The sequence below is a fragment of the Dermacentor variabilis genome, chromosome 9 (genome assembly GCF_050947875.1).
Source record: "Dermacentor variabilis isolate Ectoservices chromosome 9, ASM5094787v1, whole genome shotgun sequence".
Taxonomy (NCBI): domain Eukaryota; kingdom Metazoa; phylum Arthropoda; class Arachnida; order Ixodida; family Ixodidae; genus Dermacentor; species Dermacentor variabilis.
The window spans coordinates 36,747,293-36,819,381 of record NC_134576.1 but is presented as its reverse complement, the minus strand read 5'-3'; the positions used below and the strand labels follow the sequence as shown (position 1 = coordinate 36,819,381).

Genomic DNA, 72,089 nt, shown 5'->3' with positions numbered 1-72,089 from the left:
TGTGTTTTCCATCAACTGCAGCAATGCAGTTTGGGAACTGCCATGTGCGAGAGAACCCTTCAGTAGTGTGCAGCCACGTAGCAGCGTCTGGCTTCTGAATAGAAGCAAATAAAAATAGTTTTGTCATATCACAGTTTTCGTAGTGCACAACTCATTAGTGTACAGCCTACATTTTGGCAAGTTAATGCAGATGCATCCTTGCAGGAATGATACAAGAATGCAAACAATATGCAGTCCTTGGTTACACTGTACTGTGTGCACCATCACTCATACGAGCAGCCATACAATGTGTTCGTCTCCGTGCCAGAGCAAACCAGTAGTTTTGCATTTGACATGTTAATCCGCAGGGCAAGCATTCTTTTTACCACTGAATGAGAATGGTAACGACCTACCACGGTGGATCGACAATCTATGCAAAGGTGTACAACTTATCTGCATGTATAAGTGTGCATTTTCTTTTGGACTACGCACTACAGATGACGATATAAGAACACAATAAGAGCGCCGACGAACACTTGAGGATCCTCTATTGTTAGTTAGCATCCATGGTATGCGTTTTGCATTCCTGCACTCTCATTCACTAGGCAGTGAAGCAGAAAGGCTGTAGTTATGAAAGAGGCTGCAAACCAATTATATGTACTCTACAATTGCTCTGAGGCCACGCAATGTTCATGCACAGAAATGGAAAATGAGGTGCAGTGGTAAAGGACAGTACAACTGATTGTACAATTAATGAATTTAATTTTTTAGAAAGTGAGTGCGGTAACATCTACAGTACCATCACGATAAGAAACTGCTTAACTGGACCAGATTCAATGATGGAAGTCTTGTGCTACAGTATGATGTTTGAGAGCAAAATCACAAGCTTTCAACAAATAAAAGGCAATCTTCCCTCGTAATCCCCACCTACAAAGTAATTCAATATCACGTTGACCGGTAATGTAAATAGGGACTTTCGTTTTTCTCAAGGTCCTATGTTTTGGGGAAAAACCACATAATTTCCAATGTTCCTACCCCAAATTAGTTCGATAAAAATTTTGTTAAACCACATTTCCCCCAGAATCACACTTCTGTTACTGGCAGGAATAAATACAGGTGTTACAAGACTAATAAACACTGCTCTATTCGTGTGAACAGGTCACGGGGATATATTACTAACATTCATCAATTATGAACACTAATGTATGCATGCTTCTTGCTGAATACTCAAGCAATAACCAGGATATATTAGATATTTCGGTTATTATTTATTTCAGGCTTTGAGTTAATAAAAGCGCGTTGCCCTTTTAACCACATTTGAATGAGTAAAATGGCACATCACATTGCATTTACACACATTTAACACTTGTAAAAACAGCAGTACACGCTAGGAAGCAAATGCACTGCTGATGTTACTCTGCACTGTGAACGGTAATGGTGACGTTTAACTGGACATTTGTTTAACTAGCCTATGTCTAAGGAATGGTGTCAGATAATTGGCATTCCATTAATTGTGCTGCAAGAGCATAGTGTGATGCAGCTGAACAGAACAACAAGAGACAAGGTTGAAAAGCCTGACAAGTCTAGGATGGACGCAGATACTCTGCAAATGCAAAAGATGATATGTTTCAACAAGAACTTGTAAGATAAGGAAATGCATCACACACTATTTGCTTTTTTTCATTATTTAAATAAAGTGCTGAAAACAAAGTAAAAAAAGAATAACCAAAATGTGGTCTCGCGCAGTTTCTACTAAACATGTAAATGCCTGACAGTGAGAATTAGTACACATAAGTTCACCATGTAAGCCGTGAGAATATGCTCATGTAAGTGACATTGCAAGTTTGCACCCAAAAGAAGACTATTGCTTGCGTTAATTCTTTTATTTATTTATTTATTCACATACCCTAAAGGCCCATTCGGGCATTACATAGGGGGGGGGGGAGCCAGTTACAATTAGAAACGTGTTGAAAAAGAACATTGGTAAGATACAGTGACAGTGACACAATTATATACAGAAAGAACATACGCGAGTAGGCACTCAACACAGAAATAATCACACATTTAGGAAAACCTTCAACTTGTTAAAAAAAACATAATGGTTAATGGCAGATACAATGTCCCTCGGTGGTCTATTCCAATGATATATTGCCAAAAGTAATAGTGAATGACGGTACAGATTAGTGCGAGCAAAAAGGGGTTGCACTTTAAATGGGTGATCAAAACGCTGAAGAATACTATGAGCTGCATTGATGTAACATTCGCGGAACGGGGATCTACTATGATAAAGCGCGTGAAAATGTGAGAACAATGTTATTAGTCGGCGGTTTCGAAGAGAGGGCAATGAAAGTGATTCCTTGATGTCCGTAACACTGTAGTTTCGCGAGTATTTTTTGTGATATATCTTGCTGCTTTATTTTGTAATGCTTCGAGCTGATCGATCAGATAGGTCTGATGCGGATTCCAAATAATGGATGCGTACTCTACCTTTGAACGAACAAGCGTAGTGTATGCCAATAACTTAGTAGCAGAGTTCGCCAAGTTGCGTTTAATGAAGCAGAGTGTTTTGGATGCCTTACTGGTTATGGTATTATTGTGCTCTTTCCAAGATAAATCAGAGGATAAATGAGCTCCGAGACATTTAAATGTGAATACTTTCTCAACAGGGATTGCCTGAATCGTGTAATAGCTTAATTCTGGATTATGTGTTTTCGTGAACGTCATGGCCTTAGTTTTACAAGCGTTGATTTCCATTTGCCACTGGCAACACCAAAATGCGAGTTTGTCGAGGTCTACCTGTAATGAGTTCTTGTCTTCCGCGTTACTAATTTGTCTGTAGATGGTACAGTCGTCTGCGAATAACCTTATGGTAGAAGATAAAGTGTTTCCTATGTCGTTAATATAGATCAGAAATAATATTGGACCCAGGACCGAACCCTGCGGTATACCGGATTTTACATGTGAAAGTGAAAATGAGTACCCATTCACGTAGACTGATTGACTTCGGTTGGTTAAAAAATTAGCTATCCAATTTGTAATCTTACTGCTTATGTTAAGATTCGTTAGCTTCATTAATAAGCGGATGTGTGGAACTTTGTCAAATGCTTTTGCAAAATCAATGAATATAGCATCTATTTTTAGTCCACCATGAACGGCTTCGTGGAGGTCACTTACCAATTCGAATAGTTGGGTTTCACAGGAACGACTACGAAGGAAACCATGCTGATTGCTAGCGAAGAAATTGTGATCTGATAAAAATTTCAAGACGTTGGATGATATGATGTGCTCTAGTAATTTACAACAGATGCTTGTTAATGATATGGGCCTGTAGTTTGAGACTAAGGAGGGATCACTAGATTTAAAAATGGGGATCCCGCGTGCACACCTCCAGGCGTCAGGCACGCATCATGTATTAACTGACTGTTGAAAAATAGCAACCAAGATACGTGATATAACTGGTTTTGTAAGTTTTAGCAATTTTGCGCAAATGTCATCTGGTCCGGGTGCCGAATTGACTGGTGGACGATCTATAGCAGCTTCCACACCTTCGCGAGTGATTATGAGATCATTCATTGAAGTACTTAAGCTGATAAAGTTCAGATCTGGTGGCACTGGTTCTTCTGATGTGAAAACCGAACAGAAAAAAGTGTTTAATTCTTCCGCAACATCGGACTGCAGAAGAGGCTCACCATCTTTCGTTATCGACACAAGGGTGGATGACGATGGTTTCGGATTTAGTACTTCCCAAAATTTTTTGCAGTTATTTTTTTAACAATTGTGATAAGTCGTAGTTGCACAATTTTTCCTTCGCTGCTTGAATTTCTGCTTTGCAAAGTCTCGCCTGTTCGACATTGCGTTCCCAGTCGTCGGCAGAGGTCGAAAGCTTTGCCCTTGAATACATTCTTTCCTTCTTAATAATGCACCGCTTAACATGCGTTGTAAACCACGTGTTTTTGTTTGAAGATTTGATAGTAATTCTTGGAATATATCTTTCCTTCAATTCAGTGAGCGTCCTTTGAAAGATCTGCGAATTTTCGTTTGTATCACGCTCGGGAAAGGTCAATAAACACTGCGTAGAAAATGTTAGTAGGTCGTTATTTAGTCCGCGTACATCTCCTCTGTTGTAATCGTATATGGTTTTCTTTGCATTACGAGGTTTTTCATATTTTATGGTGTACTCGCAGTGGATAACATTGTGGTCACTCATGCAGTCAAGGACGCGTACATACATACTTTGTGGATCTGTAGTCAGTACAAGATCTAGAACTGAATCACCACGTGTGGGACATGATACCATTTGGCTCAAACTAAACAAAGAAAGAACATCAAGAAACTGCCTACATTCATGCCATCTTGCGCCCTCGACGGGTTTGCATGTCGGCCAGTCAATTCCGGGATAGTTAAAGTCACCTGCAAGTATTATTTCCGATGACCAATAGTTGCTTTGAATAATGCTTAAAGAATCATGAAGGCATTCAACAAAGTCATCTGAAGAACTGGGTGGCCGATAGCAAACCCCGATAACGCAAGTTACAGACGGCGATAAACGGAGTGCGATCCACAATATTTCCAGGACGAAAAAAGTGTCGACAAGGTGCGCACTGAACTTCTTATTTACAGCAATTATGACGCCACCGCCTCGAGATGTGCTTCTGTCGTTTCTAAACAAGGAAAAACTATTCGAAAGCAATAGTTCGCCGTCAGCTGCATCAGAGCAAAGCCAAGTTTCGGTACCAAGGACTATGTCCGCGGAACAGCATTCAATAAAGGCTTGCAGATGACCTTGTTTGTTTAACAGACTTCAGAAATTTGATACTATGATTGACAAGGTGTTATTCGGATGGGTTCTGTCAGGTTCATTCGTCTGTTCTACGTGTCTGGTGGTCTGGGAGAACTACCACCTTATTGGTCGAGGAAGCAAACGTATAGTGCTTATTGGCAAGAATTAGTTTATGAAAAACTAGCTTGAATTTTTCGTTGGGTTGGCAGTTAGTCCGAGCAAAATCGCGGAGTTTATTTCTGATCTGCCGCAAGCGCGGTGAAAAGTCTTCTTCTACCCATACTCGAGCAGATGCAACGTCTTTAAGCTTGAATGCATTCCTCAGGATATTGTTTTTATCCTTAAAGTTCAAAAACGTAACTATTATGGGGCGATTATATCCCGGCTTTTCCTGTCCCAGTCTGTGAGCCCTTTCAATACCACTAGGCTGAATGTCGAATGTATTCGTTATAAACTCTGTAATTCATTTTTGCGTGTCATTCCACTTCTCATTTCTTTCCTCGGGAATGCCCTTGAATATAAGGTTGTTCCGCCGCATTCGGTTGTTCAGATCATCCACGGCAAGATTGGCTTGTTCAATTTGTTTAAGTTCAATGGTTCGAACCTGATCCCGAGTTTCCTGCACAAGCATCCCCACTGTGGATACATCTTTGTGAACGCTGTCAACTGTTTCTAGGCGCTGTTCAATTTGTGACAACCGTCTTTCGACATCTGTAATATTCGACTGGATGTCCTTGAGTTTTACGCACATGTCTTTCTGAGATTTTTCATTAGCCGCAGAAAGTTCTTTGAGAAAATTCATAATTTGATCTACCTTGTCAGGACCTGGGTTTGTTTCGACGTCCCCTGCACAGATGATCAGGTGCGCGACACAGAACAAAACTACGAACAATTGTACGCCAGCCTTCGATGTCCGACACACCGATGCTGGCCGTAGCCACACGGGTGAGCACGATTTAGTGACTCTACTAAGCGCGACGAAACAGCCGATCCTGGTGCGGTAGGTACATTGATCAATGCCCATCTCTGTTCAAAAAATCTTACACAACTCCAATTGGGGTTTGCAGCCAAATAGGGATCACGAAATTCGCCAAAGCGCCGCAGACTCACCTACAACGAGCGAAATCAACAGTTTCAGCGCTGTGAAACTGGCTGCAAATCCCGTTTGACGTTTGCCGCTGAGGCGTCTTATACTTTGCTTGAGGGCGCTGCGGTGCGTGCCGGTATCACCTGCGCGGGATTGCACGACGATGGCTCCCACGACGCAAGGTGATATGAGTCCAGGACACGAGGCAGCAGCTTTTGTGCTCGATGGGTGGCAGTCGGCCGGTGCTTGCACAATCAGCAGATTGTAGCAGCGACTGACGGGCGTCTCACAGGGTCACACGCAGGTTCCTCACCTACAACGAGCGAAAGCAACAGTTTTAGCGCTGTGAAACTGGCTGCAAATCCCGTTTGACGTTTGCCGCTGAGGCTTCTTATATTTGGCTTGAGGGCGCTGCGGTGCGTGCCGGTATCACCTGCGCGGGATTGCACGACGATGGCTCCCACGACGCAAGGTGATATGAGTCCAGGACACGAGGCAGCAGCTTTTGTGCTCGATGGGTGGCAGTCGGCCGGTGCTTGCACAATCAGCCGATTGTAGCAGCGACTGACGGGCGTCTCACAGGGTCACACGCAGGTTCCTCACCTACAACGAGCGAAATCAACAGTTTCAGCGCTGTGAAACTGGCTGCAAATCCCGTTTGACGTTTGCCGCTGAGGCGTCTTATACTTTGCTTGAGGGCGCTGCGGTGCGTGCCGGTATCACCTGCGCGGGATTGCACGACGATGGCTCCCACGACGCAAGGTGATATGAGTCCAGGACACGAGGCAGCAGCTTTTGTGCTCGATGGGTGGCAGTCGGCCGGTGCTTGCACAATCAGCCGATTGTAGCAGCGACTGACGGGCGTCTCACAGGGTCACACGCAGGTTCCTCACCTACAACGAGCGAAAGCAACAGTTTTAGCGCTGTGAAACTGGCTGCAAATCCCGTTTGACGTTTGCCGCTGAGGCTTCTTATATTTGGCTTGAGGGCACTGCGGTGCGTTCCGGTATAACCTGCGCGGGATTGCACGACGATGGCTCCCACGACGCAAGGTGATATGAGTCCAGGACACGAGGCAGCAGCTTTTGTGCTCGATGGGTGGCAGTCGGCCGGTGCTTGCACAATCAGCCGATTGTAGCAGCGACTGACGGGCGTCTCACAGGGTCACACGCAGGTTCCTCACCTACAACGAGCGAAATCAACAGTTTCAGCGCTGTGAAACTGGCTGCAAATCCCGTTTGACGTTTGCCGCTGAGGCGTCTTATACTTTGCTTGAGGGCGCTGCGGTGCGTGCCGGTATCACCTGCGCGGGATTGCACGACGATGGCTCCCACGACGCAAGGTGATATGAGTCCAGGACACGAGGCAGCAGCTTTTGTGCTCGATGGGTGGCAGTCGGCCGGTGCTTGCACAATCAGCCGATTGTAGCAGTGACTGACGGGCGTCTCACAGGGTCACACGCAGGTTCCTCACCTACAACGAGCGAAAGCAACAGTTTTAGCGCTGTGAAACTGGCTGCAAATCCCGTTTGACGTTTGCCGCTGAGGCTTCTTATATTTGGCTTGAGGGCGCTGCGGTGCGTGCCGGTATCACCTGCGCGGGATTGCACGACGATGGCTCCCACGACGCAAGGTGATATGAGTCCAGGACACGAGGCAGCAGCTTTTGTGCTCGATGGGTGGCAGTCGGCCGGTGCTTGCACAATCAGCCGATTGTAGCAGCGACTGACGGGCGTCTCACAGGGTCACACGCAGGTTCCTCACCTACAACGAGCGAAAGCAACAGTTTTAGCGCTGTGAAACTGGCTGCAAATCCCGTTTGACGTTTGCCGCTGAGGCTTCTTATATTTGGCTTGAGGGCGCTGCGGTGCGTTCCGGTATAACCTGCGCGGGATTGCACGACGATGGCTCCCACGACGCAAGGTGATATGAGTCCAGGACACGAGGCAGCAGCTTTCGTGCTCGATGGGCGGCAGTCGGCCGGTGCTTGCGGAATCAGCCGATTGTAGCAGCGACTGACGGGCGTCTCACAGGGTCACACACAGGTTCCTCACCTACAACGAGCGAAAGCAACAGTTTTAGCGCTGTGAAACTGGCTGCAAATCCCGTGGAAGTTACAAGGACAATCTTGAACATTAAGCTGCCAGACAGCAATAAACTCCAATTTCTCCCTGTTATGTTTTCATTTGCAAATAACGAATATTGACTTAACGAATTCTGAAAAAAACATCATGGAAACACACGACTATAAGAATAAATGATGCATCATGGACACATATTAAGACAAACTGCAATGATAAAGCATTCGAACACCATTTTTAACCTGTATTGAGATGATCGGTTCAATTTCTATTAGCTAGCATGACATCACTGAGTGCTGCCAAACACTGCAAACAATAACACTGCAAACAAGCTGCTTCTGGCACGCCTCTTTGAAGCACAGCAATGCACTTCACTGCACTTTGCTGCTCAGCCACACCACACTCGTCTGTAGAAATCAGTGCACAATGCGAATCCAGCTTTGTAAAGTGACCACATATCTAGCGCATTAATATGTATACAGCATAGCAATGGTGGTATGTGACTGAAAATTCTGTGTTTAGCATGACTTGTTTCATCCAGAATTTTACACATGAATGTACTTACGGGCATGTATATTGGCTGAAGCCTGTGCCACAGTGCCTTGCATGCGACTCTGACAGCCAGGCGTGCAGTGGATATGCGCACTCGGAAGGAGAGTGCAATGTCTTGAATCAGGTCACCAGAAGACAAATACCTGCATTGATATTGTGGAATATACATATTTCATAATCCCTGCTTCATGGGCCATTAGAAGTAAGTGAAAAGGCCGAAAATGAAGCCACTGATCATTCTGCATGGTATTGTACAGCAGATGGCCAGTGTTGGGATACAGGGCCGCACTACAACCACATGGCATTGTTACCTGAGCGTCATGGCCAGTCGTTCCGCTGATGAAATGGGCTCCCGAATGCAATAAAGCCTTTGCAGGTCCCTTCCAACAAGACTTAGCAGGAAATCAAACTGCTGCGGAACCATGCGGTAGTATTTTTTTAAGTAGTTGATGTCGCCATCCCGCATTTTTTTCCATCTGCAGCAGGTAGCAGACTTCTAGTAATTTTCTTTTTAAGCACACACAAAAAAATCGCAGAATGCACTTGACGAATAATGTGACCTTGCACTTGAGCCAGCGATATATGAGGGTACAATGCCCATTCGATCAAAACTTGCGCAGCGTCACCTCGTCGCTTGCCACTGAAACCACATGAAGGGCGACGAAGAGGTAGCGCGGTGCGCTTCGCTGCATTTTCTTGGTGAACGGCGGACTCGCCGTATTCACTCACATCGACTTCCACTGCTACTCCACGTGAAGTTTACCAAAAATAGCACGTACTGTTTTTCCAACTTTCTGAAACGTGCATTCGATTCCCGACAGGAAATGAGTTTCTTTGGCTTTCAAATCTCGAGTTTAATATTTTAAAGAGCACAACGCACGAAACACTGCCACAGATTCCCGCCGGCTTTTCATTACCTAGTCGCCCGAAACATCACATCGAGCGACAAACGATACTGTCGCGCGAAATTGCTCAAATTGGCTTTTAAGCTGTCGAAAGGTTCTGGCGCGTGTAATTAGTAGCACTGTGCAAGCGATAACAAAACACACGATACGTACCGTGGTGAAAACTCGCTCTCCGCCTGGCGCGTTCTCCACGAGGGTCAGACCCACCATCTGCGCCGGTGTTCTTCTTCCAGTCTTTTTTGAATAAGAACTTTCTTTTTCAGTGACTGCAGTCTTTTGCGGCTTAGTAAGGACCATATCAGTTTCGCTCACGCCTGACTTGCGGAAACCACGAAGCAAGGAGCAGCAGCATACAACACAAACACTTGCTTGCAGTCCCTGCCTTCGTACTGCCATTGTTACCAACATCTCAGTACTAGTTTCTTCCGCGTACAGCCAATAATGTATCACTACATATAATACAGCGTTTATTTGCATAAATCCATGCCGATCTTAACTTATTTTATTTCTCCGCATCATATTATTATATTTAATCATGGAGAAAAAAAACTTTTGGCGACTTTTCTTGTTGTTGTATGGTCGGTCGTGCAACACAGTTTTGGGCGGAGCTACAACTAACCGGCGCCGCGATGACTTTCCGAACCGTGTGTCTCAAATTGACGTGTGCGGAAAGCCGGAGCATCCGAAAACCGGATTGCCTCACGTCGGATCCGTCACCGCGTCGTACCGTGTGTTTCGCGCTTTAGGCCCTTTCTGTGCAAAACCTCAAGTGGTTCCAGCTGTGATAGCGAGGGGGAAATTAAAGGGAGCTGGTACATTATTCGGCTTGTCTCTAGTGCATCGTGCAGCCTGATCATTGAAGAAGCGTGATTTCCCCATTGCTCGCTTGGAACATTTAGCCCCGCGCATATGGAAGTCGGTAGCAAACACTAAAATTGGATAGTGGTCACTTCCCATGCGGTCAGGTGCAGTTGACCACTTCACACGGACGTCAAGTGAATGCAAGGTTAGTTCTATAGATGTGGCTGAGGCTGGAGGCCGGAAGAAAGTGGGACTTCCGTCATTGGCCACGCACAGGTCCAAAGTGTCGATAACTTCTACAAGTTTGCGTCCGCGGCAGTTTGTGTTCCGGTCACCCCAGACAGAGTGATGGGCGTTGAAGTCACCGCAGATAATTCGGGGTGCTGGGCAACGGTCACAAAGCTGCTGGAGAAACAAATCCATTGCTACCTTCTTCCGCGGAGGCACGTATACGGATTCAACAGAAAGAGTTCGGAAGGCGAGCTGTATCCTCACAGCCGCTACCTCGATAATGTCGGTGACGTTCAAAGCCACATGAGGAATCTCTCTTGGTATCTAAAGGGTGGCACCTCCTGCTGGAAATGACTTTATGCTGCAATTCTTGTGTGCGACATATGCAGTAAAAGATCTCCCCCTTGGTAGGCCACCTCCTCCGAGAGGGCTAATACTGGAACACAAGTTTCTTTCAAAAATAATTTCAGTTCTGCTAATCGACTTATAATCCCAGCATAGTTCCATTGCATAATAAACGGCACTTTTCGGTGATTTTTAGTTGCACGAGATTGAAGAAAACTAGCCATATTATAAGGTAAAGTTCGCTGCTAAGGCGGTAATCATGGACTCAAAGGAAAGGATGAGCTGTAGAAAGTTCTTCAGGGTGCTAGTCTGCATCGCTTGAACATATGAACGCTGGACTTCAAGCAAAACTCGCAAAAGGTCCGACAGCTCCCGATTTCGGAGCTCCTTATTTTGCTGGACGCACTGCCTCAACTTCAACGAAAGATGCGGACTGGGACCCACTCTTGGCCACTGCAGCTGGTTTCTTCGTCTTTTTTGAGGCAAGGGAATGTCCTCCTTGTCTTCGAGTCTGGCCTTGATCTGGTCGCTGAGGAACATTGACACTTTTGGCTGAAGCAGAACGAACAACCGACTCACCGACTGAGGACTTTGCCGTCTTGCTAGGGCCAGGTCGCTCACTGACGTCGCTTGTTGCCACGCCGCGAACATCCGACTCTAACGCAGGGAACTTGACATGCGGCTCTAACGCAGGGAACTTGTCACTTCCAGGTATCGGCTTCTCAGTAGGTTGTGGTTTGGGACCACTAATGAAGGACACTCGACGGTGTAAGGCACTTACACGGAAGGGGCAGCCACTGAAAATCTCTGGATGGTCACCGCCACAATTAGTGCAAGCAAAATCTACCTTGCAGGCTTTGTAATCGTGGGCGCCACCACACCGTTTGCAACGCTGATCTTTGATGGAAACTTTGGCTACATGCCCAAAGCGTTGGTACTTAAAGCATCGAGGAGGAGTTTCAACGAATTCTTTGACTTCATTCTTGGTAATACGGAGGTAAATTTTTTGCTGGGCGCTCGGTCTTGGGAGCAAACGTTAGCACAGCAGAGTTAGTAGGTTTCGCTGCCCATTCTTTTTCTTGAGTCTCTACCCGGTGCATCAGACGTTTCACGTGCAGAACACCTAGCGGTTTCAAGTAGTCAAGAAGGTCGCTTTCCGAATACCACACTGGTACTCCCCTAATAACAGATGTGTTAGTCATGTAGGAGTGGGGCAACCGAGCTTTAACTCTTATGTCACCAATCTGAGAGCATCGGAGAAGAATGTCAACTTGCTCTTCCATTGCGATATCTATATGAAGAGCACCTTGGGCTGTGAAGCGACTGCGAATCGGAGCAGATCCCAGCAGTACTTTAATGGCTTCGAAGAGCCTGATAGGGTTCCGCTCTCTCAAATCAACACCTTTCTCCGTTGGTAAAACTACTACTGGGATTCCGATCATTCTTTGCTTCCGATGACTTACCATCTTGAAGCCGTCGCTGTCCACTTCCGCCATATCAGCCATTTCCTCGTCAGGGTCGACGATAGTTCAGTCGTCCCCACTGAGCGATGATGACGCACTGGACTGCTGATCGTCCCTGATGATTGGCAGCTCCACGCCTTGCGAGGCCATGGCCGCCTACGCCACGCTGGCTTCCTTCGGATGCCACTGTCCCTTCAAAGATGCCGGCGCCGGAGCAGCCGTACCCTTTCCATTCGGACAGTACCATCTTAAAGATGCGGCTGTCTTCCAAGGATATAAATAACTTACTTAGTGGATAGCAAAACCTATGGAAAAATTACAGAGCTGAGGTGACAACAGATCGAACAGCGTCGTCTTCCTCTTCGTCTTCCTATCGGTCACGCGCCCTGCAAATTCAGCTTGGACGAGCACGGTAGCTCGTTCACTAGCCCAGCTGTTGCAGCTTACCCTGGGTCCATTGATATTGTTGTTCTAATTGCATTTTGAATTTGGTATTTTCACTGTGTCCTTGTCCAATTTGTTGAACTTAATCTATCGACATGCCTCCTAAGGGCCGGTGAATATGTGCTCGGTGAGAAGGATACGGGTAATTTTACTGGGTGTGTTGGTTGTGACACCGCAGCGCTTGAGCAATTCCTTGCAGTTTTATTTCTGCCGCGTTCAGGTGGGCGGATATGTTCTCTGTAAAAGCACCTACGAGTTAGTGGCCAGGATCCAGAACGAAGATGCTAGCGAAATGGTCAACGGCATTCACATCCACACGGTATATTGCTTGGTATTGTGAAGATCTATTCATGAGCTGTTGCAGACGCTTATGCAAGGACAGCATGCTAAGCTAGATTACTCGTTCGTCGTAGGTTAATGTGGCGTTTTCTCGGTAGTGTATTCACACTTGCATGACTCAAATTGTTCTGGCCACCACTGAGACGAATCTACAGTGGGGAAGAGAAACAAGGATGCCGAGTCTATAACGAAATATGTATACGAATAAAACAAGCGATCACACACACAAACCAACTAAACAAGATGCCAAGGCTAACAAAGACGTTCATGGAGCTTCATATGGTCACACAAAACTAAATAATTATTTAAAACATTAGGGTCCGTTACCAGTCACAATTACTTCACGTATGCATTGTGATACAGCTGCAGGGCGTCGGTCGCCTGAGCATCAGTTGCTGCTCGCTTCGTTAGGATCAGCCGCAGTTTGGCCGAGCAATCACAGGAGGGTAGCGGTAGGAAATGCCTGCCTTCTGCACCATCTCACCAGGACCCGCGAACACTACAGGTTGGAAGTACGACCGAGGTCGGACCGTCGCTGAAGTCTTGAAGCTCGGGCAAGCAGCCCGCCAGTTTCGCTTCTCGGCCCGGCGCACCTGACATCTTCGGGTTCGGACCCCCAACCTGACAGCCTCGCTTCGTCAGCTCCGCACTCTCGAAGTCTTGAGGTTCGCACCCGCAGCCCCACAGCCCCGCTTCTTTTACGCCCCACACCGGGCTTCTTCCAGACAGGAAAAAAACCTGCCATTTTCTTTCTTCTCTTCTTCTCCTCCATCTTATCGAACTCGTGTGTCTTCCTGATTGGCTGTTGGCCGAGGTGCCGCGTCTTGCGAGCTCGCGCCGGATCCCACTATTGTTTCTCTTCTTTTAGAGTCACTGGCCGGCTACCACACGAGACATGCGCACATTAGTCTTCATACATGAGAATTGGACTGTGCATCGCACACTTATAGCGTGACGTCCCGAGAAAGTGAAGGCTGGATGTCAGCAAAGCGAACATGTACAGAGGTGATGTACTGTACATGGAACAATTATTGAGCCGGTACGAACCATGGTGTTGCGTCCAGAAAGGGGCAAGATGATCGATGGTTGCTTAAACGGCCGTGGAGGTGATGCGGGGGACGCAAGCTCTTCGTGGCAAGTGTTGTCGGCCATTTGAGGTCACCACTGAAGCCCAGAGGGCACAAATCCTTCTCTGGAAAAGGGCGGTCTCCATCATTGCTGCTGTAGATATAGATGTAGAGCCTAGAAGTTAGTGAAAGATAGTATAGCTGCTGATCGAGTGCGACTTCGCTTTTCTGGGCCCGAGCACTGAGCCCGAGGGCCCGAGCATTCCAAAGCAATAGTCGATCGGGATTGCGGAGATAGTAATATTTTCCGAAATTGCAAAGTTTCATCCTATGGTGTTCCAGCGTACGATGATCCGGTGATAATTCTTTTGAAGCAAGATGTCGTTCATCTCTTTCTGAGACTGTCGATATTTCTTGCATAGGTATTTTTACTTGTAAGCAAGAATTCAGCCCCTTTTCTAAACACCACAGAAGTATATAATATAAAAATATTGATATGTAGGAATGACCCTATGAATTGTCATCTCTATCAATTTAAACTGTGTCACTGGCAGCCGCACACTTCGAGTGTGGTTTACATCGTCATGCGAGCCACTGCATTTTCATTAGCTTGGAGTAGCACCTAAATACAACTGAACGGCAGCTAACTGCAGGTCTAGTCTGTTCTGGAACCATGTTCTCCCTCTATCCTGCTATTCCGATGATTCTGATTCTCATTAGGAATTTGTAATTTCAATTGCCGACTTTCAAACTAAAGAAACGAGTTGTTTCGAAATTCCGTTTCACAAGCTTGAGCTTACCCTCTCTCTGCAAGTCATTCTCTTCCTCGGGGCCTCTTCGATGAAACACAGTGCTGTATGAAGGCTTGTATTGACATTTATATCTTTATCTGAGGCGTCAAATGAATACCATGTGAAGTTTTCAAAGGTTCCTCCTACTTTCTTTTGCTAAGATAATTTATTTGCCATATATGGGCACCACATATCTTAATGTTCCTAGTTCTGTGATCATTAGTTTTCGAGTCCCTAGTATTATATTAGAATAAATTTTGGAATTGCCTGATTATTGGCTAATCCATAGTAGAGGGTCAGCGCTACCTGTAAATGAACATTGCTAGAATATTTGATAACCAGTTGCGATTGGGGTGCTGCGCGTTTGAAGCTGTTTATAATGTTGAGTATACGCTTGTGTATATGCAGGGTGTTTCAGCTAATTTTAGCCAAAGCTTAAAAATATGCCGCTGCACTCTAAGACGACGCGACCAAATGTATCTCGCTCACTTTTCTATGTATTGTGTTACGATATTTTTGTATTTGGCCTAATTAGATAATTACTCAAGAACAATTAAGCAACTTCTGAAGCAACGAAGCTAGGAAAATAATTCCAACTAGAAAGTTGCCGAGCGGTTTGTAAAACGTCACGAATAAACTGTTTCTCTCTTTCTGGCTATTAGGTATAAGTGTTTTTCAGCTTACTGCGGACCCCAGCAAAATACAAAAAAAGAAGCACCACGCGATATGACCGCTTTGGTCTACTGAGTTGCTAGATTATCTTGAGGAAACAAGGACAGACACACGGTCATGATGCTGCCTGCTAAATATTTTTTTATGTCTCTCTAACAACTATGCAAACCCATGGTTTGTGATTATAAAGTTTATTTTGGTTGCCATATTACTCACTGAAACACATTTTAAACCACTTACATTCTGGCCGATCCGCCGTAGTGGGCAAGTGTCATTGTTTGGGAGGCAAGGACAAAAATGCCGGGAATGGATGACGAGACGCGAACGCTCACAAGAGCCATCCCGAGAACGCCAACAGTGGCTTCGCAAACAAGGTCGGATGAGGTCACTCGTGCAGAGATTCAAGACAGCCGGCACTCAGATGGCGCCGCCGTGACGGTCAGCGTTGTTCCCGCACAACGCGAAAGGGAGACATCACGCCTCGGATCACCGTGGCTGACCCTGGCATATCGCTGTGTCGGCACGCTGTCCATGCTCGGCCTCACGCTCTTTCTTCTGGGCGCGACCATGGTGTGGTCCACGCGCGAGGCCACGAAGAAATCATTTCCGCGTCTGGACAACATCCAGGCCGTCTTCCGTCCCGACGAGCTCTCGCGCAACGTCTTCGTTAGTGTCGAGACGACGTTGACGCCGGCTCCGCTAAGTCGCCGAGCGCGCAGAGATCCGGTCTTCGGCGAGACACAACCAGCGGTCATAACCACTGCGATGACGACTGAGATGACCACGACAGAGGAACCAGCGTGCCAGCTGAACACTGATGTTTTCTTTTGCCGTAGGGCGGTGCACGGGTGGTACTACAGGGACCAGACGTGCCGCTCAACGGCGCACGATGAGTACGCAGTATGCCCCAAGTTCGTCGGCCAGCTCGCCACCGAGCGCGAGTGTCGATCCCGGTGCTTCCTCTTCCAAAAGAAGAACTGCGCTGGGTTTCAGACGACGCTACGTCCGTGTTCGAGCAAAGACCTGTCCCGCACTTGGTACTTCTTGAACGCGACCTCCGGATACTGCGTCGAGTGGGACTACCCCGAAGGTGCCTGCCCCAATGTGACTGCAGGATGGGGCTACAAAACCAAGGTGAGTAGCATCAGTAAGTAACAGCCTTTCGGTTGCCAAATCCAATGCGCAGCATTGTGGGGTGCAGTTAGGCTTGCGCAGGACAAAACGAAAAAATATATATTGACCTACCTATTCTCATGCAAGGAGAAATAGAAGACATAAAAAACTATTGGAGAGATCGCGAGGATGCTTTCTTCGCTATACGTACATTGAGCGCGGGGACACTAGATTTACGACTAGTCGCCGCAGTGTGTTGTTTATTTACCTAAAACTGGTTAAGCAAATTCTTATTGCTGTATTTCACGCGAATAATGTATCGGACAGTATTGCCGGATGGCGCTGCCGCAGGCGACAGCAATTTGCGTAATTTTATAAACGCCATTTGTTGTTACGATAATCGTAATGAAAACCGATCTGCCGCTTTCATTCGAAATATGACGAGCGTACAGCGCCTGAAGCGCTGCCCACGTGAAGATTCCTGCTGCGTATCCTCTGTCTGCCGCTGCCGTTGTATCTCGAAGCTCGTCCGTCGGCGTCCGACTGTCGCCATCGCTATGCTAACCCAGTAAGTGTCTAGAGATGCAAGGGCCGGGAAAGAAACGTGGCAAAAAAGGAGAAACGCTTCTCTTTCATGCTTCTCAGCAGAGAAGGGCAACAGTATGGGAGACGCTTAAAGCCCGGAATACATGGAGCGAATAACCGGCGTCCGAGCGACGAACTTCCTCGGGCGGCGAACGCCCGACGGCCGGCGTCCAAAAATGTGACGGCCGCCGCCGACCTGTCTGTCCAAATATTTTCGTCGGGCCGCCGGAAGCGTCGAGCGCGCAGCGGCGTACGACAGCCAATCGGGAGGCGCCAGTTCCGGTCGCTAGGCATGCTGGTCTTTCGCGCGCGGCCTTTTCTCGTCTTCTGCATCCACGTTGGTGTCTGCGCTAGTGTTGGTGTATTTTTCAGTTATAAAAGCGGTATATGTCACCTTAAAAAGCGCTTATATTTGTTTCATCGTTTACCACAGCGCGTATGCTAAGTCTGATAACACTGGCACCAACACGGCGAACTCGCGGCGGCGTCCGCCCGCTGTTCGCCTCATGTATTGCTATGCAGCGCATCTTCGACGTCTTGCCGCCGCGCCCCTGTTCACCGCGCCGCGTTCGCCGTGACAATTCGCTCCATGTAAGCCCGCGCTTAAGCTTTGCCTTAAGCAGTGTAACGCGACAGCATTCAAAGATACCTGACTGCTTCTTACGCCTCCCGGCAACTGCAGCGCATGTAACCGTAATGTTTACCGGCAAGCGCTCAAGGTGAACGCCATGCGCGCTGGTGGGCTCTCTGGTATCTCTTGCATGGGCCGCGATGAATGGATGGATGATGTTATGAGCGTCTCCTTTGAAACAGGGTGGTGGGTTACGCTACCAAGCTCTTGCTAATATACTGCCTAATGTGCTATTCAGCTTAAAGAAGAAAAGAAAAAAAATCCCCAAGATGAATTCTCATAAGCAAATATTCTGACCCCCTAATGTGAACTTGGTTTTTGTACGTCTAAGTTTTGTTTGTGTCTCTACTTTTCTTCCAACAATCATCCAATCGCCGTATAATAATGTCTACTGCGGATATGTTTACTTTTCCCCTGCTCTTGCTGAATCCAAGGGCTTCAAGCATGGCAGTGGTGCCTCAATCGACAGCTGGACAGATATCATCACGTTCTAATAAAACGTGCTCCGTCATTTCTCTAGCTTTACCGCAGCAAGCACGTGCTTCTTCTTATATCTCGCTTTATAGGCGCGTGTTCTAAGGCATCCTGATCTTGCTTCAAAAAGTAATGACTATCCCTTTGAGTTATCGTAAATTGTTTCTTTCCTGATTTCGTTTTTTCCTCCTAAATAGTTGCTCATGGCAGGTTTCTTTTCCATTGCGGCCACCCATGAGATTATTTCAGCCTCTCTGACTTTCCGCTTGACTTTCTTTTTTGCTGTGTTGCTCATCCTACAGGCCGCATGCTTGCTGGTAAGTTTCCTAGTTCTTTTCATCCATGTGAATAAATATTTTCCCTCTACAAATACCTCAACAGTCCCCAGCCTATTTACTTTCTTCCATATACCTCAGTCGTTCCACATAATGAATTTTACTGTGAGCTTCCCTCACTTCAAAACTTCTCCAGCCCATATCACCCTGCACAGCTTCATTTGTAGTCTTCCCGTGAGCACGCAATGCGAGGCGTCTGTCTGACCTTTGGTTCCCATCAAGTCCAGATTTTACCAATTATTTCAAGCAAACAACCGAATTTCGAAATATAGGTCCTGTAACGCCAAAACCTTTCCAAATCCTCAGTAGCACCTCATATCTATTGTGTCCCCATAGCACTCTGTGTTTCATTATGGCTGCATTTCTCTTCCCCTTTACTGTTTTTGTTTTTTCCCGTGTTTTCATACATCTATTACCCTTCGTTTATCCGTATACCAAAGATATCTATATTCTTTTAACCTAGGAATTTCCCGGCCCTTTATTGCCACTGTCTGTTTACTGTTTTCCTTGAATACCATAACACCTGATTTTGTAACGCTGCATTTCATACCTAAATTCACGCCTTCCTGTCCACAGATATTAGCTAGGTGTTGCAAATGACTGATTGTTAGCTAGCAACAACACAATGTCGTCCGCATAAAATAAACCTGGAAGCTGCTGCTCTACTACTGTACCCGCCTGTTTGTATGAGACAATAAACCCGATATTGCTTCCTTTTAGCGCCCTCTCCATCCTCAACATGTCTATCATAAGCAGCAGTAGGGATAAGGCACATCCCTACCTCAGCCCCTTGTTGATATCAACTTTCATCTCGCTCCTCATACCTTCCCATTCAACGCAAACGGTATTTTCTAAGTAAATCTCCATCAAAAGCTGTATACAATCGTCGCCTAAGCCTTCCTCTTCAAGAATATGCGACAAAGTGTAGCGGTCGACTTTGTCATACGCTCCTGTAATGTCTAAACAGGCCACATATAACAGCCTGCTTCCTACTCTTGATATTTGAATACACTGAGTAAGAATAAATAAGTTATCACCCAAATACCTACCTATTCTGAAGCCATTCTGAAGTTTTCCCAAAGTGCCATTATTCTCTGCACATGCTTGCAACAATAATTTGATTGCCTGCACTCCTAACCTGCATATTATCGATGTAATGGTCAACGGTCTATACGAGTGAATTCTATCTTTCTGCCCATTAAATTCATAAATTTAATTCACTCTACTTTGTCGCCAACGGTCGAGCATTCATGTATATTTTAAGGTTTTTTGCACTTCTTTCACCAGAGCTCCCTTACTTTTTGGTCCTAGTTCAATAATCAGCCTAACGGAAACCTTGTCTAGCCCTGTGGCTATGTGCTTCCGCTTTCTTCCAGTTGAAATTTGTCAGTCCCAGCTCCGTTTTCACCTTTTTCTCTTTCATGCTCTTTTTTCTTCGAAAACAACCTCGTCATTGCCTTGGAAAGATTCGGCTGTTATTTTTCGGATGTAATTTCATGCCGCTTGTCACTCCAGTTTGTCTAGAATATGTTATCTTCGTCTAGGAGGTGTTGTTGGCTTCCTGCCTAATAATTTTATGTGGTTCCAAAATATTCTAGATGTAGCATTCTTTTTCTCCCTTATTACTGACAATGAACGTTAACTTTCACCTTTTATCTTTGCTTGCACCAGTATTTGAACCATACATTTTTTCTCCTGGTATATTTCTTATTTACTGGCTATTCATCCTGCGGCAACTGCGCATTCTTTCCCTGCCTGTGCTCTCGGGATTCTTTCTGTCATTCGGCGATCGCTTCTCGTATCTCCCTGTTCCACCAGCTTTTCGGTTTCTTTGTTCCTTTCCAACGAACATGTTACTTCTCTTCCCGTATTTATTTCGTTATTACACTTAGAAACTCACTATATAGTGAGTCTTTACTTGGCCCACTCTTTACTTGGCCATTTGCAAAGTTCTTCTTCGACTCTTGTGAATATGGTTTTTTGTTCAGCGGTCAGATTTTGACTGGCCATTTTGCACTCCTTGCTCTCTTTCCCAACCAAATATCCCATCTTCAAAATCATGCGTTTGTGGTCACTCCCTAGGCTGCTATACCCTTCCTGACCATTTCTCTCAACTTATCATGAATTCCTTCTGTCATCAGACAGTAATCAATGGTCGATTGCCGGTTTCCTACTACCCACGTGATCTGCCCTTCACACATTGCCCTGTATTCACGAAAACGAGATTACGTTGCTCACAAAGATCTAGCATTGACTTCCCCTTGCTGTCGGTATAGCCATCTAGATACTGTATGTGGGCAGTCATGTCTCCTAATAGGATAATTTTGGCATCATTCCCGAAACCCGTAATATCAGCACTTAGCCATTCCCCTAACTCTTGATTCTTCTCTGTGCAATTATTTCTGGTCCAGAAATATGTTATGCGCAGCGAAGTTTTGTTTCCACTCATTGTAACTGATAACGAACGATGCCCTTGACATTTTGAATTTACTCTTTTCCATTTGGCTCCCTGATGGATGAGCATTTCGACTCCCCCTCCCATTCTTCCCGACTTAGTTCTGTTGTTCTCTTCCCAAACACAATTCCCAGTTACTGGCAGCTCTTCTGAGTGTCTGAGGTGCGTTTCTGTAACAGCATACACCCCTATTTGTTCTATATTTAACTGCTCCTTGATCTATGCTCACTTTTTCCTTCTTCTGCCGCCCTGCGCGTTTATGTAGCCTATTGCATATTGCATTGCTATTGCATATTGCATTGCATATATTGCATGGTGAGCTCTCTTCCTTGTTTTCCTCCTTTTTCTGTTATTGACGGTGATGCTATTCTGAGGTTTCCATAGGGGACCTTCTTCATTACTACCTAATTTGGCCTCCTGAGCAACCGTGGGCCACCATAAAAAAGCAACAGTGCGACCAGCATGTCGCCAGCCCACTTGTCTTCCAAGCCTGTAATTGAAGTGGATGCAGTCTCGTTCAAAACCACCACACCTTCTCACTTGCCTGTTTTTTCTACAACCTCGAAATGATTTTCTCCGCTTTGTTTCCATATCGCCTCATCAGCAGCCACTACGGCTCTTTGTAAGTGAGTATTACGTACAGGCACCTCCAGCACCGTGCATACCACGACCTGCAACTGAAGGGACAGCTCGCGCAAGTCGTCTACCCCCTTCCCCAAGTGCTGGGCTAGTCCTGCCACTTTCCTGCTTTATTTAGCACACCTGCTCAAGGTTGCACACGTGGGCATTTTGCGTGAGCTTTGCTTTTGCTCGCTCCATGACAGAACCCAGTGTCCGCCCTGGAAATATTCCTACCGCCACCACTCTTTTATCGCCTTTCACACTCTCCACAATTGCTTCTGAGCACCTTTTCATGCTTGAGTCACCGGCGATAATCACCATTTCACTCTCTCCCACCTCTCTCTGCTTCCCTTTGTCCTTTTCCGCGTGATTCGGACTTGACAAAGCGCATTGACTCCTGCACTCCTGCACCCCCTACCCACGTTTCACCCATTCCATGTGCTTTGCATACACTCCCTTTCCTCTCACGTCGGGACCATACCCATTGTTACGACCATACCCCATTGTCCCATTGTCGACCATCATTGTCACAACCATTCTCCATCGCAATGGCGGCGCTGTTCAACGTTTCTTGGGCTGCTTGAACTCGTTTTCCCCATACCTTCTGTGCATGACGCTCTATATTTAGCTCATTTTTGAACTCTTCGACCTATTTGACAAGCTCATCGTGCAAAGCCTCTAGTTTTTCAGCCCAGCATCGACATCACACTGTGGGTCGATTGGCTCGATTCCCTCTCCATTTTCATCCGTCCCCTCGTCTGCCTTGAGGGACCCTCCGCACTCTCCACGCTTTCCCGGCTTTCTTGCCAAGTATTTCACGGCTTATTATAATGCAAATAGCGAAGGTTTCAGAGCACGTGCCTTCTGCAAAAGCCAATGCGCACAGAACCTAAATTTTTATAATGCCGCAAAGTAATTCTTATCAATGTTTTAAAAGCAATCAATGCAGCACAGACTTATGGCATGACACGTGTTCGCACGCGTTCAACCTTGCGGCCACGCTCTCACTTTCCTACCAAAGCACACACAGTGAAACCACTAATAGCTATCGGTCTCACCACTTCCAAGCTACTATTTAAAGGCTATAAAGACGACATCCCACATGGTTGCACGTGTTGAAGCGCGAGACGCGAAAGGACGCTCTATCTTGCAAAACCAAGTATACACGAAACACACCTGTGCACACAAAAAGAGAGAAAAAAAGAAAGCTGCCCAGTTATTATTTTCAGCCTGAAAAATCTGCAAATCAAAAACAGAACCAAGCTCAAAGCGTGCACAAAGCAGCTTGATTTGTCGCCGCCACGGAGCTCTGGAAAAACACGTCCATTCGCCACAAAATCTCGCACAGACCAACCGACGCGGCGCAGGCGAGCGCCATCTGGAAGTGTTTCAAGGAAGCGGGCGCACCGCTCCATGGTCTTTGCGCTATTTACGCACCGGCGTGCGCAAATGACGGACGCCGTCTACAGTCTATGCATTGTAGAATGCAGGAAAAGCGGTTTGTTTGAGTTTTCGCGTAATAGAATTATGTTTTCTCGTATATTCAAATTATAATCCGAGAGCTATCATGGCTGTAGATTGTGTGTAAGTCGTAGTGTGCAATCTTTCCACTTATTTTAAATTGAGAAGTTCAATTAGTTTAGTAAATTCCCTGCCTCACATGGAAGGCCTGGGGATGCGTGGTTCGAAAATATTTTTGCCGGAACGACGTGTCACACCGGACGCAGAGCGCCGACGCATACTGGATTTTCTGTGGTGCGGGCTCCTTGACGCTATCGCTTTAAAATAAACACTCATTGGAATTTCTGCATAGAGTTATACTTGCGATTATCTGCCTGCGCAGCATACAAATGTCGAAGCGGAGATTAGAACGATGATGAAAGTTCTTAAATTGAAGTCATTTATGCCTTCACTTTCATTGTGGAAACGCCGCGTAGCTTTCAAACGCCGCGCAATATGGGACGCCTTCTGGGTTTGGGTCCAGCACTGGCGTTTGGGGTACTGCGAAGCACGTGTAACCGTCAACATGGCGGTAAAACTTTGGAACTAGCTCAGTCACGGAAGCCCGTGGCGTCTTGTTTGCTGCACTTACCTGCGCCATCCACCACTTGTGAACGAAGCTGGTTTTTGTTTGGAAATGGTCGAGGCGAGCTTCTTAACAGGCTCACAAGTAAACGTGTCCGAGGACGAGGATGTCCAGCGAGAGCCACTCGAAACTGAGCGACCTCTGCCTCTTTTATCAAATGAGAAATCTCGCATGGAAGAGAAAAGATGTTCATTCCACTGTCTTTGCGTTCTCTGCGTAATGATCACCTGTATGAAAGAGCAAGTGTTATTTATTGCTGGAAAAATAAATATAGGCTATTTTTTACTGGCGCGTCACTTTTTCTGAATATTTCTAAAACATCCTGACGAAAGAACAGCAAAAAGAAACGATTTATTTTGCTCGGGCTCAATATTTACGAAAACTGTAATGGACAGGGAACGGTAAGAAGCGCATTAAAGAAAGGCATGGCTTATGTTTGTGTTAGCACCAAACAAAGAATGTACTGGATGAAGAAAAAGAAGCAGCAGGAAATTGCTCGCTGAATAAGCCGATGAGCATACATTGGTATGCAACTTGAGAAATACTGATACTGAAACGTCCAAAAATTTACAACAACAAATAGATTGCATCGTCGTGACGACACATCAGAAGTCGCCGGTGGCGTCGAAGTGCCTAGTTGTAACGAAATTATTTTTGACCACTTCTGATAGCCTCCACACGGCAATGGCTGCTAGTGTACTGTCAAATGCTCATATTCTCCCGCCTGAAGCTCACGGCATGGTGTGAAAACGCGCTCGCAGCGAAAGCGAAACATTGTCCGCGGACGTGCATGAGGACGCGAACTTGGTCGCTACGAACCCGTGCGATCGCTCGATTGAGGCTTCATTCTGTTATGCTACATTTGGCTTTACGGGCAGTGCACAATAAAAATATATTTTTATTTCAGCCATTTCCTGGCTACCTTTCACGCGCCAAACCGGTTAGGCGGACTAAAGAGGGCATCTGTAAACCATCCCGTGCTTTCTGTTGGCCCAAAGTTATTATTTTGACAGTAAAGAACTTCCTTCGTTTCGGAAGTACTTACAGAAATGTCCAGGCGGGCTCCCGCGTGGTGTTATTATTACGCTCCGACAGCCAAACCTATGAGGAGCGCGCCGCGTTATCACTCGTAGTTCGTAAGCGCTGCGCTTCCGACAGATGGCGAGCCCGTAAGTCCTAGCCGCCAACATTATAAACGACTGCTTTCAGTTATGCTGTACACTATAATAATGATCATAATGAAGCAATCCAGAAATCCAAAGAAAAGAAGGGGAAGGCGGGAGATGGACATACAAGACGATGAGCAAGACGAGAACAAGGTAAAAGTGGGAGCCAACGTTCCGATTTAGGTGCACGTTAAAAACACCATGTGGCCGAAATTTCGGGAGCCCCCCATTACGGCGTCTGTCATAATGAGATTGCGGTTCTGGACCGTAAAACCCCATAATTTATTCTTTTTGTTTTCTTTGATCACACCCGCCGTGGTTGCTCAGTGGCTATGGTGTTGGGCTGCTGAGCACGAGGTCGCGGGATCGAAACCGGGCTACGGCGGCCGCATTTCGATGGGGGCGAAAGGCGAAAACACCCGTGTACTTAGATTTACGAGCCCGTTAAAGAACCCCAGGTGGTCTAAATTTCCTGAGTCCCCCACTACGGCGTGCCTCATAATCAGAAAGTGGTTTTGGCGCGTAAAACCCCATAATTTAATTTTTTTTCTTTGATTATTGTCCCTGATCGATATTTTATCAGCAAGAAATGCGTGTAAAATGACACGATATTGGCACGTGTACTTGTTTGTCTCTATCGGGCGACACGTTTTACCGCCTAACAAATGCTATCGCACAGCGCAGGATGCGCCTGCATGTATCGGAAGTTTCTGGAATGTTATCGATGCTTCTATCCGCTGTCTCTGACCGAACCTTATGTAATCTGATCGCATGTGTGCGCGCCGCGAATAATGTGGGACTTTGTGGAACGCACGCGGGTCCCAGCGATTACTCTGGAACATTCGAGGACTGATGTATAAAAGCCGACGCGCTTGACCCGCTGGTCAGATTTTCGACAATTGCCAACTGTGTTCGCCGCTATCGTTGTGCTATAAGTGTAGCCTGTCTTGTGGGCACAGGTTCGCCCGATAAAAGTCAGTTTTGTCGTTCACAGTATTGCTACTGTGTTCTTCAACGTCACCACCACGTGACAATACCAATGTTCTTACGTAGCTTAAGGTTGCGGCTAGACGGCTTCGTTGGCAAAAGTTACGTGTTATATTCAGAAAACGGTGTTAAAAAAGCAGTTCACCTGGCTACAAGTACACTTGGTACCCACCTACAAGGCTCGCGGGCACAGCAAGTAACGCCATAAAAAATTGTACTGCAGAGACTTTCTGCGAGAAAAACTGGCGTCCGCTGAACGAACACGCGCTCGCTATCAGACGACGCACAGCAAACCTGAAGACGTCATGCTGTATAACCCATGGCTCAACTATGTATACGTAGTAAAAAGGTGTCAATATAAATTTGCAGCTAAAATAAAGCGCCATTATAAGAGAGCACGCGCGCAATCGCTGTCAGCGTCCGCAGCAAAATTACGTTGACTATGCCGCGAAGCGCACCTCCGCCCCAGTCCAGTCCATTCGCCGCGCCCTCGCAAAATTTTTCCATACGCGGTGCCTCAGCGAGATAGCGCCGTCCGATCCACTGGACTGTTGTTTAGTACACTCTGGTCGCCAGAAAAAAAAAACCATTCACACCAGCGGCACCCGCCACGCCAACTGGCGGCGAGCCGCTGCTGCAGTCATGTGACATCATGAAAATCTCGCCTCCTCTCTGTAGGTGCGAGATGTCGCTTGCTTTTGCTACTGTCTACTGATAGGTCGGCGCCGCCGTTTAAGATATTTGTCCTTCGTTCTTAATGTATGTCTTGTCTTATGAAGGTGACGACGTCGTTGCCACTGATTTATTTATTTATTTACAGAATACTGCATGCCCGATAGAGGGCTCAAGGAGGAAGGGCAAAAATGCATAAAAATATATCCAAGCAACGCGTACAAATATTAGTATATAACAATATCATACACCTAGCAACAAAGAAGAGTAATAATTGTAAAGGCAGAAAAATGACAAGAAAAAAGACACGAACCGTACAAATATTGGCAAATAGCAACAACGAGTGCAGGGCAATGAAGCGTAACAACACAATGATATATAAAGTTGTTCACGCACTTGAAACACGACCAAATCATGTTGGTATGCTCCCATCTGTAGCGGCGTCGCCGCGTTCCAAAGTCAAAGAAAATGGGGTACAGGGTGTCGCCTCCGCGTCCTTGTATTCAGGGTCCGTCTTGTCGTACAGAATCGGATATATCCAAAAACCTTTCCCTCAAGACGTCTCGGTTTAGACTAATCATTGCCAAACTATGATAATGGAAACAAGCGTGAACGAGACCAAACCGAGCGAAACAGACAAGCGTGAGCGAGCGTTGACGCGAGCGGGCGATATTACGAAAAGAGTGGTCCGGCTCAGCGAAGATACGACACGTGTCGAGTGGTCGGGTGGGACCGCATGATATCAGTTTCCCGCGCGCAAGTCTCTAAAGGAGCCGCTCTCATTGGTATCCGCCGTTCGCGGCTCACTTCTTTCATATCCCGCTCTGCGTTCGCTCTTTCGTGCTTTGCTGTTGCTTTAGTTCGCTCAGTTACGCCGACGCTGACGTTCGCCGCGGGAGCGGGCGTCTGAGAGCTGCGCTCTAAAATTAGTAATCGACCGAAAGATAACAAAAACTACTCTCAGGTGATGCACCATTTTACCTCTCAGAAACGTCTTCAACTGCGGTAGCTCCGCACATGTTGAAGGCCATTAAAACTGTCTTCTTCTTTAACATTTCACGCATATCTTGCTAGCAATGAGGAAGGTGGGTGTTCCATGTTCTAACGGGACTATTTTACACTGGCATTCTTTCGGTATATGTTCATGAAAAGAAATTCACATGGCATTTACCTCCCATAAGTGAAACGTAAAGTGTATTAAGCAGAAAATTAGGCACATTCGATAATTATGCTTAAATAAGATCTAACCAATAATGGCACTGTTGCTAGCATTGCTGATAGTGCACACGGGTATGGGGAAACAGCATTACAGACACTTAATTTTTTAACTTGCAGACGGACTGCGAAAGAGAGTGCACAACCGCGAGCGTAGGCCATAAACCGCAGTGCGAGCGGCCCTCGGCGTTGATGGCGTGCTCGGCCGACCTCATGAAGCATGCGTACTTCTACAGCGAGCTACTTGGTTCAACCGGCGACTGCTACCGTGCAGACATGTCCACGCTCACCGGTCATCGTTGTGTCGACCCGGCTGCACTGTTCCCCACCGAAGAGGATTGCGTCAGCAAATGCGTCAGGCAGTCAAGCTGACATGTCTCCAAACGGGCCTTCAACGGAAGGAACTGTTTAGCATACAGGCTTAATATCCCCAAGAAATGTTAAGCTTGCTCGGCATAACTACGTGTGATCCCAATGATTCAACTGTCACTGCTGCACGAATGACTGTCGGATATTATATAGGAATAAATTAGCTGTTAGGTATTCGAACTAATTCTTTTATTCAATCTAAACCGCAGCTGCATGCTTCCATGACTCTTTCTGATTAAATTGAACCCAGTCTTTAACGAAAGTACTATTTCACTTCCGGCTTAGGGTTGTTCAACGCGTTGTGCACCTGGTCCACTGTTTAGAATCCAAGATCTGGCGGAATCCCGTCTGGTCAGCGAAGATCATTGTCAAGGAAACGCATGACGCCGACAAAGAAAAAAATAAAGCAAACGTCGCTTGGGCTCCAGTTCGGGAGCCTTCGTCACAATGATAGCTAACTTCGAAGTACACTCATCTGAGCACGTGTTATCACGTGTAGCAGGCATCAAAACTACTGATACTGGCAGCACATACCCACCCGTATATGCACGATGCCGGCAGCACATATTTACAGGTACTTCAATACTTGAATGAGTGCACTGCACAGTTGGCTCTCATTGTGAACAAGGCTCACGTACAAGAGCCGTAACGTCTTTTGCTTGAATATACTTCACTTTGGTCGGAGCCGCGTGTTTTATTTACTATGTTTCACCTTTGTTTACTGTATTATATGGGTTTTAAAAAAATTATTTCCTTACCTAGTTTTATTCATGAAGTCGTCATAATTATGTACACGACTTGCTGAGGTACGCTTGTCTATTGTCTTGTATTTAATTTTGGACACGCTCTGCATGCAGATGATGTTTTCCTTTTGATTTCAAAAGTCCCTGAAATGATCCTTGTCGTACGTTTAGACAGAAAAGGCCGCCTCGAGAACACAGCCCGACAAATCCAGGGCCTACTCAGGCGAATCACGGATAAGAAGCATAGACTAAAGCAAAGGGAGGCACGCAGACTCATCCATGCCTTTTTCATCGGTCGAATAACCTACGCCTGCCCTTTTCTGCAGCTGCGCAGAGCGCACCTTAACAAAATCAACAGGATGATCCGCTACGTTTATAGAATAGCAGCTGGATTCCACACGTGGGCCAGTAATAACAAGTTACTCAGTGTGGGCTACACAAAATACTGTTGTCGACATCATTCATGCTCAGCTTTCAGCACAGTGGTGGAGGCTTATAGGAACACAGCATGGACACGACGTCCTTAAGGTGCTAAACTTTCCACCAAGCACTGGTATCACTCTCCGGGCCAGAATACCACTCGAAATCAGAGACAAGATTGTTATCCCACCGCTCCCAACGAATATGGGTGAACAAAACAAGGACATGCGTCAAGCAGACGCAGAATCTCTTTGACGCACCCTGACAGGCAAGCCAGCCGCATTCATGGATGCAGCACCCACACACTGTGGTAATCATGCAAGTGCTGATGGTCAGGGCGCATTCCTCCACACAGGGACCATCGGAGCGCAAATCATACTAGAGGTTGCCATCGCTCAAGGCACCAACATCGCTAGCACATGCTGTATAGTATCGGATTCAATGACGGCCATTAAAAATAGCCTAGAAAACTACGAGAGCAAGAGACCATCAGACTTCTCTGGGTCCCAGGCCACGAAGAAAAATTCGTCCTGGTCCGGGACCAGGACAAATTTTTCAACTCCGAGGCATTTCTTTCGAGGAAACCGTATGGGTTTCCTTTGTAGCAATTGCTACGGACGGGCGGATGTATTACTTTCCCTTTATTAAGAAACGTATACGGCAACAACAAAATGAGGCGGGCATATTTTCGAGTAAGCTCAAGCATATACCTAGTGTTTCATGATCTACGTACACGCAACGCTACCTCGCCGTTTCACAACACTTCCACTCAAAGCATCTTACTGTTTGCGTCGCGAGCAGACGCAAAGAAGTGTACGTCTTTCACCTTCGACAAGCAACAACCACAGCACCTTTATTATCAGGAAGCAGCGGCTTTTATAGACCGCATCGCGAGTGCCACAGCGGCGCTGTAACTGCTGACGCTGCCTACGCTGGCGAGCTATCTTATCACACATCGTCCTCTCTTGTTCTTGTTTTTTCTTTGAATGAAGCCACTTTTGTTACGAAGCTTGAAATCGTTCTGGAGGAACCACACACCTTCCGCTTCGTGTGTGATTGTGACAGGGATCGTTACACTGTTGCGCGCTACTTCTTTCATCATTGCCTATTTCTGGTGATTCCGCTGTCAGCTGCGTTGTTCCTCGGCTGTCTTCTAAACTAGTCGGAGGCAGCGGGACGAGGTGAGTGTGATTTCTGCGTAGAGAAGTTTCCCCGGAGTCGACCCAGTACGATCTGGGCTCGTCATTGCTTCCTCGAACGACTCCTTCTCTTTGGAGGTCTACGATCTATACGTCTGTTCCTTCGGACAGCTCGGGCAGACCGCGCACTCCGTGGCGTTGGTCGTAGTCTCTCTTCTGTCGCTGATGATGTGGCCTCTCCAAAGCTGCCAGTTCTTGGAAGTCTGGTGTCCGAGGCGGGAGGCTTTCGCTGGACGTGGGCAGGGTCGTGCGCAGTCGTCTCCCCATGAGCAGCTCGGCGGGGCTGTATTCGTTTTTCAGTCGGCTTGTCCTGTAGGCCAGAAGAGTGTTATTAGCGTCAGCAGTTTCCTTTAAGGAGCCCTTGATAAGTTTTACGGCGGACTCTGCCATTCCGTTGCTCTGATCGTAATGAGGGCTAGACGTCACGTGTTGAAAGTTGTACTCTGATGCAAACTTTGAAAATTCTGCGCCGAAGGCTCTTGAGAATTGTGGCCCGTTATCAGAAACAACTACTTCCGTAATCCCATGTCTGGCGAAAATGGATTTACAGCGCTTTATTACAGCTTATAAAGTCAGGTTATTCAGCGGTACGAGCTCCGGGTGTCGTGAAAAATAATCCGTGATCAGCCACCATTTTTCCTCAAGAAAGAATAAATCCATCGCAATGCGTTGCCATGGCCTATCTGGAAACTTAGTCTGTTGCAGACACACCTTTCGGTTCGTGCTCTGCTTGAGGCAGCTGTGGCAGTTCTTAACAAGTCGCTCAATGTCCGCGCCGATACTTGGCCACCAAACTGAGCTCTTGGAACGTGCCCGGCACTTGTCAATGCCTAAGTGTCCCTCGTGAATTATTTTAAGGACGTGCTGCCCTGGTGTCGATGGGATCCCTATACGAGAGCCCCACATGAGCAGGTTTTCAATAAGAGCAATGCTTTGCGTCACATTCCAGTAAGGCTTCAGGTCAAACCCAACGCCTCGACGGTTTGGCCAGCCTTTTGTACAAAGGTTGATAAGAGCTTGACATACCGGGTGTTGCTCTTGCTCCTGGGCGACAAGCTGTAAACTCGGCGCTGTTACCGGCACTGACGAAGTCACCAATCGCAGATAGCCCTGGATCTCGTCCTCCAGTTCCAGGGATTCCGTTTGTGGAAGAGGTGACCGAGAACGCGCGTCCGCCACAGTCTAGTCCCGGCCTGGAACATACACAATGTCATACGTATAGCGCATCAGACACATGCGCATTCTTTGTAGCCTCGGTGTTAGTTCGTCAATTGCTTTTGACCCAAACAAAGATACGAGCGGTTTGTGATCTGTCTCGAGGCTAAAGCGCTTTCCTACGAGATAATCACGGAACTTTTCACTAGCCCACACGAGCGCAAGTCCTTTTTCAATTTGGGTATATCGCCGCTCGGTAGTTGTAAGAGTTCTGGAAGCAAAATAATAATAGAAACTTTATCGCAATGGAAAATATTTGTAGGAGGGGTGGTCGGAGCCTCTCAGTCCAGGGCCCCACTGGCCTCTGCCGCATGCCTGACCTGGCTAATTAAGGACTTTTGTCCTGCCAGGTCGGAGCGGGCGAGCTATGCCTCCCACTGCTCCATTGTGTTGCTGGTATTTGGCCTATGAGGGTGCTTAGTGCACTCCCAGTTTATGTGTATTAGGCTAGGTATGCCACCGCACCAAGGATAGTTGGCCCTATAACCAGTGGGATACATGGCGCTTAGCAATATTAAATGGGGGAATACCCCAGTCTGTATTTTACGCCAATCGGCGGTCTCTTCCCCGCTAAGTTGTGAGTGAGGCGGCGGGTATTTTCTGCGGACTCCGCGCTGATGAGCAAGGATGTCTTTGGCATTTAAATTGGTGGAATTTTGTGAGGGATAGTGCGGGTGGTTGGGCTTAGAAGAGGACGCCGTCATTGGGTTAGTAAACCCTCGAGCTAACGCATTAGCCTTTTCGTTCCCCTGTACCCCCACGTGGCCTGGGCACCAGAGTAGGCGATGGTGGTGGTTGAAGGGTTTGGGGATTATCGCGAGGCTAGCCGCAGTCACGTGCCCCTTGAGAAACATGCGACGTGTCTCCTGGGAGTCCGTGACCACGACCGAGTCCCTTTGCGAACGCTCCGCGTGAGCGAGTGCGATCGCCACTGCTAATATTTCAGCCGAGGTGGGTGATGCCGTCGTGGCCGACGCGTAATTTGCTGCTGGCTTATCGCATTCACGACTGCCAGGGCGTACCGTCTTTGGTAGCGCTGCCCGGTCGCTTCTGCATAGACAGCTGCGTCCGTGTAGTACGTATTGTACCTATGGTTACTAGAGTGCGCTGATTGAATGTGTTGTGTGCGTGCTTTGCGCCTTTCTTTGTTGTACTCGGGACGCATATTCCTTGAAATTGGGGCTACTGTAATTTTGGATCTCATCGAAGGAGGCAGAGGTACGGCCCGCTCTGTGAGATAAATGGGGTATGCTGGGATAATGAGTCTAGCCAATATTGCTCTACCAGTTTTTGTGAACCTGAGGCGTTCCCTCTGTCGCATCAGGGTGGCCTGCCTCAGTTTGTCGAAAGTATTGTGCACTTCCAAAGCTAACATGCGCTCCGTTGAAGTACACTTAGGCAGGCCTAGAGCAGCTGAAAGCATAAGAAATCACTTTGAATTGACCGTTTTTTTTTGCCTTTGGCGCAGAACAGCACTAAGACCGTATGATGAGGCGCCTGCTGTGAGCAGTTTTCATGTTTGAATCCTAGATTCCCAGAACAGGGTCCGATGAAAGAAGAGTCTTCCACTTCTTGAAGGCGGCTTCTTGCCCGGGACCCCACACAACATCCTGTCTTGAGCTCATCATGGAAGAAAGAGGCTGAAGGACTTCCGCCATGCGGGGCACAAAGCGGGCCAGATAATTTGTCATGCCCATCACGCGCCGTAACTCTGTCTTGGACGTCGGATGTGGCATTTCTGTCACCGCGTCAAGCTTTTGCTTATCGGGACGCACTGCGTTGTTCCCGATTGTATGTCCCAAAAATGAAATCTGCGTGACAATGAATTCTCGCTTATCTCTGTTGAAGGTAATGCCCGCTGTGCGGAGGCGGTCCATCCCTGCCCGAAGCCGTTCGTCATGCTGCGCCTGCGTGGCACCCCAACTAAGCACATCGTTCATGTGGCAGACGACTCCCTCCTGTCCTGAAAGAACCTTTCCCATTCGTCTTTGAATATGTTCGCGGGCCGAGGAAATTCCGGACGGAAGTCTGTTGAAATAAAATCGCCCGAACGGCGTGATAACAGTTGTGTATTCTTTGCTCCCTTCACTCAGCGGTATCTGCCAGTAACCCGAGTTCGCGTCGAGTTTCGAAAACGTTCTGGCTTCTCGTAGCATTCCGATGGTGTACTCGACGGCCGGCATGGTATGCCATTCTCGTTGAACGTATCTGTTGAGTTCCGTGAAGTCAACACAGATTCGAGCAGCACCCGAGGGTTTAAGAACGACAACCATAGGTGCGCACCATGTAGCAGGCTCGGTGACAGGAGAAATGACTCCTAGTGCTTGCATCCGCTCGAGCTCTTGTCTTGTTTTTTTTTTCAAAAAAAGGCGGGGGGATTCTACGTGGGGACGACAGTGCGAAAGGCTTTGCTTCCGGATTCAACTTGAGGTCATAATCTTCTTTGAAGGTCACCAGTCCCTTGGAACACTTGTGGAAAATCAGTTTCTGGGTCCAGTTTCTTCACTACGTTCATTTGTGGTAGTATGCAGAGCCTTCCTATCGCTGGTTTCCCAAGAAGAGGGGTTCGGAGGCCTTGAAGTACGTGCACGTCCTCGCGGCTGGTCGTGTCCGCAAACATCATATTCATGGCAGCCATACCAGATATGGCAAGGGATTTACCATCAGGTCCCTGAAGCCGGCGCTTTGCTGGTTGAAGTTTTATCGCGGGAAAGATGCGAGTGAAGAGCTCTGCCGGAATGACCGTTTCATCCGCGCCAGTATCTATTTTAAATATCACATTCGAGGATTCAACAAGAACGGGAACTTCCCACCTGTAAGCGGATGAATGGGATGCGACTCCGAGGAAGCCTGGTTCCTCGGTCGTGTTTTCGACGTTACCGACAGCTCTGGTTGATCGGCAAACCGCCTCGAAGTGTCCTCTTTTGTTGCACGTTCTGCAGACGGCATCTTTCGCTGGACAGGACGCTCGATTGTGCCTGTTTCTTCCGCACCAGCCGCAATGTCTGGGAACGTTATTTCCATTTTCAGGTGGAGGCGCGTTCTTCCCAACTTGTCGCGTACTCTTCTGGGACAGTATTTGGTGAACTCCCTGTTCTCGCACGCGGTGAATCTCTGCCTGCTGTTGGTTAACGGTCTCCTGCTGTCGTGCGACCAACAATGCTTTCTGTAGTTTTAGGTCCGGATCGAGTTCCAGAGCTGTCGAGATCTTACGGTCTTGGAGACCCACCACGAGAAGATATCGAATTAAATCCTCCCGCAGCTCCCCGTAGTCGCACGTGGAAGCAAGCGCGTGCAGTGCCGTAGCAAAATCCTCGACGGATTCGCCGTCTTGTTGCGTTCGGGTGTTAAACTTGACCCTTTCATAAATGATGTTCCGTCGAGGAACAAAGTAGGCCTCGTACTCTTGCAGTACGACCTCAAACTTCTGGTCGCTAGGCTTAAGCTTGAACGTTTTGAAGATATCCTCGGTTTGAGGTCCCATTAGATACACCAGTTCATCTACTTGACTCTTTTCTGGCTTTCCGTCTAGTCCAGATGCAGTTCGGAAGAGAAGAAATGGCTGTTTCCAGGGAGGCCAGTCGTTGGGTGTTGCGAAGCTGAAGGGCTCGGGTGGAGCAATTTGAAACAAAGCCATCTTACTTCGTCTTTCCTTGTAAGGTACCTATCGGGGTTTCCGGCGTCTGGCACTCTTTAGTGGGCTCGCGGCGTCCTTGTTTCAGGGCTAGTCTGACGTCCTAGAGCCGTGGTGCCTCAGATCGGCGGGCGTCACTTCTGACACCATGTTTGCGTCGCGAACAGACGCAAAGAAGAGTGCGTCTTTCACCTTCGACAAGCAACAACCAAAGAACCTTTATTATCAGGAAGCAGCGGATTTTATAGACCGCATCACGAGTGCCACAGTGGCGCTGTAACTGCTGACGCTGCCTACGCTGGAGAACTGCCTTATCACACACTTACTGCGCTGTCATTAGGCAGCTGAGAATGCGGCGACCACCAAGCAAGGCGCTTCTCGTGATGTACCACACTGAGTCGTCAAACATGTCAGCTTAACCCAGTACGTTCCTGCGTGAGCACTCAAGAAACACCTAGCGGCGAGCACAAGGCGGTCGTTGCCCTGACAAGCTGAATATGCACCAGTATACAGTATTTACTCAGATCCACGCCAACAGCACAGCGTTAAATAAAGAGACAGGTCAGTGGAAAGAAATATGTGTTTTTATGAGATAGGTAGCCCTAAATATCTAATCACATTTAAATAGACGCTGTCAAATTTTGCGTCACTAAATTTTTCGGCAAGGTTTCACATGACGTACCCCTGCTAAAATTAAAGAGCTATGGTATATGTTCATCTCATTCGTCATGGTTTCGTAGTTATCTAACATACCTTTGAAAAAAGGTCCCGTTCTTAGACTTCTGTCTTGGTATTTTGTCTCAACTTCGGATGCACCTCCCAAATCAAACCATGAGCCTCCCAAGTCTCCCAAATCTCCCAAATCAAACCTGTTGTTGGTATTTATCAATAATTCTAAATACTGTTGTTTGCTTATTATTAAAGATTGCATCGCAGAATTGCAGAAAGACACGATCTCAGTTGAGCTATGTTCTTCGATAAACAAGCTTCAAGTTAACTTGAACGAAACTTCAGATAAATGTTCTAGCAGGAAGATTTAAAGCACAAGGCACGAATATTGTCTTGCGTCTGGATCAACATAGCAGTTAAATCACATCCGGCAGTACGTCTCCAACACAAAATTGCTTGCTCTAGCTTCGGCAATGCCGTCGTGCAGCGCCATCGAAAACAGCTGGACCAGCCAATGATATTGGCTCATTTCCTGATCGCGAGAGCATTCTCAGCAATGTATAACTGATAACTTTGAGTCAAATATTGAACAACATATATGTCTTGCCACTAAAACAGACAGGAAAACATTTTGAACTTTGCGCTGCGCATAGCGGCGCCTGCTGCGCAAGAGCCCCGAGATGGCAGCGGCTTGCTGTCTAGTGTAGTTAATCGTGGACGCCACGGGGTGCCGCAACGGGCCTTTTCGCCGTTTATTTCGCCACCTCAACACTGAACTCTTGCCGGGGCTGTGACCTATCGGCTTCTCCGCTGTGGAGCCTCCAGCGCGCTAGCCCAGACGAAAAAAAAAAGGCAAAGCCGGCTATCGGTGCTATAGATACAGTTATAGCTGAAGAAATCGAAAAATGTTTCCGGCATCACATTACCCAGACGACATCCTGTAATAATGAGGCCATTATATGAATTCTTAAAGCAGTGTCTCGGGGCCCCTTTGACGTTGAGCTACGATAGGCCGATGTAGTTTGTCTAACAAGGAAAATATTTCGCAGACTAGAGTGCTTACGCAGCCTCTATAGTGCCCTCGTTCGGCTCCGCCTTGTGTTCGGGTCATTGGTGTGGGCTTGTCCGTATGCATATTATTATGCTTGTATTAGACCATGCACTAATTAGACCAAGTACAAACGAGTGATCCGTGGTGGCACTGTCAGAACCAGTGGGCTTCTTCGATTTTCCACTTCTGGCTACCCGCGGGCGGCCAGAGCCAGCCAGAGCGTCTTCGTTTTTCTCGGGTTGCTCCGCCCACCGCGTTACGCACTTCCGCCGGGCGTTCGTTTTGCTCGCGCTGGACGGTTCTGGCTATCCGCGGGCTGCCAGAACTTGCCAGGTCGATTTTGGTCTGGCTGCTCCCTGGAAGTTCTCTGGCTAGCAGGCGACTAAAAGAGGCGATGGGCCGTTGCCGCCATCTTTACGGGGACTTCACGGATTGCAACGCGGGCGCTTGAGGACTTAAATTTACCTCGCTCAGCCAACTGTCTACGGTCATCTTCGGATTTCCTTACTTCTAGCGTTATCTTTTTAGGTGCTAACGCTCCGTTCCGCATCGCGAAGCGGTGTGATACGAGCCGTGGTGAACCGTTTGAAGCTTTTGTGTGTGTGTATATCTGTGGGTCCCCTGATTGCTTCTTCGCGGCGGTGAACAGCGCGCCGCGCTGTCACGCGTGCATGAATGAATGAATGGATTCATGTTATCTGCATCGTTTTCCACGCAAGTTGTAGACGCTCATTCACACATTGCGGTACATTTTGGGTTCGCATTTCTCTGGTGGCGTTCCTTTTGACATATCTCGCGTATGTATATCTCTCCTTTCTCTGCAGTTAGCGAAGGCTTTGCAGCTAGGCCTTCTTCGCTCCGTCTCTCCGTCGTGTGCTTAGGTGACAGCTCGAAACCGATATGTGTTTGAACTGCAGGCCGTTGATCTAAGAATACACTGATTGCAGTCGGTATATTTAGACACACGTACATTGGCTTATTGCTCTCATGATTGCGACCAATGTTGTTTTTCGTGTGGAACGTTTCGCTGATCACAGGCGACTAGCATTTTCACGCGCCAGCCGCGTCCCCAGCTCCTTAAATGAGAAGCACCATCAGCCGCAACAAAGTTTCTGAAATCGAAGCCCAAGCAGGTCGGCGCGAAATTTTATGCGTATGAGACGCACCCGATAACCTGCTTTTTCATGACTTGCGATGACACAACGCTAACTCATCAATGTCGCCGGTGGTCGACGGGATCGCTGCAAGCAGGCATCCTCCAGCCATCGCTTTCGAGTACACAATCACGATTTCGCGTCTTGTCATCCGCCGCGTCGGAGGCCATCTGTTGCGCTGCGCAAGGCGAGGTTGGCCGAGTACGCGTCCTGCGCCGAGTCGCGCGAAAGTGATCGTATCCCTGAATGCCACTATATATTTTCAAGCTGGGAACGCGTAAATGGGCCGACTACGCCGAGCGCGTGCCGGCCTCGCCGGGCGCTGCCATGCTAGTAGCATGTTTACATTTGGCCAGCTGTACCGGCGTTCGATTTTGCAAACTTCGGGCAGGTTCAGGTTGTCTTGGGATCCCAGCCCACGTGACTTCCTGTCAGAACTGGAACTAGCCGGCTGCCATCTGGCTGCCAGCGTGTGGCCAGAACTCCGAAAATCGAAGCGGCCCAGTGTAAGCGAAGATTTTGCATCCATTCACAGAGTGAAACAGCACTAATGCTTCTGTTTACCTCAGCGAAACAGTCTACATACATTCCAGCCATTCACCGCGACCAACCCAGTTTACAATCATCGGAAGATCGGAAAAAATCGCCTTAATAAACGCCTTCAAGGCACCTTTCTCACGCGTGAGGCTATAGTGCCCATTTGTGCTCATTAAAATAGGGACCGATCACGAAATCACTCGGGCCGTTCCACAGCGCGTTCAGATCACAATATTTTCGTGGCCACGCTCCGATGTTCAACATGAGCGTGAGTGTTTCTCATTTTCGCTTAGTTGATGTTTCTCGCCTGCTTTGGTTGTCTATAAATGCTTGTCAAAAAAGGAAGACAGGCTTTTTCTTCTTCTTGCGTTTCTTTTTTGCTAGTGTTGCTTCCAGGCTGGAAAATTTAGTTAATTACTGCTCGATCGAGACGCCATGGGGCCGAGTGTGTAGAAGGCAAGAAGATATTCAAGCGACACGTTCGGCTGACTCTGCGTCACATGAGTGCGCAGAAGCGCGCGCAGCAGAGAAGGCGAGCGGAGATAGAGAGAGAGAGAGAGAGAGAGAGAAGAAATGAACGAAGGCTTCATCAAATGCGAATTGGATGTCCGGGGCTCTTTCGCTCGAGTTCGTGGTCGGTATTGAGCGGTCGAAGCTTGGCGGTTGGACGTTGGTGGTCTTAGGTTGTTGGTCGGCCGGAGGTTGGATCAAAGGCGCCAATGGAAAAATTGCTTGCGTTGCGGACCGTGTTCGTTGTCGTACGCCAGCTGTATGAGGAAAAAGGAAAATACTATAGAAGCGAGCATCATGCGACAATCTTGAAGCCTAGTGATAAAAAAAATTCACAGAAATAGGCCCTCGTCACGTGAAACGCAATAGCTAAGTTCTGGCTGTCTCAACTCTGTTGCCAAGTTTCCTTCGGTGGTTACACCTCTCGCCTCGTCCAAGGTGCTAATGATGCGGGATGAAAATTGGCAAGAAAAAAATGGGCAAATCGAGTGCCGGTATCGGAACAGTGCCAAAAAATTTTGAGGTGTTTGGCCAGAGTCGACCTGATGTTTTTCGTTGCATAGCGCTGGCTGTTCTCACTTGGATTCCAGCTTTTTGAGCGGTCTGCCTAGCCGTCTCTGGCAGTTTCGTCTCACCTCCACTCGTATTTGTACTACAAGAGTGCCTGGAAACACTTCCACGGGACCACATTGCTTGGTGCAATCGGTGCGTTCATCCCTTATTATTTTAATATTTTTTACATGTGTTCGCGCGTTGTGCAGAGAGGCGCCAGACAACCACCGCCAAGTGAACCAGGTACCGTATGTATATAGAGAAAGCTTGGCTTTCCTAGTCACCGCAGTTCATGGTGAGCTGCGTCTACTGCAAGAGAGTATAAAGATTGCGTGCAAGAGTTCGATCCTACTAGGACGTTCTGCACGGTCTTCGAGGCGAGAGCACTGGCGACTACGCTAACCATGTCGTTCAGCGCAAGTAATGCCTCGGTTTCTCTATGGGCATCCAGTCGGCGCCATAGGTTTTAATCGTTGCTCAAGGCAGCAAACTTGAAGCGAAGTAACACGCGCCTGGTTGCAGAAAACCCCATATTCCTTCCTCCTTCATGCCTGTGCAGACCTGGGGTAGTTCTCGTCATTGTGAAATTCCGTCATATTGTCAAATTTTTGCGATGGAATAATTTTGAGCCAATGTGAGGGCCTAGCAGCGTGCGTCTTTGATATGTTGGAAAAGCCAGAACCCCAGTCCCACTAGGTAAACACGATGGTGTTGAGTTCAGTTCTAACCACTACAACATGAAATGGACCACTCTTCTCTCCTTTGGTGCGCACATAAGGGGGAAAAAGGGAGAATCGGCTACCAAAATCACGAGAGATAAAGAGAGCCGTTTGGAACGCCTGGCCGCTTATAGAGTGCAAATATAAGTTAGCCTATATGACCGTTTTAACAGCTGGCATGCTATTTTTCCTCCTAAGATCAAAGTAAGTACTCTTTAAATTAAGCTAGAACCATTATTCTACGCCCGACCTGAATGAGCGGAACATTAATAGGACATCGCTGTTGTAATAATACTTTTATTAAGGTAACTGTGGCATAGCATAGATAGGGAGCGTTGGAATACGCCGATATCTGACACGAGCCAAACAGAACAACTCAGGCGCCTACCATGGTCCACATGGCTGCCAGCCCGAGCGACAAGTTCAGAATTACTATTTCCGCAGTGGGATTTGAATTATCCCGCGCAATGTGTATCTGCGCTGTTTTGCAACGATGCCGTTAGCCGTTAGTTGGTCGGCATTTTTCGTGTCGTCGACCATGGGGAAAAATGTGGGTTGATACAGGAGGTTGTGCAACACCTGGCTGACCTGCGCCTAAGGGGAAGCAGGCTTCAAGCAGCGAGCAAAGTGAAGCGAACAGTGCAAACTTTCTTTGTAATCATGCATACAACATATAGAACAGCATTCCTTTCAATAAAGAGCAAGCACAAAACAAGTATCCGAATCAAATATTTGATGATAAGAGCTCCCCGTATACGTTTCAGATTATTATTGCGCAAACTGCCACGGTAACGGCAGCTTGTTACGTGGGCAGTCATGTCACTAACCTTTTGTATGTAAAAGAACCTGCCTAGCAACCGCTATCATTGTTGTTGCAGCACCGCTATGGGTAAGCAGCGCGTAGTTACGACTCTCGAGGAATAGCATGTATTCTAGGAGCTACAAAGAGGAAAGCAAACGGCAATAGGACAAGCGGCGGCGTGCTGTCAAAATTACCATTGCTCCCATTACTCTAAAACAATAAAACATTGCATACCGCCCTCAGTAGTTGTAGTGGTACTTTGCAACAGCTTCGCTGCGCATCCACTTTCGCAGGGCTGGGATAGCGAGTGAAGTTTTTTTTCTGCTCGGTGAAGCCGCGCCTCAGCGCTGCAGAAAACGCCAAAAGCCGACACAGGTCCTCGGAGCGGCCAAGCGGCAGCCATTACGAGCAGCGGCGCCATCTGATGCCGTCGTTGGTGTCTGTCGCAGTTTTGAACACCAAGACTACACGGTCTGTGATTCTCAACGGCCGCTGCATGTTCTATGTATGCATATGTGTTATACATGCGCTCATGCGCTGATATATGTTAGTTAATAAAGGTCTCGGCGCAAAATTTTGCCCTCCAGGACTGTTTTCCACGATCACCTTGTTTTTGCGAGCACTATCGTATCCGAGGCTGGTTGATACTTAGAAATCGTTATTTTAGATCATGAGATACTTTTCCATGTGTTTGACGTCTGTTAATGGCTATGAGTGTTCGACATGTTCGACGACGCGCAAGCTACAACCGGAGGTGTTACTTGCAGGGCAGCGTTAGCTAAGCGTCGTCGCCTAACCGCGGCCTTAAAATGTGCCACCTGGTTAAGGTTTGCTGGGTGCATTATCTGTGTATTTGAACAATCAGCAGTTTAGTGAGAAGCAGCGCCATTTCTTTGTGAACGGTATCCGCTGCCGCGTGGTGCCGATCTCCCCGTGCAATGGTGGGCAGTAGGCCAGCTACTGGGCGCCCACTCTGTAGCTTCGCCGGTACGGCTTCGTGCGAGCGTGAGTCTTGGCACACGCGCCACTCCGGCTTGTGCAGCTAATTTGCGATTGCGGCACGGAGCTTGGTGAGCCAGCGAGCATCGACTTTGGTCTGCGGGTGACAAATATCGGCGGCGACTTTGGGTTGCTAGTATCGCGCTGTGCGCTTCCAACGGCACTACGAGTCTATGCTACACGCGCTGCCGATTAGAGAAATGAGGATGCTGATGTTATGTCTTTAAGAAATTCTTTTAGCTTACTGTTAGACGGCGGCAGCAGGTGGTCTACTCGGGTTCAGGTTACCGGATACGCCGTCACTGTCCTCTCCGCGGCGGGATCGGGTTAGTGTACCGGAGTAGCCTGCACTCCGGTGTTTCAAAAGACGATGCCGTCGCCGTGCACTCTAAAAATTTTAACACCCTTAAGGGTGTAAATGACTTGTCCCATGGGTGACACCCTTTTTGGGTGTATTGCTACACCCCAAGCAACGGGATGCAAATTAACACCCCACAAAAGAAGGGGTGTTAATATGACGTCACCTCGCCTATGGGTGTAAAACAAACAACACCCTTTCTATATGGGGTGTAACACAGACACCACCCTTTCAATATGGGTGTAGCATGGACAAAACCCTTCCAAAAGGGTGTTATCCCTGCAAGTATTTTAGCGTTCACTACAGCCATGTAGTTAATGGGCAGACTAGCTGTTGTGAATGCTGCCTAGCCTCAGCTATGGTACTACCTTGTTCAGTATGAGCCAGAATCTGTGAGGCGTTGTCATATTGCGCTTCTGGTCCGTCATGTGGTAGCATAACGTGCGACCCTTTCAGGCAAACAATTTAAGGTTTCGCCATTGCAGCGAGGCACACACGCCATGCTTTTCGTAATCTTCCTCTGCAGTCATAGTACACTGCCGGCAGGATGCAGAGCGCAATAACAATGCGCGCTGCACTAAGGACACAGGATCTCCCGCACCTTGGTGCACCAGTACTTATAACCCCGTGGAAACAGCACACAGCCAAAAGCATGGTTACATGCATTTCAGAAATAATTAAAAACCTCCACTTTTCTTGGTCAAAAATTTTCGCAACACCAGCTCGACCAGGAGGGAAAGACACCACAGCTCGTTGTTTTAGCTCATATTGAATGCAATAGAGCGCAAGCAATGCATCGATTGGCGACGGTAACAAGTGCAGTACTACAGAAGCATACGTTTGCCTGTCAATCAGTTTTTTGCCGTTTTAAGCACACATTTTATGCCTCTATTCATCAAAGTTGTCATTTATCTCCACGGGATACTTCTACTAGTACTTTTACACATACGACTTAAAGGTAGCACTGAAAGCCAAAGAACAAAGTGCTTCCACGTCGAATAATGTTTCAGCATTTACGAACAAAACAGCATGTGTAGCTGTGCATGCTGTTCAATACATAAGCATGCACTATTTCCTGAAATATATGTATGCTCCATTTACTGCCAGTGACCTGCTTATACCCAATAATTTAGTTTATTTTTCACTATGTGCTTGCATTGAATATTCCACAGGCATTGTAAGTAAAGCTACCAGAACAACAATCAGCTAGTCTAAGGTTACCTAATTGAACAAAATCATTGTAAAATTTGTGACGAAATGTCAGAAGAAAAGTATTTATTTAATTAAAGAGAAATGGTTACATAATAATGTTTGCACATTTTAAATGTAACAAGGAAGATAAGGAGTAAAACCATACCAATACAAAGACATAAGCACCGAATAATGGCACAGGCTTGCTCAATTAAATTTTAAGCAGAACAGTTTTTTAAAATAACCTGACTACGAACTATTACATGTTTTCATTCGAAAAGCACTGCATCTTATTATAAAGCACAAAAATAACCGGTCACATAAGTAAGAACAAGTCAGAGTGTGTCTTTAACACAAGGATAGAAAGTTGGGCGAGTTGGTACAGTAACATGATCTTGGATTGTAGCGCGAAGTGACACGGACACAGACTAGAAGCAGACAGGATGAGCACTAACTCTCAACTAAATTTTTATTGAAACGAAGAACATATATATATATATATATATATATGTGCGACTGCAAAAAACCGCAGCACATCTAAACGAATATTGAATACAGAGTAGTAACATGAAGACGACAAACAAAAGCCATCAGCCATCAACTGCGTGGCAAATCTGAGTGCAAGCTATTCTCTTATCAAGTATACCTGTAGGCATTGCGACCAATGTGCTCCCAAGATGTTTGCGGCATTAGTCATTGCAGAGTTGTAAGGACATGACAATCCTAGGATGATTATGTTCTTGAGGCTTTTTTCCCCACTTTCCATCTTTTGAAACGTGTATACTTTAGTCATGAAAACAAAAATGCTACAACTGGCGTGTGATAAGTTTTGCGTCTTATTTCCTAGCAGCTCATTGAAACGAGCCACGATGACAAATTCAAATGCCGTTACCTCATCAGACATTCAAATTTCTTCAACACAAACAAAACCAGATAGGCATTAAAGTGAGCATCACTTAAATACATTACACTGGTTTAAAGTTATTGCACCACTTTGTGCCAGGTAAAAATGTTAGAAACATCAAAAATGTTAAGATTCTACGGCGAACCGTGAAAACTAAATAAAAAATCATTAAGCTTTGTTAAACGGGTACAGGAGCTTTACTACTGGCCGTCTTGGTGATGGACACGCAGATAGATGAGCAGCCATTCCACTCAGACGAGAATGTTGAGGTCTTCGCATGGAAGTCTGCGAGACACTGCAGAGTAGTTCTTGGTCCACATGAAAGAGGTTGCTTGCATACACATCTGGGCCACCATACTGAATGCATGGTGTTACCGGAACCTTTTCCCCCTGCACTGTGGTAAAAAAGCATGGTTAAGTTTCTACGATATTTAATATGCAAAAAAAGAGGTGAGGCATGCAGACAGGACACGAGAGTGGAGAAGTGAACACGAACGCGCAAAACATGAAAAATTTCATTAAATTGTTTTATTAGATAAAATTTTTATACTGTGTTTCATTCATTATGAGGGTTCATAACCGCAATATATTTATTATATAAGCAGGTGGAATTATCAGCTTGGTCAGTTTGTACAAGCTCGTTTGAGGCCAGAAATCGAGTTTCACAAACACAACCTCAACATTCTTGATTGAAAAAGGAACACCTCAGATGACATGCAGTCCTGTGAGTGGGAATTGCACAGTTCAAGAAAAACAAATTAAAACTGTCAGCCGGGTCCTGAAAAAGGAATAAGCACCTACTACTGCAAAAAGCGAATTGATAGGTTTTAGTAGCACAAGGGCATCTCTGGCCCATGAGCGCCAAGTCTATACTGCAAAAGATAAACGTAGCGCATCTTTACAAAGCAAATATATAAAAATGACTAATGCCTCTCTGCACTACAGTTCCTTTGCTCTAGAGTGAAGTCATTTTAATGCATGCACACGTACATACATACGCTACACCCAAGTGTAACAGCTGCAGAATTAAAATTGGGCAGCAACAAAGTCGCAACCTTTAACCATTGATCCCAAGCTGTACTAGTGACTGGAGGTAGCACCAATATCACCAATGACGAGTCGCACTCTTTCTGACCGATGTTATGCTGCTCTTATTGTCAAAGATGAGTTACAGTCGGCATTGAGGGAAAGCTGCCCTCAAGAGCAGCTCTTATTTTTGTGTTATTTCTAACCAGAGACCAATGAAGTAATATATTTTTAGAATGAGAATGACACCGAAAAATTGAGTACGTAAAAAATTTGGTACATTTTTCCGAAATTAACTTGAGGGTTAACGGCTAAAGCGGCAATCCAGAAACTAGAACAAGTTTTGACATGTTTGCTACCAGTGAATGCTAGAAAATATGTTGGCATTCTGTAGTTTTGTCCAACAATGCAAAAGGGATTCTTAATAACTGAGGAAATAAATGGAAAAGTATCATGAAGTATATTTCGTGAATGTAATGCAGAATCACTCAACTTCTGTTACTATATAATCTCCACTTGATTAACCTGCACTTTCTGAACTAGTTCAGGAGGTGCTGCATTTCACTACTCATTCCACCAGTTCAACGTGGCAGCAACTGCACGTTGTGATTTGTTTTGCTTAGTGCAGGCTTTGTACAGGGCGAGTTCACAGCATTCCCTGCACATGGCCGAAAGGTAGTGCATGTTTACGCAGCAGGTGTGGTGCCGCTTCTGCACGAGCGAGGTGCAGAAATCAGAGTTTCATACAATAATTACTAGAGGGAACTCTGACGTTAGTGTCCACAGGAGATCAAACAAGAACGGCTGTACCAGCATGGAAATTATGGGAAGTACATGGATTTGCCTAAACTTTGTCTGTTTGGCTTCAAACGGCTTTGTGACTTTGTAAACTAGTCATTTTCAACATCATACTGTGTAATAAATAAATAAACATTAAAATCGTCCGACGACAGGATTCAGACACAGGAACTCTAGAACAGAAGTCTGATATTGAAACCATTAAGCCACGGAGGCATGTAACGACAAGCGAGTGCAACGCCTTGATGAATTTATCGCGGGCATACCAGTGCCTTGAGACGCTTGGCGCGTTTCGATTTGGCCACCTTGACAAGCTCAATCGTTGCAATTAATAGCAATTGTGCGTGTTGGCGCCGTCTTCTGCACTTCGAAGAGTATAGACATAGATTGCGCTGAAATTTACGACAATAAGATTTATCTAGCGTATAATATACGAAGCCACAAGAACGTCTGAATTCACAAGCGCGAATATCAGACAAATCCATGTGCTTCCCATCATTCCCATGGTGGTACGAATGCAGCGCCAGAGTTCCCTCTAGTAATTACTGTAAGAAACTCTATGGCAGAAATAACCGAAGTGCCTCGCATTTTGTTCTGGAGTAATAAACTAAGTTTTGCTGGTCCCATAAATCTTACTGGTCATTAATTCCAAGTTTTAGTGCAGTCACATGTCTAGTAGGCAATTGTGGTATTTTGCATAAACATTGCAAAGCCAACTGTGATGAATGTTCACTCTGGTAAATTGTTTATGATCGAGTAGCATAGACTACTGAAGCAACCCCTGGAAGGCAAGTGAATAAATTTTCTTATTAGCAGCCTTTAAACAGCATTCGAGCATATGACACATGCACCTCAGATATGCAGATATTTCCTTGACTCAGCAAGAAGCGATGCTTCATGTTCCACGAGGCTACTTCTATCAAAGCAGTATTGGTGCTCTCTAAAAAGAATTCCAATGCAGATGATCCAAATATTTTTCAGGGGCAACAGTTATGCCTGAAATCATGCTAGATTAGTTTTTTTAAACACATGCTCAGACCATGTTAGAAGTGCTTCTTAATATCCTCCTATTTATTAGACTAGTCCTATATCTGTACACAAAGGCTACTAATTAGGTCCCATGCTATATCATCATCTTAACAAAAACTTCACTTTGTAATACACATGCTGTGATAAGATTTGAGACCACATTGAGATGCTGAACAAGGTGAATTCATTATTTTTAAAATGAAGTTCCTGTTCTTCCAAACGAGAAGAAAGGATACTGAGGGTCAAAATTTTTCTGAATCACAGCTGGAAGATGCCAGGGAAGGCACGTGGAAACTTATTTGTAATTTTCTATTTAAATGTAGAAATGATAAAGGGAAATGAGAATGGTAAACAAAAAAAACAGCAACCAGGCATGGGGGGAGAACGAACCTACAGCCTTTGCATTAGGCATGCGATGCACTAACCACTATGCCACCGAGGCAGCATTCAACCGTCCACTATGGCCCCTCAGATTGTCGAAGCTCGAACACGGCCGTAGTACCACAGTGGTTAGTATATCACATGCGTAATGTGAAGGTTATGGGTCCGTTCCCCACCCACAGGTGGATATCTTTTAATCCACTTTCACTTACCTAAATTTATCATTTCTATACTTCATATAAAAAACTTAAAACATGTTCCTGTATGCTTTCCTTGGCCTCATTATCTGCTGGCTTCTTCCAGTTCTGTTACTTCCAACACTTATACATATTCTAATCTGGTAAGTAAACAGTTTTGCATGATGCTGGAATGCAAGATAAAACATCATTGCAGGGTCATGTTATGTAGAATGCCTTACATTGCCCAGGCAAGGTGTATTAATGTCAATCTGAAAAAAAAAAACAATTCCCACTCTAAGCAGAAATGCTGTGTACTGCTGTGTGCAACAGGGTTTAACGAAAACAACTTGTTCAGAAATAAAGCCACCAAACAACGAGGAAATATGAAAACTAGATGAAAATTTGTGCAGTTGCATGTTAAAAATTTAGCACAGCAACAGATGAAGACATAATGAAGGAAGCGCGAGGATGGTTTATTTTGGACACACGAGGCAACATACTTGAAAGATGCATATGAGCTTACACATGGAGAAATATTGTTTATGTAGCAGCTAAACTACGAACAGGCCTAGAACACACTGATACAAGGTGTCGAGCATGTAAATCTTATCATGCCCTTAAGTCAAAGAAACATGGCTGTTTCTCATGATTCGCTACACATGGCTGGCTCACACAACTTAGCCACTTCTATATATGCCTTGTAATTACCAGGTGGTCTGTATGACATGTTCAAGCTTTAAATATGTACAAGTGCCACGTAGCTGGACAGCACCAAGGTAATGTCGTTTGCCATCGCTTTGAGGAAGTGAAGCCAATTCTTGCATTTTTCCTAATTAGGTAATTCGTTATTAACTATTATTTAACTGCTCAAATATTTTATTCAAAGCAAAAGTGTCAGTTCCAAAATTGTAGAGCATCCTGAAAAATTCCCAATCCAGCTTTCTACTGCTCAATAGATGCAACAAAATTTTTTTTTCAAGCTTGAAAGAAGCCAGTGAACACATGCAAGAAGTGCCGTGCAACTAACCGCTCGTGCACCTGAACACCATTGGCTCCTCCTTTCATGCTTGAAAAAAACTTTTTGAAAAGAATGTTTTAGAAATTGATTAATTATTGTTGACTATGTTTTAGGCAAAATGCATGAAATAGTGTGACTGCCACTTCCATTTTCGGCGACACGAATTGACTCCATTTTCATGTCCAAATCCAGCTATACATGGTGCGTGTTTTGAGCTGGTTCTGTAATTTAGGCTGGTTTTGACTAATTGAAGCTTCGCACCCTAATAATGGAGTCAGCCTAAAAAGAAATTGGTACATAAACGGTCGCTGTCAGTACTTCATACTCCTTTAACTTAGTGCAAAGTGCTTGTGAGCCAAGAAGTTGGTAGTTCTAAGCAGTATTTCTCATTTTGACCTGGTGTTATAGCCCACTTACAATGATGCCATGCTGCTCAGTCATGCTGGTCCCAGCTTCAATCTAGACCAAGGCAGCTGCCCTCCGATGAGGGTAAAATGCAATAACGCTTATGCACTTAGATTCAGGTGTACATTAAAGAAGGCCAGGTTCCCAAAACTTTAGGTTTTGGAATGTAAAAGCCCATAATTTAATTTTAAAAGCTAAAGGTGCTTTATTAGGAGCGGGGGCATCATTTTGAGCTTTTACTGCACTGCCATGGCACCAAGAAGCTCCAAGTAAATAAAAACAATTTCTTAGACAATGTACATATCTTGCAAACATTTACAAACACTTCTCCGCATGCACCTCTGTTGCTGTTATATTTAGATCCATATGCTAAGGCGGGTTATGATGTTAGAACATGTTTCAAACTTTTTTTTTACCGCTTTAAAGTTGTTGGTTATTTTGCATCTCACTATGTGTCGAACGCACATTTCAGTGCATCAATTTCTTCAGAAAGTGCACTCCTCTTTATTTATTTTTTGTGCATGCAAAAAGGGTTCAGAAGAACTGCTTTCTGAAGGTCTGTATAACAAGCAAAAAACGATTCTATGTAGGCTGCACAAAGAGAAAGGGTTGGTTTGTAAATATGTTATTTAGTTCTTAAAAAAAGAGGCAGCTGTCAGTACTCTGTTCCAAAGTAAAAATTGCCCCTACCTGGCTCTGCTTCATTTTCCGATGTTGATGGTCCATTCGGGGGCAATCAACTGATAGGCTGCACTTTGGCGATGTCGGGTGCGCTGTCACCAGGCCCAAGGTCGATCGACATCCTCACGAAAAGTCGAGTCCAAACGCTATAAAAGAAATATCTCATCATTTTGCTATCAGTTTTGTCATCTTGCGTGTTTCACACACGGCCGTCAGTGAAATATTTCGTCACTTGGATACTGAAAAAATTCAAGCGTTTTCTGGCAACCAAGCTGATGATGATGATGTGTGGTATTTTACGGCGCAAGGGCCAGGTTTGGCCAGAGAGCGCCATGACAAGTGGTAATGTTGACGATGTATTATGGAAGATGCGACTTGGCTGTAAACTGGCCTAAAATTGTCGCTGTAGAGTGCGTAAAATCTACGTGCTATAAGATTATGGCGATGACTAATGACGAATACTATGAACATTAAAATCCATCGTGGAAGAATGATGCAAAATAGAAGATATATAGGATGGTAAAATTACTTGGAGCACCAAAGACCCGGGGGTTGCTGAACAGGTGGCTATTGCTCTAGCACTAATTGATTCTAGAAGAGTTTTGGTGTTTAGCGACTCGCGATCTGCGATTACAGCCTTCTCGAGAGGACTTGTTGCGGAACCGGCTAACAGACTGCTGCAGGGTAGGGATATCACTTCGCATACCGTTACTTGGTTCCCGGCGCACATGGGGACAGTGGAGGGAGCCCCGCGTAACCTCAAGGAGGTGGCGCACAGGGAGGCACGAGGATTAGTGTGCCGTGTACTCCCTGAAGGGGCTGGATCTCCCGCTCCTGAGTACAGGGACCAACTGTTAACCTACAACGAAATCACCAAGCCCTATTACTTAGGGCGCAGGACATTCCCGTTGCCACATCCTAAATTAAGTAGGCCGCAGGCGGTTACATTAAGGCTTCTGCAGACACGGACGTACCCTAACCCGGTCATCATGAATAAAATTAATCCGGACTGCGGGGTTTCAGTCTATTGTAGTAAGTGTGGGGGTTTGCTCGATTTACAACACATGCTGTGGCGCTGCTTGGCGTTGGCCGGTGATGGTTCTCGAGGTGAACAGTGGTGGCAGCGAATGCTGCACAGTGAAGTGCTGGCGGACCAACTCAGGGCTGTCCAGAGGGCCCGTGTGATGGCAGAGGGGCTCGGCCTCTCTGTACCGACGTGGGAGCGGCCTGCATCAGTCCCAGACTGATCCCTCAGGACCTAAATAAAGTTCTTCATACCATACTGCTGCCTCGCCAGAGCCCTTGAAACACAAGGGCCTAGAGGCATGTGCTATACGAAAAAGCTATCACAGCGGCATCCTCTGAAGAGAGGACGGCAGCCAAGCTGAATACACAGTAAATGGAGAACATTAAAGAGCAAATGCAGTTGTCACATTAGATTGATCAAGTACAGCAGAAATGGAAAATAAATGAGTGATACTGTGTCTGTTGGCTTTGAATGCAAGAAACGTAAAAACAGGAACTTGCAGCCACGCCACTTCGAATTTCCCGAGTTTGCTACACCTCACAAGTTTGGCATCGTCCGGTACTCGGGGATAGTAACCGCTTAAAATCAAGATGAACGAGCGTCGGCATAAATTAACAGGATACTTAACCGGGTAATATTGGCGCATAAAACAACTCACGTAGCGAAGCTACTGTCAATTACCCGATGACGCATCTGCGGGCGGTGCGGCTTGGGCGGACAATTCAAAAAGGAATGAGAGTTTCACTTGTTTCACGCCTACTAAGCTAAGACAGAATTTGAGTTTCTTACTAAACTATACTGGATATTTACGCTCCGAATAAAACACTGGAAATTTTGTTACGTCACATTGCATACGTATGAGTGAGGAAATTGCTTTTATTGTGTTCTGCCCAGACGGCATGCAGCAGCTACCACTCTCATGCAACAAAAGCATGAAAGTGGTACTCGTGAGACCGAAAATAAACATATACAGCGCCAACGTTACGCCCCTTGGAGTTGGAACTAAGCACGATTAAGCCAGTTAGTTTTCTAGCTTTCATAACGCCATGAACACGACTAAACATCGAGCGAAACAACTCTCTGCTCTCGAAAATTATTACCGCTTCCATTTATATACCTATCGCTGCCACAAGCAAAAGTCAATGGGCTAGCTGTCCACAAGCCGCAGATTAGACTGACAGCAACATATTACGGTAACGTAAAACAATCTCCACGCTGACTTAGCAGCCGCGGTGTGCTCTAAGTGCCAAAGTTCTCGTTTGCCGCTCGAAATTCACACCATGATGACGGGCACTGCATCTTTCACATGAAATATTGTACGCTTTGCTCCGGAGCTCAATAGGAGGGCGAAACGCATTTGCACGTACCTGAAATCCGCATGCCGGAAACCCGTCGACGCTTCCGAGAACGGGGCGCACAGCCATACACCCGTACGGCGGCTAGACTTGGACGTGAGGCACTTCTATCAAACATTTCACATGCGACATGTTTCACACCGATTGCGCGAACACCACAAAATGACGCAGGCCGCATTGCGACACCGAGCAGATGTGAGCCACCGATGAGCTGTGTGCGCGGATTGCAGAGAACAAAACCATACAAAACGTTAGGCGCGAGAAGATGGCGGCTCTCGTTGCGGAGACGAAGCGGACGAAGCAATGACGCGCGAATAAATGTTGCCAACTGTTGGTTCCGCGTTATGCCGGCGGTGGTGGCTTTAGTGGCGTGCGTTGCGGCTGTCTAATTTTTTTATTTCTTTTCCCCAAACAGTATAGCTAAGATCAGTTCTTTGTTTGAATTTTTAACTGTGTTGTTTGGCATTATCTTTGTCTTTTTATGCTATTAAGCGGCCAATTATGGCCTCTCAGGTTCGCGCGCGCCAGCTTCGCGCGCAAATCTCAGAGGCCATAAGACAGCTCGTTAGTAAATGGCGTTATTGTCGTTGTTAACGTTTCATCATCCTTTCTTCAACTGAGATAGAGAGGTAGTGTCCCTTTTCCCGGGGTTGGGAGGGGGCGATCAAGACAGCATCGCTAAGCGGGGGGCGGGGGACAAGGTTGGTGTTGGTTCTTATCGCGAAATTCGCGAACCCTGCGATTTTTTTTTTTTTTTGTATAACGTAAGCATTTCTATATTTCCCCAACAAGAAAAACCATCCGTCCGTCAGTCCGTACCGCACGATATCTTTTAAAATAGAACCCGCAGCAGCGAGTGAATTCACCTTCGTGCTAGCTCTCGCTTTAACGCGACCGAAGCGGCGAGAACACTGCGCTCACGAAGCTTTCAGCTTATGCCGCACTATGCGCTTTTCGCAGATCACTTTCAAGATAGGTGTACGCGCGTCTGTTTTCAAAGCGAAGTAAACGGTGAGAACACAGCGCGTGAAGTTTTCAGCAGTGGGCACACTCTGTCCACAATGCAGTTCGCTTTCAAGATACGGTTCGCGCGGCCGTGCCACAAGCAGCCGCCGCCGGAGAACGGTTGATAATGGTTCGTCGCGGATGAGGAGGGCTAAAGAGCGATAACGGCTCAAAACGAACGGAACGTCACCAGCGCGCCTGGCCCCGCCACCTGTAGTACTTTGCTTGCGCCGCCGACCAGAGCAGTTCGTGTCGCCGCAGCGCTGTCGCTTATACTTGTCGGATCAAGTCTCATAACATTGATAACGACATGGACTCTGTGTAGATGAGGAAGAGTCACAATGCTTACGCACACTTAGACAAATCCGAGAGGAGTTCCTGTGTGGTTTTTTTTTTTTATCGGAAATGTGCAGTGAGCGGTAGGACCCAGAGTTGACAATGCCTGTAAGAGGGGTGCCAAGCTTTTTTTTTTTTTTTTTTTTGTGAGAGTCTTGCCCAGCTCCCAAAGACCTGCTCATGCTAAGACTTGCTGATGGCTGTATGTGTTTTGTTTTATTGTCGCATGCCCTCGAACCGCCACAATCCTACAGTGCAATGGCATTAGAGCAGTACTCACGTCCAAAGGGAAATGCAGCCGGTAATTGGGCTGCCTAAGGTTTGCGGCCCGGCGGCAGCTGCCCTCCCGTCCCCCGTTTCCGTTGACAAGTTAGGGGGAGGGGTCTAGAGCAATCTTACAGCCCCCTCCCCACAGTGGCGTAACCAGCAAATTTTTTGGTGTGAGGGGGGGGGGTCCCAATTGACCCCCCCCCCCCCAGCGGGGCCATTGCCATAGCAGCAAAAATTTTACTGTTAGTGAGCGGTACAAGTGCCCGGCGTGCCCCACTTGGCTACGCCGCTACTAGCCGCCCCCCCCCCCCCCCCCGCAATCGACGCAAATCGAGCTATCAGAACGTACATGACACGCATGCATGACATAACATAAATGACATGCCGCGAAGCTAGCGTGGATGTCGTCACATCATCATCATCAGCTTATTTTGATGTCCATCGCAGGACGAAAGCTTCTCCAGCGATCTCCAATACCCCTGTCTTGTGCTAACTGGTTCCACGTGTCGTCAAGTTTCCCAATTCCATCACGTCCACCTTATTCTCTGCCGTCCTCGACTGTGCTTCCCTTCCCTTAGCACCCATTCTGCAACTCCAATAGACCAGCAGTTCTCTCCCTTACGCATTGCAATGTCTGCCCAGCACGACTTCTTCCTCTTAATGTCAACCAGAATATCAGCTATCCCCGTTCGCTCTCTAATCCACATCGCTGTCTTCCAGTCTATTAACGTCATGGCTAATAATTTTTATTCCATCGCTCGTTGCGCGGGCCTCAACGTCTTCCCAAGCTTCTTTGGTAACTTCCAAGTTTCGGCCCCATACTTTAGTAACGGTAGAAAACAATGGTTAGCAGTAAGCTCCCTGGTCATGATTTAGTAATGCCTGCCGTAAGCTCTCCAGCTAATTTTTTATTTTTGTTAATTTCCTTGATTAGAGGCCCCTGCGAGTAATTAACCTCAATAAACGTATTTCTGCGCAGGTTCTAGAGGCTGACTGCCGACCATGACATTCGTTCTCTAGCCAGGCTGCGGAACATTACTTTTCTCTAGTGCATACTAACTCTCAATCAGACTCTTACACTTTCTTCGACAAGGTCCTCAAACGTTTGTTGCAAATAGTCTGCAGCGTTGCTAAGTATGCCAATGTCATCTACAAACCGTAAGTTGGTGAGCTATTTACCGTTAGCCCTCACTCCTAACCATTCCCAGTCTAACTGGTTGCACACCTTTAAGTATTCAGTAATAGCATTGTAAATATTTTGCCATTGATCATATGAAGCGTTTTGCAGATATCTGGCTATGCAAAGTCTGCGCGTTAGTGTCATCCGTTCGATATCAACATTCGTGGGAAACTTCATTTTTGACCACTGTTCGGAGCCAGTGCGCTGCTGCCTAGATGCCCCGATCTAATCATTCCAGCTACCTGATTCAAGCGCAGGTAGCGCGCGTTTCATGCATAGCCAATATCAACGCCTTAACTGGCAATGTTCATTTATCATATACTGTAAGCTTGTTCACTTACTCCCTTATAATTAGGGTGTAAATTAGAAAGACTGGGGTGTTCCAAGGGTGTTTTCTTGTTGAACACCCGTTTCCGTTAAAAAAGGGCGTTTCAGGGGTGTTTACAAGGGTGAAAAGATTAATACACCCGCATTACACCCATAAGGGTGTGAAAATTTTAAGAGTGTGACGGGACATTACGCGATAGTGTTCGCGGCGGCAGGTCCTACGGGTGCGTTGGTCGGTGGCCACGTTCTTTGATCAGGCCGCCGCTATCCCTCCGAGGCAAACACTATGCTTATCCATGTAACCTTTTCTTAGATGTATACAATGTTATCATTGAACATCTGGCCCTGACCGTGGACGCTCCAACTTAGGTCCATGTTTGATTATTTTGCTCCTATGCCATTGTGTACAAAGAACCATATTTTATTCCTTTATGCTAAGTTCACTAAAATAAAGTACACTTTTCACTCACGATCCTATACTTGCAGGTAGTGCTTCAACGTAAAACATGCTATGAATATCGCAACATCATCCTACCTTGCACGATCATTATTAAAATAATTTCTGCTGCTTGTCAAAAAAATAAGAAAAAGAAGCACATCGCCTGCTGATCAACCAAGTATGTGAGAAAAATATGCTCATGTGCGCCATTGGCTCCTCTCAACAAAGATACTGCCTTGGCATTAAACGTCAGTGACGCTCAATATATAGACATCCTATAAGCTTAAATAGTTTATCTTAGAGACCATTCTTTTTCGTTTTGACTTGGGGGATCAGGAATGATTTCATGGCTTAAATGCGTAGTTGGGCAAAACGTTTGATTGATAAAGACTTGAACCTGTTCAGACTCAAAAATTTTCCAATCTCACTGAGTATTGTAGGTCACCAAGCTACAATACTCAGTGCAGAAGCGAAAGTAATCCATTAAAAATTTGTTGCCAGCTACTCCGTGATCTGTTTGATTATCACAACGTGTAATTTTCCTTCTTTGTTTCAGGATTTCATTCGTTTTATTGCCACTTCTCACGACGAAGCAGCTTCGTAGCCGTTTATGAGATGGCCTCCTTCTCCCCGTTTCAGCAACAGAGGTCACGGTAGACTCTTATCTAGACGTTTTTTTTGGTATCTTTTACATGCAATCGTCAGTTTAGTGGCTTCACTGACAGTGACTGCTGTAACAGCTGTTCCACGGGAAAACAGATATGTAGGCGTCTATGTTCAAGTAAAAAAAAGATAAGAATACTGAAGGAGCCCAACAATGTATTTAATGACGATTGTGTTATTTAAATTACAATGCGACAAGGTATTGAGGTTCACCAATGCCATGCCCAGTTGGCTACTCTAGACTTGGGGAGGTCGAAAAGGGAAGAGGATATAAGGAGAGAAAAGAAAAATAGCCAGTCATTCAGAGGAAACCACAACCCATCGCAGAGGAAACCACAACCCGAAAATTATGCTATCTCATTTGCGCCGCTCCTTACGGGCAAGCAGTGGCAACTATGCGATACCACTACAGTTCCTATACAGCGTTCTGAAGCCTTTAAAGGTGCCATAAATTTACGCGCTGGCGTGTGTGGCGTAAGCACGCATAGTTAGAAAAGCGTCCGAAGAGTTCAAAAGCAACGCCAAGCCTCACTAATGCACTCAGTGTTTCGCCCTTAGTGTGTAAGCGAAAACTTTTTTTTAAAGCGCAGCTCTTAGGCGCCCGTTCCTGTATTTCGCGTCGGTGTCGTCCCTCGGTGTAACCGAGCGAAGGAGCACAGCGCAGGATGAAACAGCGAACGCGAAGAAGAAAAGACGGCTATACCGAAGAGAGCTCGAGGAGGAAGGCGGAAGAGGAGGGAGCAGCGGAACAATTGGGCGGAAAGGGGCGGAGGAGGGTATGGCGAAAGCGTGAGTAGGAAAGCGTAGGGCCATGCAAGAGACCTCAGCGGTGACGATCGCTACGACATTGCGCCATAGTAGCTTTCCATCCTCTGTTCACCGACGCAATGCGGCGAGCGTGTCCACCAATACCACATAAGGAAACAAAGCGTTGCATGAGCGGAGGTCTGTCTGCGGCGGCTGCTGTGAATCGCGGCCACACGTCACGCACGCTAGTCCTCTTGCTTTCTCCACATTAGCGAGGCAATCGCGCCGCACTTCGCTCTGCTCGCGATATGCCGCAGGAGGCAGATTGTCTATGCCAGCCAACGCATCGCGAAATGAAAACACGTACAGAGCTCCACTCAAATTTTGCATTGCAGATATCGGAATCATTGGTGAATTTTTGTGTGTTTTAATTCAAATTGGACATCTTAGTTGAAATCAAGAAAAGGGAATGGGGGGGGGCAGGACATGTAATGAGGAGAGAAGATAACCGATGGTAATGAACGGTTACGGACTGGATTCCAAGGGAAAGGGAGCGTAGCAGGGGGCGGCAGAAAGTTAGGTGGGCAGATGAGATTGAGATGTTTGCAAAAAACAACATGGTCACAATTAGTACATGACCGGGGTAGTTTGAGAAGTATGGGAGAGACCATTGCCCTGCAGTGGGCGTAACCAGGCCGATTATGATTATTATCATTATTATGATTATTCAAAATTAGGCCGGCGCTGACGGGAATCGAACCAGGGGCCTCGTGCTCGGCAAAGAAAGGTGACAGCCACTTAGCCACCGCGGCCAGTCGCTGTATGCTCGGCATGCTTAGAACAAGATGTTTATTAGCAATCGACGTCATAGGTGCATATGTAAAAGGTGCGCTTTTGTTATCTGTAGCACGTTTAACGCTTAGTCCAGTATACGCAGTTATCACTTTTGAGTTTCCCGAAATTGCTAAAAATCGTCTGTGGCTGAGAGTGCAATGTTTGCATTAGAGTTATAATATACGAAGCGGCGGATATTAGTGGCAGGAGAAATCGAAAAACATATTCAACTATATTTACAAGTGCCAATTAACATCTTGACTATTACTTTACAGCACATATTTCAACTTTCGAATTGTAGCCGGTCAGTTTGCAAGACGCACTCACTTGGAAGGAATCTCCAGCATGGCACCAGTTTCAAAATATTATTTCTGAAAATGTGAGATGAAACGCATGGGCTTTCTAGTCACTTTCATGCTCCAATGCATAAAAGAGCATTTTGTTAAACAATATGTGGCTCAACAGTGAATTTTTTCGGCAAGTTTTATAGCGCATACCTCGATATTAGTGTCATTCTGTAAAATCATTCGAACTGGATAGATCTTGCAAACACACCGGCTAAAATTCCTAAACTGTGATATGTTCCCTAAAGTTAAATAGTTAGGAAGTTAGGATATGTTTCGTTTTCTTGTGGAGATAATGTCCGCCTCCGTGACTATCCAGCTCAAGGACCAGAACTGTGTTATCTACGACAGGCGATTTTTAAATAATTCGGAAATCCTAAAAATGATTACCCAGTATGTGCCTGATCACCACACTGCACTCGGCACTTGAGCAATGAGAACATCACATTGTTGTTTGTTATCTTAACACTTCTGTTCTTTAATGATACTTGGCTCCGCAACTCACTCGATCTCGGATCATCCCACCTTCACGCTGATTTCACTGGTAGTCACTTCTAAAACACTTGAAGACCCGTTTCGCAATCTCCATAAATCATCCCTGCGTCGCCTTTCTCTTTAACTTGGTGTGTGCAACTTTACCTTTTAAAAAATGTGTAAGCATTCTTTGTCGAGTAGCCGGATAAACCGTGTTGTCCTGTAACGCCTTGTAACTGGGACATAAGTGCGTGAGTGGTCAAGTTAAGACATTAAATCTTTATAATAGCGTACTGTAGGGAAATGTAACATTAGAATTTATAAATAAAAAAGCTGGCCATCTCACCGTCGCTTCGACTTAGTTATTTGATGCAATAAAAAGTATAAGCTGACACTCGCAAGAATGATGATCTACAGAAGCAACAACCAGAACAGCGACAGGAACTAGGAGATAATCAACAGCAAGAATACAAAAGCAGGTATGGCGATGCAGGAACGACAAGATTATAATTCCCGTGGTTGTTTGAAATGGAATTGTGGTTGGAATGTTATGATATGTTATACGCATGATATACATAACCAACAAAAGAAATGCGACAGAAATTCTGAGAATTCTCTACTAGTGCGCAAGCAACATATTGGCTCCGGAAAAAGCGATGGACAGATGTATGCATGAGCTAGCAACTTAATTAAGCAAAACAGAAGTAGGAGCCTAGCCAAAGAATTATTACGCATTAGCCGACACTTCTCGTAATTTATGTAGCATTTTTTAGGAACTGAAGGTTTACTCGCATACGTCAAGGGCAATCAAAGCTCTTGTATATATGGGCCTTGCGCTTTGAAAATCCGTCGTCCGGTTTGGTCCGCTTTCATGTGGCCCCAGTGGATATCCGTGACTCCCATCTGACACATTTGGTTCGCTGAGCCGTGACGGCTTTCAACACGACGGAAACCAATTAATTACGTGGTGGCAGTAACTCCACCGGCCATGACAGGAAGCCTCTTCATTGATCAGCAGATTTCTGTGGCTAAAGAAGCACCGAACGATGAAAGATGAGTTCACGGTAATGCCACCGACCGCGTTGAGACATTTCCTGCCCAAAGGACATGGCCGGGATGAGAATTCGAGCAAGGCTTGGCCTACTGTTCGCCCAAGCTTGAATAATTTAGAGCTGCTTCATACGCCCACTTAGCTTGAACGCTTTAGAACGTAGAGGTCTGCTTATTTTGCTTCTTGACAAGTTCAGTTGAATGAGCAGATGTGCGGAAGTAGTAAAACCAAGTTCTCTGAGGAGGCACTTCTCAATGTGCTCTATCTTCATTGCACGAAAAATTGACGATAAATTTTTGCAACTACCACTGACATCAAATTTGTGTCAACGTGAGCAACCAGTGAGCCTGAGTCTTTTTGAAGGCTGCACCTTTTAATCCGAATAATCGTTTGCCTCGTTCTAGTTACTTATAGTAGGTAGGTACGTAGGTAGGTTGTTAGGTTCCTGTTTAATAAAATAAAATAATGCGTCACCAATGAGGTAATTCAAGCCCTCACATAGGGCACAGAAGCCGGGTGCTATATCACGCAGCCCACGATCACGCACATGTTGCTTACGTTCCAAAGTCAACCAGGTCTTTGAAGCATTCCTTGCCACTTTGTCATCTTCTTTCTTTGCGACAACTCGCGCTTTAAGAGGAAGCTTTAGCTCGGGCGCAACTTCAACTCGGCCTATTCAAATGCATGTAAAATGCAAAAACGTTTTTCTGAGATAACCGCTGGCCGATTTTAATAAAATTTGTTGCATTTGAGAGGGAAACTTGCATAATAGTAAATGTTGCAATCGGAATTTTGATGTATGTCCTGAATTTTCTTAAAAAGATCTTCAAAAATTCGAAAGTTCGAAAAAAAGAATAGAAGCACGAAGTTTACAAATTCATAGCACTGCGTCAAAAACAGATATCGCGGTTCTGTAAACAGCATCCGTTAGACCATTGAAAGCGGACATATGTGATATGTCATTTTATATCTTACCTGAATGTGTTATGTTGTTTAAAAGAGTTCTGCAAAACCTGTATTTCCATATCACTGTTTCATCTGTGGCATATCAATTTTCTCAGCTGTAGATGTACTATTAGATGAAATTCACATAATTGCATTATCGTTTTTGTTGCTGAATTACAGAGCTCTAAACTTGATAGTTTCGTTTCTTGAAAATTTTTGATATTTGCCAATTTTTAATGAAAAATTAATGGCCTAAATAAAGTATTATAAACAATCTTTAGAGTTAAATTTTTTTTAATGGAACACACCTCATTAAATTTGGTGCAGTGGTTTTCAAGAAAAACAAATTCTCCTTTGACATGTATTTAGACAGGAGCACCCGAGCTAAAGCTTCCCCTTAAAGCGCCCTGTTAGACTTCACTATCTCCGTGACCAGCCCACTTTTCCTAGTACTGTCCTCGTAGCAGCTTACGCTACGTAGAAACTGGGCGGTGTTGTGCCGACTTCATTATCAACTAAGTTAATAAATTTTGAAAACTGTTTCGCCGATGTACAAATGTCATCGACGTTTTATCATGAAAACCACATGAAATAGCCATCTGTACGTACGAATGTATAACACGTATTCGCAGATGTACGGCACCTATTCACCGCACTGCTTAGAACTGCTTAACAAAAGAAACTTGCAACATTTCACGTAAAGATGGGTTTGGGGCATATTGAAAGAAAAGCAAGTGTGAAGCGTGTTGCGTAACAAAAAGATGCCGCAGCCCACCATGTTGAAGCGGAATGAAATGGTTATCCGGCTTTATAGACTCACATGGTAAACTCGAAATGAACGTAGCAGAACACTATGTATTTCTTGTAGCCGCAGATGGGGACGATTCAATATGTGAAATACATATATAAGGCGGGTCACAATGAATATCTTGCAAGTTTCACCATGACTCAATAAAGACAGATGTAGCCTCTGCCATAAACTTGTTTTGAGACGTATTTGTGTGGCCTTGCTACCAGGAGGACATACATTCCTACCTGAATACCTGAAGCACGTACATTAGGTGGTCCTGTAGAAATATATTGCAAGCTCTAGCCGAATAAATATAGACAGATGCCGCCCCTTCCATGAACAACTATGGTAGCGCATTTCTCTGGCTTTCTCTGACGACCCCTTTCTCAGACTAATAAGGGTTGCTATGCCGGTACTGCGAGAGGTACTCCAAGACATATTGCGCAGGTCCTACTGCCCTTGAATTCCTGCAAACCAAGTTCACATCGTGCACAATTGGCTGAGCTAAAAAGCTTATGTACCTTAACCAGATTCTGAACTTTGGGATACTCCTCAGGTACGTTAACCGGATACGTTAACCTCGGCCACCGAACGAAGAACCTCAAATACCTTACAAAACGACTGTGTGATAGCAAGGGCAACCTCCGTACTTTGTTACCAACGCAGAAAATTATAAGTTTTTTTATTTACATATACTGCGGGCCAATTGTATACTGATATGGGGGTCTACAAGCAAAACTGATCTTATGAGATTGATAACATTACAGAACAAAGCGATACGATATGTCGAAAATCTCTCGTGTAGCGACCATACAGGTTTGCACTATTACGAACACTGTTCTAAAAGTGAATGAATTATATGGATGGGAATTGCTTTCTTACGTCTAGAACGAGATCAAGCTCGATCATTCTAAATATCTTGAATTGCACTCTAGTAGTAATGTGCTTGACAAATTAAGGCATGGCAATTACAGAACTCCACTTGTGAGGACCAACTATGGAACCCAAATGTTTTCATATCTAATTCCCTGTCTTCTCAACAGACATACACATACCATAGAAATTATTAAGAAATGTGTGTCTCTGAACTCTTTAAACAGAATGTTAAAGCTTAACTCCTTTCCTGACCTAATAATCAATAGGTTGCGTATACAGAATTTTTTATGATCCCAGGGTTCCCTATTTGTACGAATTTTCCTTTATGATTGTAAAAGCTTGTACTTTGCTCGGTTGTTTACTTTGCATAAAACTGTGTTGTGTATGTAACGATAGCATTTTATGGTTCTTTCTCTTCTAGACGCTCTGAGTGTGTGTATTCGGGGGCTTGGATCCCGTCAGGGAGAGCACATCTGCCTTTTGCCCTTGTATCCGAGACCATGCTCTCTGAAACAAAGATTATTATTATTATTATTATTATTATTATTATTATTATGATTATTATTATTATTATTATTATTATTATTATTATTATTATTATCATCGTTATTATTATTATGATGATTATTATTATTATTATTATTATTATTATTATTATTATTAGTATTATTATTATTATAAGATATAGTGCTATAGCAGAAGTGGGAACATTATACATTGTTATACATTACACATTAAAACACACAAAAACACAATAAGTTGAATAATCAAAAAGAAGCGTTTAACATGTTAACGAAGTGCTTACCAGTGGTAGCTATGAAATCTTTTAGTGATAGTGAACGAATGTTACCGGGTAGGGAATTTTAAAGCTCTATTGTACGTGAAAAAAAAACTGTACTTGAATGTGTTAGCGCGGACATCAATAGGTGTTATGTTCATGGCGTGGGAGCTGCGGATACATCTTGCGTTAGTAAATGTGGTATACTTACAATCAGAAAAACCAGAGGTGGAGTTATAAGGTACATGTAAAAGCTTCAAGGCTTCAGTGTGACGACGTGAAAGTAATGGCGCAATGGTCAAACATTGTTGAGCTTGTGTTGGTGAGAACGTGCGACTGTAATTTTGGCAAATGAAATAGATTTTCATTGAATGGTATTGAGAGAGCTTATTTCGCATTGTTTTTAGGGGAACCAAACGACAGATGCATATTCTAAAACAGGGCGAATCAGCGTTCTATAAAATATCAGTTCAGTATCGCGGTAGTTCTTAAAAAAAGTGCGGCAAAAATAACCAAATTTTTTAGGGATTTCCCGTTTACATATTCAATATGTTTAGGCCATGAAAGGTGTTCGGCTAGAATGGCGCCTAAGTATTTATACTGAGACACTACTTTAAGTTGGATGCCATCCAGATAATAATCGAAGGATCGCGAGCTCTGTCTATTAGAAAATGACATCACGACTCTTTTAATACTGACACGTGTATTCCACCGTACTGCTTCTTTCTTCACCGTCACTACCACGTGACAATACAGTTAATGTTCGTTTGCCATGTTTTGTACCAACCGCAGAAAGACATAAGGGATTAGGCAAGACGGTGGTGGTGAGCAATGAAGTTAATATATTCGTATAATACGCAGTCATCTGCATAACGTCTGATTTTAGTTTAGGTGCTGTGTGGTAAATCATTGAAGTCTATTACAAATAATAAAGGGCCTAAAACGGATCCCTGAGGAACGCCTGACGTAATGTAGACAGGAGTTGAGTACACTGATTTAAAAGAAACACATTTTGAGTGATAACGAAAAAAACTGGCTATCCAAGAAACAAAACAGAAATTATTGAATATGGCGTTTAATTTTACCGGTAGTATAGTATGAATCACAGAGTCAAAATCTTTAGAGAAGTCAATAAAAATGGTATCCACTTGACTACCTATGTCTAGGTTCGAAGCGATATCATGAAGAAAATCGACTGATTGCGTTCCAGTCCTATAACCACGATGGAAACCATGCTGGTCAGATCTTACAAAAGGGGTGATCCTAATACTTTGCGAAAATTTTATCACTTAAAGCGGAACTTCGTGTAGAAATGGTGGCTGTCGGGGATTTTTACTACAGACGCACCTTGCCTAATTTACTTAAAACTTACCCGCGTAAGTTTCGGTCTTCTATTTTACCTCGAGGTTTGTCGTCCAATCCATTTACATTTAATGGCCAAAATATTAGTGATCCACGTGAAATTCCAAAAAAGTTTAACAGTTATTTCAAATTAAGTTTTGCTATAAATAACCTTGTGGTTCCCCCTTTTCATCGAATCGCAGATACTTCCATAGGTGACATTGCAGTGAATGGGGAAGGTGTTTTAAATCTTATTCTAAATCTTGATTAAAAAAAACACAGGTCCTGATGACATGCCAAACGCATTCTTTTGCGTTACTACTCATGGACTTGCAAGTTCCTTAACATTATATTAAAAAAAATCCTTGTCTACTTGTGTAGTCTCAAATTCATGGAAGGTTGCCAAGATTCTCCCATTGTACAAATCTGGTGATAAGCACACTAACAAATTATAGAACAATTTCATTAGCGTCCAAACGTGGCAAGTTACTGAAGCAAATCGTCTACAAACATATACCCGGGTTTCTTCAGTCTTAGAAAATCCTGTCTGCTTTTCAACATGGTTTTTGAAAAGGTCTGAGCCCAGTCTCACAGCTCGTAGAATTCGGCCACGACATAGGCCAATCTCTCGATGTCGGTTACCGAATTCACGCTTTATTTATTGATGTTTCAATAGCTTTTGATACAGTATTTCACACCAAACTTTTACATCAACTTCAAAGTATATTAAATATCTCTAATATTGTAAACTGATTATCTAGCTTTCTCTCCCAACGGTCACAAAACGTACTTTTTAAGTGTAGTGAATTCTCGACAGCAGGTCTAGCCTCAGGTGCACCACAAGGCTCCGTGCTCGGCCCTCTGCTGTTGTTATTTTACATAAATGATTTCCCTTCTATTATTTCCTCAAAAATCCGCTTATATGCCGATGACTGTGTCATATACCGTGCCATCAAATGTCCATCTGATCACGTCACTCTTAACACTGAGCCACAGTCCATATTTAGTTACAGAGACATTACGAACCATTATAAGACGGAGAGGCGCCGTTACCCCGATCCTCACAAATCGCTTAGCAGAGAACAGCAAGCGATCTACAGGCAAATACAGGCAGGATCCTTCCCGCACCCTTACCTTCAAAACAAGATGTACCCGGAAAGGTACGAGGAGGATTGTAACTTCTGCAAACCTCAGTTAGGCACGCTCCAACACGTCATTGGAGTATGCGATTTCATCAAGGCGATCCCCCCACCTCTTAACTGCCCCGCTACCCTACCCCATCCCTCATCCACCCTTACAGAGCGATGGGAGACCTTGCTAACCAGTACCGCTCTGGAAGACCAGCTCGTCCTGATCTCCAGGGGCTAAGCGGCTAGGGAAGCATATGGGTCCCGTGAAGAGGGAACCACTTCCATCGACGGCGTCTAAGAAGATGTCGAGCTCGGCTCAATAAAGTTGTTTCTCTCTCTCTCTCTCTCTTAACACTTCTTTCGAACGGTTTTGCAGCTGGTGCAAACAGTGGCGGATGACCATCAACTTCAGCAAAACAGTCCTTTTATCATTTTCAAGGCGTCGTTCTATACCCCATTTTCCATACCCCTTTAACAACCAAACCTTAAGCAGAGCTAAATAATGTAACTGTTTGAGAGTTCTTTTTTGCTCGATATGCCGTGGTGTTAGCACATTGAACTAACATGCAAAAAAGCTCTTCGACGCCGCGGTTATTTGCAGAACACGCTCTGATCCGCACCAAACACACTAGACTGTCCATTTATATAACCTTAATACGTCCAATATTTGAGCATGCCTCTATTAAATGGAATCCCCATCACAAAAAAAAAGACTTCAGATTGTTAGAATCAGTACAGAAGAAAAGCTGTTAGGTTTACATGTCGTCGTTATGATAGATATTATTCAGCCTCTTCCAACCTTTCTTACCCGAATTTAATCACACTGCAGAAATGTCGCCATTTTCTTTGAAGTTTTTGCTTATATAAATTCACCACCTTGTTCTTGTCAGGATCACACTTCATTTTCAGCCCCATCAAATACTCGTCATTATCATGCTCTAAATATTGTTCCGTATAGTTCTCGTTCAAGCTTGTTTTTGTACATTTTTTTCTCTCGTACCATTCTGTGCTGGAATGCTTTGCCCGGGCAAGCACGCGCATGCCCTTATATGAATTTCTGATTGATATTTAAAAGGAGAAATGTATCTGTGAAATTAGTTGTCCTTTCTCCCATTCCTTTTATAGCCATATGTTTGGCTACAGTGTGTGCAAATAAATAAAAAAATAAATAAGTGTTACGGTCCTCCCGGTTTGTCTGATGAACCTATACGTTGGTTGTCAGAAGTACTTGAAGCTATTACGACTGATTATGTAGCGAGATGAGATCTCGACCTTCCTTGTACGTTTAGTCAGCCAGCTACACTAGAGGATCTCCTAGTGGAAGCTTGAACTTCCTGGTATTTTATCTGTTGGATGAATACTGATTCGAACAAGAGCTTCATTAGCCGTACCATAAATACTGAACTGGCAAGCTTGTTACTTTGCTTATTGCAATATCGCCATTATACCAAATGTTTGTACATTGTCTGGACTTAGCAGTCACAACCTAATCCTTGCTGATGTCTGTCCGTATCATGTAGGGCCCGTTAAGAAGACTGCAAGGCGACTGTACTAATACTCTAAGCGTGATTACGACGCAATAATTTCAGTTTCAGTCATAGTTCTATACATTCAACGCACTAGCAAATTAATATTTTTCGAATAAATTGTGGTCGTTTCCTGAACCAAAGTGTTTCAACTTCGGTTTAAAAATGCCCGAACCTTCAAACTAGCACTAATATCACGAAGACAGGGCCGCCATAAACAATGATTTAACAGAGAGCTAAGAACACCGATGCGCAAAACGAAACGTGTGTATCGCAAGTTCAAAAGAGCTAAGTCGACTGGAAAATCAACACAGTTAAAAAGAAACTAATAACGCACATTCGTTACCTATAGGCATTAACTATAAAAGACAAAGTATGACCAACTTTGTTGGTAGAATAGTGGATAGATATTCGTGGTTCAGAGTTTGGCAGGAAATTCTTTTCCCGAAGCGACGTACGACGCTGGACGCCGGGTGCCGGACGTCGACGCCTGATTATCTGCGACACGGCGCCCTTAATGCTTTCGCGTTAAAATATTTCCGTAATCATGGGAAGGAGCTAGTCTTCGATACTAAACTGTTCTGAAAACACATTAACCATTATATAAGGACAATAACGATGGCGTAATTCATGATGATGTAGGTGATGATAACCTGTTTAGTTCCTACTTTTTATGTATGTGTAGTGAAACTGCTACCAGCCTATGAGATGACGCCCTCCTTCCTAGAATAGTCTATATGCACGGAGTTAATATTTCAGTGTCAGGTATATGCAAGCTGTTTAGAAAAAGTCACAGGAACCCTGGGGGCCCAGACGATTTACCTGCTGCGGTTCTCAAAAACTGCTAGGGTACGCAGTGCCTGCAGTCTAGAAGGCTATTTTTGAACACCCTAGCCGAAGTTAAGCTTACTGATATGTGGAAATGGCTTAACCAGCTGCCAATTCCTAAAAGTGGGCCGACACAATGCGTAGGGAACTACAGGTCGGAGTCCCTGACTAGTTAACTGTGCAAAGGTATGGAGCGCATTTTTTATTCTTGTGAAATGACATATTAATCTTTACATAGCAGTCTTAACCAGGCCAACATGGTTTTAGACCGGGTTTGTCATGAAGGACACGCCTCGTGGTATTTGCCGATGGTGCAGCATCAGCCATAAATAGACAATTAGTTAGGAACTGCATATTTCTGGATTTTCGAAAGCATTCAACGTTGCATCTTGTAGTCTACCGATATCAAAGCTACCCAGATATAACCTCAATGAGAAAACTGTCAGTGCGGCTAATTGGGCATTCGCCAGGATATGCCGAAATAACATCTGAAAGACCCCAAGCTTCTGTTCTAAGGTCACTGCTGTCGCTGTAATATATCATTGATATACTGCAGGCATAGAGTCCATTTTTCGGATGTTCTCAGATGACTCATGTTCTCATGATGTTCTCATGATTTTCAGAGTTTACAGAGTGATTTAGATTTTGTTAGTGATTCATGTACACAATGGGATATGTCAGTGAATCTGAGAAAAAACTGTACACATCATCTTCCCAAGGGAATGTCCCTGTTGTAAGTTTACGTATAGAATAAAAATAAATGTCTAAGTAGCGTCAGTGAATGCAAAAACTTCTGGCGTGGATTCCCTATCAGATTTGAGGTGGAATGCTATAGTTCATTAAATTTGTAGCAAACAGTTTCTAATCGTGGACTCTTGTAGATGAACTTTAAACAATTCGAAGGCAGCCTTAAGCAGCAGTCATATTTTATACACCTGTGTTGAATAAAGGAATATCCGTGAAAAATTGCTACCCCTGACGCATCTGCACTTCTAAATAAGCTTGATAAAATTCAAAACAAGGCAGTGCGCTTTCTAAACGATAACTTTAACATGACATTGAATTTGACAGCTTGTCAAAAACAATTGTAATAACAACTGATTAAAGATCGCAGAAGGGGCCACGGAATAAAATTTTTCCATAACATTTATTCTTATAAGACAGGAGTAGACCATAACAGAGGAATTGGGCTGCGAAATTACATGTCGAGAGGAAGGGGCCATAAATTGAAAGGTCGTAAAATTTCTGTTCGAGGTAACGAGTTTTGGTATTGCTATTTTTTGTTCATACTGTTCGCAACTGGTGCTGTCTTGCACAAATAAGATGGTTTGTATTACATCAAGTGATGCAGTTTTCAATACTTGATAGGTAGATAGGCGGCTGCTCTTACAACTTAGCTTAAATATCTCTTCTCTGCGTTGATGCGATTAATAGGTGATGCAGGTACCTAATAAAACAATTCCGTTGAGAATGCTTATTCGATATGAAAATTACCTTTCGTTCTCGATTTTCCTATAAGTAGCTACACAAGTACGTCCAAGATCAGCGTACTTCGAGCGTTTGATATCGATTGGGTTGTTTCAAATATTCTGCTTGCACTTAAAGAAGGTGGTTGCACTCCTGCCTTTCCTGGCAGACTGGTAAGTACTAGCAAACGTGCCGAATATATAGTTCATTGCTGAGGTGATCTGGAAGCGTAGAAATGTGGAGAAACATGTCGCAATCATTCGCCCATAATAAATGAGATCTGGTGCGCCTATTGTTCAAAATAAAAATCTTAGGTGTTTACCATGAATGTCGGATTTAACGATGATTTGCACTTCGCCATCTTGTCAAAGCGTGTTGCTGGCTTTTCGCTATCAATGGATCACGGAAAATTTGATAATGATAATAAGCCCCTTAATATGTATTCTTGTTTGGAATTGACAGAAACGGTATAGAAGCGCTGTTCACGACCGTCGCGGCCAAATTGCCGCATTTGACGGGGATCTTCTCAGCAGAAATGTGATAAATATTGAAAGTCAAAGTGTTTGTGAACATTCCCGACGATAGGGCTTGCGGAATTTATCAGCTGCAGATCTTGTTACACTCTTCTAGCTTCTCCGCATGCTTTCCTTCGCGATTCAATAATAATGAGAGGAATGAGTGCCGCCTACTGGAGATATTCGGGAGATTGAAACAGTAGATCTCCTGAACTTTTCTCAACTTGGACCGTTGCGAAACTCACGGGTCACCCGTCGAGGTCTTGCTGAGTTGCCGCAGGTTTCTACACACACTATGCAGGAGTGATAGCTTGGCTGACAGGGAGGAACAGATAAAGGCAGTGACGTAGAAGAGAACGTATTGATGCAAGAGACATAGGTTTCACCACTAGCCATGAGCAATGAAACTCCTTGCGGCGGCAAGAGTTGCGCCATGCAAGTGAGGACGATGCCATTGGTTACTCATCACTCATGGTCCTTTTCTCATTTGCTACTGCTCTCCCTACCAGCGCGCCACTTCTCCACTGCAAAAAAAAAAAAAACAACAACAACAGAAAAACAAAGCAAAGCGTTACACCGTTCCTTCTTAATGGCGCAAGTTGACCTTTTGCTTCCCGCTTTCTTGGATTAAACATGTCTGGCGTGCTTTACGAGAAGCGTTGTTTATTAGAAACATTTAGAGCTGGTCATTAGTGTTCCAGTTCGTGTACAATAGCATTATTCGCAGCCTATTTGTGTCCACTGCGTGATCAGGGCTCTCCCAATAGCCTCCTATCGCCTTTCTCACGTACCAACGGACTCCACGTTAATGCGTCTACGTTTCCCCGTAGGAGCACTCCACGCAATCCTATGCAGCGGGGAACTTAAGCTGCATCTATAGTACTTGCATTGCATGGCCCAGCCGACATCATTACTCCATCTCAATCGGACGATATTACGTTAACTAGGGCCCATATACTAGTATCCAGTTGTAGATTTTTTCGCCCATGTCAAGAAATGTACCTCTGTCACAAACTGCGAGCACCTCTCGACATTACCGCCTCTACCGCCGCAGCTCACGCGGCTCTGGTGAGCGAACCTCTACCATTATCCCGCAGTCCGCCTGACTTGTTGCACATGTGATTGCAGGTGCAGCGAAAGGAAGCGAGTGTTAGGGAATGTGAGGAAAGCGGAAGGGTTCGTTTAACCACTGAAGAGAGCGGTTCATGCATCAGGAATCGGCTGAAGTAATGACGGCAGAATAAGTTCCTCAGAATTCTGTAACCAAACGTGACGCGTGGCCCAAGTCTGCGCCTTTCTTCGGGAATGAGCACCGCAGTGAGAAACCAGCCGCCCGGTGCTTGTACGGATGGAACCTTGGAGACTCCTATTCCGTAGATAAGCCCACGTGTTCCAACTGCTTTCAGATTTTCCTTATTACTT

At 45.4% G+C, this 72,089-nt stretch overlaps 1 protein-coding gene, 1 long non-coding RNA gene and 1 pseudogene across 2 annotated transcripts; 1 reads left to right on the top strand and 2 right to left on the bottom strand.

Moving 5' to 3' along the window:
• Positions 1 to 15,842: 15,842 nt before the first annotated feature.
• LOC142558301 (uncharacterized) lies at positions 15,843 to 28,480 on the top strand. The gene is made up of 2 exons (XM_075670450.1): positions 15,843 to 16,670; positions 27,997 to 28,480. The coding sequence occupies exons 1-2, from the start codon at positions 15,843 to 15,845 to the stop codon at positions 28,246 to 28,248; spliced, it is 1,080 nt and encodes a 359-aa protein (XP_075526565.1). The 3' UTR covers positions 28,249 to 28,480.
• Positions 28,481 to 29,276: 796 nt separating this feature from the next.
• On the bottom strand, positions 29,277 to 33,558 carry LOC142558300 (uncharacterized; annotated as a pseudogene).
• A 10,568-nt stretch (positions 33,559 to 44,126) lies between these two features.
• Positions 44,127 to 53,106, bottom strand: LOC142592608 (uncharacterized). The gene is made up of 3 exons (XR_012830740.1): positions 52,814 to 53,106; positions 50,429 to 50,565; positions 44,127 to 45,297 (listed from the first exon to the last, which is right to left on the bottom strand). It is a non-coding gene; the product is annotated as an uncharacterized LOC142592608 (long non-coding RNA).
• Positions 53,107 to 72,089: the final 18,983 nt, after the last annotated feature.

Coding starts and splice junctions, on each gene's coding strand:
- LOC142558301 (XM_075670450.1), top strand. CDS start 15,843: ATGGATGACGAGACGCGAACGCTCACAAGAGCCATCCCGAGAACGCCA. Junction 16,671..27,996: donor GATGGGGCTACAAAACCAAG/GTGAGTAGCATC, acceptor TTTAACTTGCAG/ACGGACTGCGAAAGAGAGTG.